This window comes from Vidua chalybeata, chromosome Z (genome assembly GCF_026979565.1).
Source record: "Vidua chalybeata isolate OUT-0048 chromosome Z, bVidCha1 merged haplotype, whole genome shotgun sequence".
Classification (NCBI taxonomy): domain Eukaryota; kingdom Metazoa; phylum Chordata; class Aves; order Passeriformes; family Viduidae; genus Vidua; species Vidua chalybeata.
In genome coordinates, this window is record NC_071570.1 from 14,330,361 (window position 1) to 14,402,449 (window position 72,089).

The window sequence follows — 72,089 nt, forward strand, 5'->3', positions numbered from 1 at the left end:
AGAACAGCTCGTCCTTGGATAAAATTTGCCAAGAAAGCAGTTGCTAAAGTGGCTACGTTAGGTCTTGCCCTAGGAATACAGCCTGCAATGAGTTGTCCCACTATGGGGGAACTGCAAAGAAGAAATTGCAGCCCAGTGATCCGTCTTTCCCTCCTCTCACTGGTAATAGGGGTGTGTAATGGGGAGCCAAGGAAGCAATACTTTGCTCTCTGATGCTCTGTGTGCCTTTTGTCCTAGGAAGGAGGAAACAGAGGCTTCAGATATCTCTCCAGCAGGTTGTTCCCCAGCATAATCACATTTTATGAGTTTACAGACATGTACACACAGACTCCTTCTCACTATTTACAGCACGCATCACAGCCTCTGCTGTCAATGTCAAAAGGAGAGAAGCTATAATTTACGGGGGAGTACAAGAGGTCAAATATCTTATATACGTAGTCTTAGTTCTCCTCTGTTTCAGAGGGGGATGTGACCACTGGACTTCGAATTCTGAATTATTTATTGAGGAAAAATATAATTTATGGATACCTTGACCCATTTCTTTACAGACAACTTGAGTTGTTACAGTCAGAGATATCAAAGTTGGGTTTAGAGCTCTCCCAATTAAGAGATATCCTTGTATATAGTCTGACCCCAAATTCATTGTGTAATGGAGGTACTGCACCTGCTATGTTTAACACATAAGGAATATGAAACAGTTTAGATATCAATTATTGCTTCCCATATTTTTGATGAGGAAAGTATTAACAAAAATAAACTACCTATTTATGAAGAAAAAACTTTAGAAATGTTTGTAATGCATTTAAATATAGTAATAGAGATATTTTTCTGAATGTTTGTTTTGCTTCCCATAGTTCTAAAACCTTTATTTTTCCTTCCTGCCCACCATCTTTCAGAGGTAGATTTATGACTTTATACATTCACTAGCAGCTTTGTTAACTATGCCCATGCATTCCTTTACACCTTGCAAGACTGTAAATGTATTCCAATGCCAGGCTGTCAGAGGAAGCTGTGGATGTGGGATACTGCAAATCAGAGGTGTGGTAAGAGAGACAAGTGTGTGCAGCAGATAACTGTACTTGATTAGCTAGATTTAAATAGTGTTGGAAGAATTTGCCAGGTGAAAATAAAAATTGTCAGTTCAGTTTAATTTCATGGTGAATCAAACAAGGAAATTAGATTCTGCTACTCTACTAGTTTGACATCTATGGCAAGCGACAATTAGAGATGATGAGAGAACTTATATTTATTTCAAAACTCTTGATTTATTTATTTTTCTTCTGATGGGCATGTAACTTTTATTTACCTTTGCTCAGAAATATAAGTTATTATTATTTGATTGACAAGTTGCAGATTTCAGGAATTCATTATAATATTAAGTTCAATTTGATAGAGCACTGCAGTTAAATTTAGAGGTAACTTGAAGTCTGCATTTTATTGAAATAATTTCTTGGGATGAGGCATATCAGCCACAAGTACTCTACAAGGAATAAAAGTGGTAATGCCTCAAACAAGGAAATATTACAGTTTAATGAAGTAAGGATGAAGGAAATGTGAAAGAAATTCCTTTTGCTATACTTGGCCACTCAGTTCAATCCTGATTTTCTTCATTACCCTTGGAAAACAAGATTAAATAACAAATCAAAACACAAACACATTCTTTAAAAGCACTCTCAAAGCCCAAATTCTAATTAAGTGAACTTCACAGTTAAATTAAGGTTCAAAGAGCATGAAAAATCAAGCATAACTGAAGCATGAAATGATTGCATATGAGGTTGTATTCACTTCCCAGCCTGTGCAGTGGAGTTTGTATCCAGGAAGGCTTAGATTTACAAGCAACACAGAAATAGCATGAGGAAATTATTTCCCACCTTATTTTGCTACTTCAGATAGAAATGCATTTTTGTCTAGCAGCTGTAAGGAAATCATCACACAAACATAGAAAAATGGAGAAAAATAATCATTATGATACATTCTAAAGGAAAAACACTTCTCAGATCCTGCAGTAAGTTGCCTTATATTGTAATATACTGTGAATAAAAGGTATGTATTCTTGCTGCAGAACCATTTTCTTCTTTTATCCATCTGTTTAAAGAGGAAAATATTTATTTTATTTCCTCCTTTACCTTGTCTCTAGCTCTTTTAAGATTTTGTGGGCAAGAATACAGTGTCTTTACCCACTACTAATTGGGAATCAAATATTATCAGTCTTAAGTAGCCTGGGTGGTTTGCTTTGGTCCCCATTGTTCTCTTTTTCAGAAGTTAGTCCCAAACTGACAATTTTATATGTAGTTAGTTTTAGTTTGTTGTACTCAGTTGCTCAAATACTCATGTGGCCTTGCTGTGCTGTGTGAATCTTTCATAGTTCATTTGTTTGTTGATAAAAGGAGACATGCATGAGTTCTGTCATATGAACCATCCCCTACTGATTTCATTCTCACTCTCAAATGCAAAATCTTTAATAGGAAGCTTCATGATGGTTCTTAAACTGGCAGTTATCTGTCATGTCCTGCATAACTGATATCTGGAAGGGAACTCTTCAGGATAAACATCCCTGGATGATGTTGTGTTTTGTTTTTCCTTAAGGATTTCCTTTAAAAATATCTTGAAAGTGGAATTCAATTTTGAATGTATAAGACTGAAAAAAAACCCCTTTTTATTTAACTGCACTGTAATATTTTGCACAACTATCTGGAGGGGGCATACAGGGAAGCCAGAGAGGGACTTCTCATCAGGAGCTGTAATGACAGGACAAGGAGTAATGGGTACAAATTAAAAGGGGAAATTTAGGTTAGATATTAGGAAAAAATTCTTTACTGTGAGGGAGATGAGACACAGTGTGTCCAGGGAGGTTGTGGATGTCCCAACCCTGGCCTTGTCCAAGGCCAGGCTGGATAAAGCTTTCAGTAACCTGGTCTAGTGGAAGGTGTCCCAACCCACAGTAGGGGAAGCTGAGGCAAGATGATCTTTAAGGTCTATTCCAGCCCCTTAATATTATACAATTCCTTGATTCTGTAAAGCTCCCTTGGAGACCTAACAAAATAAAAACACAGGCTGGCTTCTCTTTCACATCTACTACAGGACTTTGTGCATCCTGTATGTCTGATAGTACCAGTTTTTCACAGTTCTTCACTGTGGGATACCCTAGTGTTTGTGTTAGCAAAGCAAGCTATATATATTTTGGTTGACTTCTTGTAGGTTTTCTTTAAACTTTCCCAACAATTTTTTTTTAAATATTTGGGGTTTAGGAAACAGAGTGGACAAGATTAAAAGAAAATTTAGGAAAAAAATTCTATGTCATCAAAAAGACTTGTTTAGGTGTTTTTTGTTTATGTGGAGTGTTTCAACCTGCACTACATGTGGTTTGACAGGTAATGGGAAAGAGAAAGCTTCAGGAAAGCATATCTTTATGAAGCTTATCCTCACAGTGAAGCAGTGAAACTCTAAGTTCTGTATCAGAAGAGTGCACGTACATGACTACATGAATGTGAATTGTTGAGATGTTCCTGAGTTGGGGATCTGCTTGCAAAAATGTGGCTTGTTTGTTGAAACTACTCTCACTCATAATATCTTTAGAAATTTGTCATGGTTTGACAGGGAAGTGAATTTTCTCAGGAAGTTGGGGTCAATCCAATCAGTGGTCAGGTTTGGATATTGGCACTTGGAGTGACCACTGAAGGCATTGGACACGCCTCTGAGAACACAGGGGGTTAAAAGCAAGAACTCCCGGGAGAACTCTCTTTTGGTTCTGGTCAGAGTGCAGCGCAGACTCTCCCCTGCCCAGCCATGGGCTGGGTTGGGGAGGGGAAGCCATACGGCCCTGGGAGAGGTAGGCCAGGGTGTGAAGGGACTGGAACCGGGCTGGCCCCTGCAGATGGAAGGATGGAGAAAATCTGAGATGTCTTTGTTCCCCCTCCCAGAGGGAGAGAGATTGAAAGAGACAGAGACTGTGCCAGCAGTATGCCGGCAGAGGAAAAAGAGAAGCGGGGGAAGGTGCTGAGCTGTGGGAGTTGGAGTTCTGGGCCAATATTTCAGCTGTCCTGGGAGTCTGAGACTTTTAACCCCTTCTTGGATAATGAAAGCTCTGTGAAATATTAATCCTCCTTAGTCTGAAAGAGAAGAGAGATGGCCTGGGGCCTGAGATGTCAGAAGAAGATAGAGAAAAGAATCCTAGGTGGGAGGAGATGATGGAGTGGCTTTTGGCTGGACTTTTCTTGTATAGCCATAGACTGAACCAATTTCTCCTGCAACACAGAGAGTGCACTTTTAGGGGGATGCAATGACTTGAGCCAAGAGAGTGCAGGAGTGGAAGTGACCTGCAGCTGCAAGTGTAGGAGTGCAGTGAATAGAGAAAAGTTTAGGAGGGTGTGGTGATGCCCTCTGTCTTCAAGAAGAAGATGGTGTCTGTTCTTGAGACCCTCAGCCCCAGGGGAGGAGAAAATGGGGAGGACTGTTGTCCCGAAAATGAGAAACTGAACTGTTGTTCTTTTGGTCCGTGGCAAAGCATCCTTAAAGAAGCCCTATGAGCAGTCTGTCCATGCACGGTGGTGAGAGCACTGTGACATGGAAAGGAGAGTGTCACACTGGCAGATTTCCTCCGGACGGTTGCCATGTGTGACATGGAAACACAAAGGATTGCAATTGTGTTTCCTGGGGAAATCTATGGTACATGAGAGACTCCTCTCTCCCTTGAAGGACTGAGTATTGATAATCTGAAGGGTGGTAACGTGATCAGGAATCCAGGGTTGTGTCTCACTGTGGTTTGTTGGAAATTGGGTGGGGGAAGGAGGAATGTTTTGGAGGGTTTTCATCCTGAATTCTGTGTGTCTTTTATTATAGTAGTAGTAGCTTACTAAGGTTTTTCTCTTTGTTTTTAAGCTTGGGCCTGCTCTGCTCTGTTCCTGATCGCATCTCACAGCATTTATTTGGGAAGGTGTATTTTCATGGGGGTGCTGGCATTGCGCCAGTGTCAAACCATGACAAAATTAAACCAAACAAACATACTACAGTAAAAGATTGGCTAATACACTGCATTTTTGGCTTTTTAAAAAGCTTTTAATTGGAAAACATACAGTTTTAACAATAATCTCCCTTCTCCCACTTAGGCATAATTGGTCCTGGAAATAAGATTTCTGAAGAAATATGAAGTTTATGAAAATATTGTTAGACACAGTGCCTTCAACATCAACTGCTTTGATATTATGATTGCTACTAGTCATCCAAATCACTTAATAAATTAGACATGGCTGATTATAGTAACTGACATTTATTTTGTGTACTCTGTTAAAATGCTTAAAAACCTCTAATGCAATAGTTAAAAGCCAGAGGTAGCCTTGATGTCCATGTCCATCTCTGGATGTCTGATACAGGACAGTAAATAGCTGCAATTAAATCTTTGCTCTAAGAACTTTTACAATTTGGTTTTCGTATGTCATTCTTACCCAGCAAAAGCCCATTTTCAAAACTGCTCTATATATTTTTAAGACAGTTGCAATTAAATTTCACTGGGCTTTGAAGAAAGCTCAGAAGATTTTCTTTTATATGAAAGTCTTGCAGCAGAGTTAAGTATGAATACTAGACTAAGCATCTGCCTAGGATTAGGTAGAATGAAAATAATATGTCGGGGTTGACAGCATCTTGTATGCTGTGTTTTTATAAAGCCTGAAATTGCTGGGTGTGAAACTGCTTTATACTCAGTTCATTACACAGTTTAAAGCCAAAAAGTTTTATTGGTAAAAAAATATTCATTGAGCCTGACATGGCTTGTTGATAGTGTGTGTTCGTCAAGTTGCTCAAGAACTCAAGAGCTGCCTGGGATTCCATCACAGTGAAAGACTGAGGTCTTGAAACAAATCCTCTGGCTTTCAAGCAGTTTCCCCTCTGGGAACAGGGAAGAAGAGCAGACCTGGTGAACCAGGACAGTAGCACTCCTGAATGAGCTGTTGGGTAAATGTGCAGTATTGGCACCTCCAGTTGGTCATCACTAAACTGCCCCCAAATCTGTCCATACAGATCCTGCCAGAGAGAAGGAAGTTGGGTGTCCGCACCTGCTGAGCAGCCCAGTGGAGTTCACATGAAAACCTTCAGTATTCCTCAGTGGAATTTTGCGATTATATATGTTTCAAAAACTTAGGGTTAGATTAAATAACCCAAGAATTTCTTCTTGCATAGAATACAATTTTATTTCAGTGAAATTCACATTTAAAACAATTTAAAAGTACTAAATTTATTCAAAAAAGAAAATAAAATGGAAAATTTGCTTTTTCACTAGTTCAAGGATTAATATAAAAAAAAGAGAGTTATATAGATACAAGTGTGTATATAGCCATATTCTGGCACTTCATGGGATATTAATAACCAAAACAAAAAAGATGCAAAGCCTTAGATCTAATTTGTGGATGTTAGATGGTTTCATTAACAAATGCAAGAGCAAGGTTAGTGTCAGAAAGGACTTTGGAAGCAAAAATAGGAATAAAGAGCCACAGGACAGCCATATAGCCCTGCAGAAAGGCAGAGATGGAACACTGGGAGTTAGGGGAAGTATTCCTAAAGATGTAAGCAGAAGTTTCTCTTATATCTCTGGTTTTAGGGAAATGTAGTTATTTACATTAATACTCTGTCAATCTTATTTTCTAATGGCAACTATTAGCCAAAAATTTTAACTCAGGTTAAAAACAAATTTCCTCACTAACTTTTAGAACTCTTTAAAACATGACTGTCAGTAATCAATCAGTACAAAATCTTCTTCATAGAAAAAAGCTTGTATATTCAATGGATTTCCAATAACCATATGTACAACAGGTCAGTGAGATCAGCGATATTTTTAGAAACGCTTGCCCTCCTTGACTAAATTCTGGAATACATGTGTTCAACATCTATTATACTCTTAAGCTTGTACAATTTATTTAAATGAGTGACAAAATTTCAGGGTTAGATGTCTCTAATAATTATATTTAAGCATACTAAATATCTCATGCCCCTGAAATTTAGAGAAACTTGCAAACTCATTCTAAGGCATTTCTTATATCAAAATTCAATTGTTTCAATTAAAAAACTCACCAAGCCACTTTCACTCTTTTCCACTTTAAAAATAAAATATAATATTGATTAAAAACTTGACAGAAGAATAGATTAGTGCAAACAACTTACATGAGTATAGATTCTCCACTTTCCCATGTCTTTTATTTTACTGAGAAGGCTAATTGATGTTCAATTATAAAAGTTGAATCATATAAAAAAAGGTGAACACTTCTTGGCTGGCTATTTTTTAAGAAGTCTAATAAAGAACCTGCTGGCTTTGTTATTCAAAAAAAAAAGCAACTTCCTTTCCTCTCCCAAATCTAACTACATTAATATGGTCTGAATTACACACATATGTGCCTCACTGTACACATGCATTACCATTGACATTAAAGGGGGTGTTTGTAGTTCAGTGCTTCTGTAACAGAACATCTTCTGTACATGTCATGATGTTCTAGAGAGGTGTGTTCAAAATATTAATTTGAAAATAAATATAGATTGGAAATATGTGAAACTTATTCTAGCCTTATTAATGAAACACTGCAGTTACACTGATTTCTAGGACATTATTATTTAAATACATTTTTGGTGCAGTTGAAGAGTATTTGGCTCATAATTTTTATATTATTATTATATTTTTATATTTAGATATTTAATAATCTGCTTTAATAATTTTGGTATAGTAAGTACTTGTGTATTTGTGTGAGAATACAACTGCCACTCTCAGTTTTTAGGCATGATTGGAAATATCATTGCAATGCATTGCAGATAGCATAAAGCAATCATCCAAAATATTAATTATCAATTTGAAAACAATCTATCTCAGCTGTAACATAGTGCTGTGGTTCATTAACTGCATATACAAATGGGTACATGCAGATATTTCAAATGACTTCATAAACACATGAGCACAGACTGTTAAGCAGTGATTTATTTCTGCAAGACCATGTGATGTCCCATAATTCTTTAATGGTGCCACAGTGATGTATAGCATGAGCACATTCATTGGCTGATTCAGCAATATGCCCATGAGAAGTATCAGGGTTATACCTCTGTGGTAAGCTCTGCAGGGATTTAAATCACCTTGAAAAACAAGCTATGGACAACAGACTTGCACATGAGAGTGCTCTGTTAGAAAGAGAATAGTTATTTTCTCTTAAAGGTATAACCACTCTTGTAACTTGCAGATAGAGGAAGTACAAAGACATGGCTGCCCTTCACACATGGTTGTGATGGTTCATTGGTTCATCTCACAAATTCACTTCATACAGACCTATTCAGACTACCAGAGAGAGCAACCAGATTAAAAGAAGAATAAGTTATTGCAGGAGAAGGCAGGGAAGGTTTCAGACATTTGTAGCCTTCCTCTGTAACATCTTCCTTAAATGTTACTCCTGATTATGGTAAAATGGTTATCCAATTTACAATTTCAGAAATTAATATCTAATTTAAACATCATCTTTTATTTTAGCTTCTCAAGGGTGCTGTGTGCACATAGGAGCAGAATAAGTATCACCAGCTGTCTTGAGACCAGAGCTTCATCCATCAGGTGAGAGATTTAGAAAATCATCAATTTTGTCTGTGTCTCTGCATGGCTTTCTACAAAGTGCTCTGTTATTTCTTTTTCTAAGTACAATCACACAGATATATATCTTGTGGTTATCTGGCTTGTGTTTCTATATTGTATAACACATACCTTCCTCACAAAAAGCTCTTCCTGAAGATCCACTGAGATAAATGGTAAGACACCTTTGTACTTGAATTGTTCAGTGAATTCTTTTTGGAAGGAAAATACTGTTTGTATTTCAAGTCTTTGAGGTAATGGAAACCATTGTATTCGTAATCAGCAGCAGTCTCCAAGTCTATTTCTTCAGCTGATCCTTGCCAGATGTATTTAGTGTATGAACAAGTTTACTGGTTCAAACAAATCTTCCTTACATCTTTTTAATAAAAAAGGTATTTTCTATCAATACCTTTGTATTTTCTTACACATGGGAACAGACCAGATGTCAGGTAACTTGTGGAATTTGTGTCCTGTGATCATAACAAAAGAATACTAGTTTTAGAGAAATTATTTGGGTTTTGGGCTAAATTTGATGTATTAACACTTTTTGTCTAAAAATGTGCTTTTTTTCTAGCTATGTTTTTAAATTCTTTTGTTATTTCTTTTATGTTTTTTTTTTTTTATTTTTTTTTTGTCTGATTTTTCATTTTTTTTTTTTTTGGTTTTTTTTTTTTTGTTTTTGAGGGTTGAGTTTTGGTTTTTGGGTTTTTGTATTGGTTTTGCTGTTTACCCTTTCTGGGCTAAATAGATTAAAAGGAAAATAAAGGGAATACTAAGCAAAATTCATACAAACTAAAAATAAATAAAGTAAAAATATTTCAAAGTAATAATGTCACTCACAAATACTTTTGAAAAATACAGAATTATTTTGTTTCAGATGTTCTGCAAGATGTACACAGCATCAGCTTCCATAATTTTTACTTTCATTTTCTTTGAATGATGAACTAACATTATAAAGGGGTGAGAAATATAGAATGAGTTTTTTGTGAGTCATAATCACAGTACAATGTTATTTATCAATTTATTTGTTTAATTAAAAGCAATTTCAGAGCCTAAACACAGAAAGTTCAGTGTTTTTAACACTACTTCATATTTGAAATAAAGGATGTAAACTAAGTAGGTAAAACTAAGGAGATACAAGAGATGAATTTTTTTTTCCACTGTGCTATTTCTAATGATGCAGTGTGTAGCTACTACAAATTTTGGATATAGTCCTGGCTACATTTGAGATTATAGGAAAGTTGCCCTTAAATTTGAAGAACTATCATTATTGCATTACCAGTCTTCTGATAAATATTACTGAGCAGCCTAGGACACTGGGTTTTATGTGTGTGGTCCTCAGCCAACATAAATATTCCTGTCCTTCCTACCTGACTTGCCTTCCTGAGTAAATGACTCAGAGAGTTATATTTTGGAAGTTTTGGCCTGTAGCTGATGGCTTTGGGTTCTTGTCAGTGCCATGAGGTTACAGAATGTAGTGCTTTGGTTTTGGTTTGGGTGCGTTGTTAGAGGGAAGCAGGCTGTGTACCCAAAACTGTTCTCTGTTTGGTTTAAGTATAAATTACCCTGTGACATTCCAACTACTTGTTTTAGGTGATTTTAGGTGATCCAACCTAGATAAATAGCACAGAGAATAAACTTACAGTGGTTTTCATTATGCTGAATGGTTCTGTTCTTTTTAGAGATGAAGGTTTGGTCCATTTTTTCAAGTTAAGTTAGTGCTTGTTCTTCCTTTTTTTTTTTTTAATATTTTTTCAAAAGATCCACCAAAAGGCCTTGAAAATTCATTATCAGGAGGCATGCTATTAAACACAAATTTCTTAACTCCATTAAAACTACATTTTTGTTGTCACTGTTGTTACAAATAATAAATAATTTAGGGTTTTTTTTCAACAATATATCTGGAATTTAGTTTGCCAAAGATTTTAAACATTGCAGATTTACTCCCCAAAACCTAAATCCCAGCCCTCCTGTTGTCTCCCGCTCATATTCTGTTATTTTAAGAAAATCACAATACGCCATTGTAATGACAGTAAAGGAAAAATGTTAGTATTGCATAATGTTGAGTGGCAAAATTGCACAGTGCTATTCCCATGAAAATTTTGCATTATCATTAGCCTTCCAGTATGAAATACAAAATTGTTGTAGTGGAACATTTCCACAGGTACAATCTTGGTTTCTCTGTGAACAAATATCTCAATTCACTGCCAATGTTTACATTGCAGGAGGATACTATTTGGCATTGTAGTAAGCCTTTTGAAATCTATGTATTGCACTACATATTTTTTGTATTTATTTGTATTATTCTCCTGAATGTTTTGTTTTTAAAATCTGTTCCATAAACAGATGTCACTTTGACTCTATGACGCAAAAGAATCCTATGACACTTTTTGTTCATCATCAAAAAAAACCTCCCCGCTTGCTAGCCTAGGATAAGTCTGGATGGGTGAAATTAAAAATTATTACTATTCTGTATGACACTTGCACATCCTGATGTTCTTCACAGTATGAGAAATCAAGGATAATAGAAAAAAGTTTAATGATAAGAATAAGAATGAATATGTAGAGTATGAAGAGTGTTGTTACATCAAGTGTTCTGCATATATTCAGGCATAAAATGCAACAACATAGGCATCATAATTATCACTATCAATAGAGCAATGACTCGTCAATTTACTTGAATTTCCTGACTTCACTTGCAGTTTCCTATCTGAAATTGTGGTTGATGCTTGGTGCTTTAGCTTGTTTCCCAGAAAAGTCATAAAAACATAGAGACAATGTTTTCATCAGTTAGTGGGCCCATTGAAAATATTTTTGCATGCAAAACAGGTCTTTTTTTCACTCATACAGATCTTAACAACTACTTTCAGTTATTATATGCTCAATGGCCTTAGTGAAATGGTTTGGTTTTCCCCAATCATGACATAGGTTGCATGCCTAAGCTGTAAAATTATCATCACCATTATATAATCCAGTACTTACATGGGACAGAAGTGACCACTGACAAGGGGTGGGGAATGAGGGTTGCAGTCAGTTCACCTCATGGTGTCTGTTCTGCTTCTTTCTCATTAAATGGAGGACATCTCACACTCCTCTCATGCTCCAGCATGAGGTCGCTTTCATGGGAGACTATCCTATACAAACCTCTCCAACATGTGTCCTTCTCCCCATGGGCTGCAGCTCTTCACAAATCGCTCCAGCATGGATCCCTTCCACAACTAATGCAGTCATTCAGGAACAGACTGCTTCCAGCATGCTTCCCCCACAAGGTCATAAGTCCTGCCAGCAAACCTGCTCCAGCACAATATCTTTGTTTCATGGGTGTGCAGGACTTGCACACGCTCTGGCATGGGATACACACAGGGTTACACTTTCCTTGGGTCACACCCACCTGCTCTGGCATGGGATTGGTTTTCCATTGCCATAGGTAGGTATCTGACCCACCTTGGACATCTGTGAGGGAACAGCCTGTCTTACCACAGTCTAACCATGGGCTGCATGGGAATCTCTGCTCCAGTGCCTTGAGCACCTCCTCCTTAATGTCTGCAGAACTGTTTCTTTCACATATTGTCAGTTAGTTCCCTGTTCTCTGGCTGCAATTGCTTCTGTGCAATAATTTTTTCCTTCTCAAAAATGTTATGCCAGAGGCAGTATCACCATCACTGATGCGCCCGGCCACGGCCAGTGCAGGGTCTACCGCTGAGCTTGCTGGCATTGGCTTTGTTGGGCATGGGGAAAACTTCTGGCAGCTTCTCAAAGAAAACACCCCTGTAACTCTGCCCACTATCAAACCCTTGACTTGTAAAACAAATACACTACCTCAAAACCTAGTTTATTAATTTTCCAGAACAATCTTCTTTGCATTACAATGAATAAAACAAAATAATAATAGAAATAAACTAATTTAGTGTTAACGAATATTGTTTGTCACTTCACAATATTGTCCCTGACATTTTTTCACACTTATTCTGAGGTCAGGGGAATGCCCATAGTTTAGTTTTCACTGCTTACTCTCAGCTTCTCAATTCTGATTTGAATCAGATCAGAAGGGGACTGTCTCAAGTGATCTGGTGTATGGTGTTGACCCTGGCTGGATGTCAGGCACTCCTTGAAGCCTCTCTATCACTCCCCTCTGCAGCTGTACAGGGGAGAGAGAATATAACAAAGGATTCATGAGCTGAGATAAGGATCAGGAGAGATCACTCACCTTATATTACAGCCAGGAAAAACAGGCTGGAATTAGAGGTATTGATGAATTTATTACTAACAAAATCAGAGCAGGATAATGAGAAGTAAAATAACCCCTTAAAAACAGCTTCCTGCCACCCCTCCTTCCTTCCAGTTCTGCCTCATACCCCAGCAGTGCAGGGAGACAGGGAATGGGGGTTATAGCAGTTCATCACACAAGGCTTCTCCTGCTGCTCAGGGAGGGGAGCTGTTTCCCTGCTGCACCCTGGGGTCCCACCCATGGGAGACAGTTCTCCACGAACTTCTCCAGCATGAGTCCATCTCATGAGCAGCAGCTCTCAGTGAACTGCTGCAATGTGAGCCCATCCTATGGGCAACAGTCCTCCCAAAACTGCTGCAGTGTGGGTCACTTTTCCACATGGTGCAGTCCTCCAAGGACAGGCTTCTCCACCATGGGAGCAGGGCCCCTCTCTCTACAGGTCTCCCATAGGTTCATAGCCCTTCCTCAGGCATCCACCTGCTCTGGTGTGGGTCTTCTCCATGGGCTGCAGATGGATCTCTGCATCCCCATGGACCTCCATGGGCTGCAGGGGCACAGTTGCCTTGTCGTGGTTTGCACGACAGGGTGCAGGAGCATCTCCTCCATCTCCTCCTTCATCGACCTCTGTGTCTGCAGAGTTGTTCCTCTCAGATGTTCTCACCCCACTCTGTTCTGGCCTCAATTACAACTGTGCAATAATGTTTTTTTTTTCTTTTTCTCCTTAAATATGTTATCACAGAGATATTACCACTGTTTCTAATTGTCTTGGAGCCAGCTGGGATTGGCTCTGACTGACTTTAAGGAATCTCCCAGCAGCTTTTCATAGAAGCCCACACTGTAGCCCCACCTGCTACCAAAGCTTTGCCATGCAAACCCAATAATTTTTCACACTTATTCTAGGGTCAAGGGACTGCTCACAGTTTGGTTTTCACTGCCTACTCTCAGCTTCCTTATTCTGATCTGAATCAGATCTGAAGGCAATTGTGTCTAGTCATCTGGTGAATGGAAGTCTTAATGACATTTCTGTTTGAAAGAATAGAATTTTCTTCCAAGTTTTGTGTGTTAAAGAGAGTCTGCAATATCATGTCTTTGCAAGTTTCTGAGTTTACACGGGCCCGAAAAGGGGTGCCACAACAATCCTGAGGTTTTCAATATCCTCCTGCCATTGCCTTCACCTTCTTTTGTGCTATAAGGAGAAAGTGTACTGAGAAGCATCTCACATACACACTTAGATATCACTTGCTTTTCCTTTGCTGTCACGTCTAAGAGACAGGTTCAGAGATGAAAATGCTTACACTGGTAAATAGTTGGTGAGCAATCATGTGTTTCTTGGCATTTATGGACACTTAAAACCTTACTTCTCAAGCAGAACTTTGAAATTACACCCCTGAATTGCCTTCAATAAATTCTTGCTTGCTGCTTGTGTTTTTCATTCAAAGCAGCCGCCAAAATAAAGCAGCCCCCAAGTTAAATTTCTAGCCCATGAGAAGCATATGCATTGTTTAAAAAAAAATTGCATCTAGCTAGTAATCTAACTAGTAACTTCAGAACAGGATACACTTAGAGAATCATAAAATATCCTCAGTTGGCAGAGACTCATTAGGATTGTTGAAGTCGAGCTCCTGGCCTTGCAGAGGACCACCCTAGGAATCACACTATGTGTCTATTTTCTGAATTCTTCTTGAACTCAGTCAGGTTGGTGCTGTGATGTCTTCCCTGGGGAGCCTGTTCCAGTGCCCAACCACCCTCTAACTGAAGAACCTTTCCTGATATCCAATCTAAACCTCCTCTAATTCATCTCAGGCCATTTTCTCAGGTCCATCAATGTCCGCCAGAGAGGAGAGATCAGTGTCTGCTCCTCCTCTTTCCTTCACAAGGAAGCTGCAGACCGCAATGAGGTCTCCTCTCAGTCTCCTCTAGACTGAACAGAACGAGCAACCTGAGCCACTCCTCATATTGCTTCCCTTCAAGGCCCATTAGCATCCTCTGATCTCCTCTGGATGCTCTCCAGTAGTTTTATATCTTTCTTATATTGTGCTGCATAAACACCCCCCAGCACTGGAGGTGAGGCCGCCCCAGCTCAGAGCAGATCAGAACAATCCTCTCCCTTGCCCGGCTGGCGATGCTGTCCCTGATGCCCCCCAGGACAGGGTTGGCCCTCCTGGCTGCCAGGGCACTGCTGACCCATGTTCAACTTGCCATCAACCAGGACCCTGAGGTCTTTTTCTGTGGCACTGCTTTCCAGGAAATTCTTCCCAGGTGCAGAATCCAACACTTATCTCTGTCAAACTTATACCACAGGTGCTGTGATGGGAATCTGTAGAGTAAATTAAATCAAGCATTTTAGTTGAACCTTTTTCCTAGTTTTACCTACTATCAATTTCAATTGCTAGTAGGAACTAAAAAAGTGACAGTTCTTCTTGTCTCCACAGTTACAGATCCTAAATTATCGTGCAATAATAACAATTAGTAAGTCTTTAAAAGAGTGTAAAAATCACTCTGACTTCCTTCTTCTAGTTTATCAAAATGTCATTCAATAAAACCAAAGGGCAGAACTGTGGCATAAGTTGTTATACTCCATAAATAATTGGTAGGAATGAGAGAATGATAAAAATATATGGTGAAAGCTAACAGCTGGTGAACAAAACAATCTGAAAGATGTCACTATATAACCTCAAGCAATTCTTGATAATTAAAAAATTGCATTTAGAAAAATTTAATTCTTTGCAGAAGAAAATCCCAAATGAAACTATAGTCTTTAGATTCATCAAATAAAATATATTCTGTGAATATCTTGTCTATCTGCATTCAAAATTAAAAAACAAAGCTAGCCATCCTTACATGGATGAAGTGAGACTTTAATGAATAGCAATGGGCATATTCCTATTCGGCTGTGGAACTGATCTGAAAAATGTGTGTGTGACAATAATTTATGCTAATTTGATTTATGAGTCTTAACTACCCAAGAAACCACATAAGATCAGATATTTATAAATATGCACTCCTTTACTTATAAACTTCACATTGTCTTAACATGTTCAGTGGTAGGGGAGTTGTGGGTTTTTTTCCTTTTCTTCAGGAAACTCTGGTAAATTAATTTTTTTTTTTCTTTTAGCTCAAAAAATGGTTTGTATCTTAAATCCACTAGTAATCAGCACTGGTTAAGCAATTGCACTGGTTAAGCACTGGTTAAGCAATTAAGTAATAATATTTTTTATTTTCTGTTGATTGTATCTTCCTTCTCCTTTGCTTAATAGTTAGTTTCTATGTTTTGCAAATGAGACAACTCAAATGCTAGCCTGAATGAAAAAGGTGTAATAATTAATTACAGTATGAACCAACAGCAAATTCTACTTTAATACCCTCTCTATGTACAATAAAGGAGAATCGAAATATTTTTTTCTGTGTGTCAACATTCTCTCTCCTTTTACTTCATTAAATCAAGATGATATAAGACCCAGGAGACAGAAGTGCAAATTTTAAACCTGTGTTGATTTAACCTTCCTCCTGTAAATATTTCATAGTTCTATAATGTGTAAAAGCAATCATGCACAGAACAAAGGATAGCACTTTTTTGTTAGTACACAGAATGACAATATTTATTATGCCATTTAAACAATATTACATAGGAAAACACATGAAGCTATTTTGTTATTGTTAAAAATGTCAAGGATGATTGATACAACACTATTTTTCAAGAGAAATGTTCATTAAGAGAAGCTTTTCCAAACTGTGATTTCCTTGACGGACTATAATACCATTTGTTAATCACACTTCCAATACCCTTTTCTAGCTTCTCTTTCCCACAGAAATTTGATGCAGATTTTTTTGATGAATCAAAGGTTACTTCTCTCAGTGCTTCACAGTTTTCTGTTTTCTTCCAGACACTTTTCCATTCTGAAATTCCCACATCCTAATCATTTTTGTAACAGATGAGTGGTGGAAGCTTTTGGCATGGATTATCTGGTTTGTAATGGCTGTTATATGGTCTTCTGGCAACAACAACAAAAACAACAAAATCCTGGAAACTGCATGTACTGAGGCCCCTTAGAAGTCCATAATGATTTGGATGCAGTTGTTACCCTTTTCAAAGACTATTTGTAGAAACATCATCCAAAACTGAAACAATGTTCTGAGAATTTCATTCTACTCTGAACTTTTTCTTGTGTAGTCAATGTTATATTTGTGAATGCTGATATAAAAATTCATCTTATACTTAAGTACTTTTTTTTTCCTGAACCCACTATGGCTTGCTGCAATAGGAGTCTGACGCTGACAATTTCAGTGCCACCAGTGGTGGAATTTAAATTAAAAAAACCTCAAGTACTCCTAGCAAGCAAAAGCAAGTAGTAGAAAATTTGTATTTTACAATCTATTTCTGGGTTGGTTAAAAGTGCTTATTTTATGTGTAAATTTAAAATCTAATTCATGCTTCCAATTCTGCAGATTTTAAAAGATCATACATACCATCAAGATAATATACATCTAACCATAACTGTACTGGCATTAAACTGTCAAACTGTTTTTCATGTCAAAGCACTGTTCTCAAGAATACTTTTATTGGAGTGATACCAGTTGGTGTGAACTGAACCTTAGTCTTTTTTCCTTGTATTGGTACTTTATCAAAGCTGATGCTTTTTGTGCTGTATTTATTGCCATGAAGTTTCACTGTGTCACAGTAGCATTAACATTACTGAGGATATTCCGTTTAAGAACATTATGTTACTTAGTCTTCTCCACTACCATCTCTAAGATGTCACCCAGTCTTAATAAGCATACTATGTACTTTAATGACAAAAGTCTTTACTGTATCAAGACAACTCATATTTTTTAGAATAGATTTCATTTATAACCTCAAGCTTGACTGAGGTTTTCCTAGAAGCCAAGTTTTCAGGAATATGAGAAGGAAACAATCTGCAATTCATTTTAAAATGTGTAATTTCTCTTTGCTTTCCTTTCTTTATGTACTGTCACAAAGCATCAGTCTACAGAAAATACACAGATTTTATACTCTGAAAAGGGTCTCTTAGTTCTACATATACATATTTGTAGATAATGTACACATTTGTGTATAAGGCAAGGTCTTCAAGAAATGTGACAAAACTTCGGCCTGTTTAGGTGACTGAGTAACAGGGTAACAGAGTCCTGAAGGGCAAGGGACTTCAGGAAGGTTGGATCTGCTTCAAGAGGAAATCTTAAAGATCCAAGAGCAGGCTGTCCCTGTTTTCCAATCAGACAAACCACCAGGGAAAAGGACCAGCTTCTGTTTAAAAAACAAGCCTAGGTTGGAACTCTGGGTAAAAAAAGGGTATATCACCTCTGGAAGGAGAGGCAGATAACTTGTGGGGACTACAAGATGTTACAAGGTAGGGAGAAAATTAGAAGTACCAAAGCCAAACTGGATCTTAATTTAGCAACTCTGGTTAAGGACAATAAAAAAGTTTCTATAAATACATTGGCAACAAAAGGACAGTTAAGGAGATTCTCCATTCATTGCTGGATGCAGTGGGTAGAATTTTGTTATGCCATGAGGAAATAGCTGGGGTACTTTATGCCTTCTTTCCCTCAGTACTTAAAACCAGAACCAGCTGTCCTCAGGCTACCCACCTTCCAGAGCTGGAAGTTATTGATGGAGAGCTGAATGAAGTCCTTATAATCCATGAGGAAATGGTTAGTGACAATTAGACCTATGCCAATTAGACACCCTCAAGTCTTAGGGCCCAGATGTGTCACACATGAGAGTCATGTGTGATTAAGAGTAAACTGGCAAAACGGTTTACCTAGCCACTTTCAGTCATTTAAAAGCTGTCCTAATTAACTGGAGAATTTCCACTTGACTGAAAATTATGAAGAGTAACATCTGCCTCAAGAAGGGTCAGAAAGATGCTCCAGGGAACTACAAGCCTGCCAGTCTGACCTTGGTGCAAGGGAAGGTCATAGATCAGATCATCCTGAGTGCCATCATGCAGCATGTGCCTAACAACCAAGGGACTGAGCCCAGCCAGCAGGGGTTTGTGAAAGGCAGGTAATGTTTGAACAGCCTGATCTCCTTATATGATTAGGGCATGGATGTTGCCTATCTAGACTTGACTTAAGTGGTTTTGACACTTTTTCCCACAACACGTTACTGGAGAAATTAGATGGTCAAGGCTTGGAGGAGGGTACTCTTCACTGGGTTTAAAATTGGAGCTAGGCCCAGAGACTGCTGAACCGAGTTACATCTGGTTGGTGGCCAGTCTCTAGTGGGGCTCACCATAGCTCTGTGTTGGGGCCAGTCCGATTTTGCAGCTGTGCTCACCCTGAAGCTCCCTGGCTTCACCTGCCAGTCAGAGGCACGGTCAGCTGCGGGGGACACTCCCCTGTGTCTCGAGGAGAATTGGGGAGTGGCTTAGAGCATTATGCTGTCTGTCTTGTATGGAGGAGAGGCGAAGTCCGAGGAGGCAATGAGGGAATCGACTCAAGGCTGGGGAAAAAGTCTCAGGTTTAATCCGAGCTCTGAGGAGCTCTGAATGCCAATGTATCCAACAGCCAAAAGTGCCCCTGAGGCTCTTGCAACAGCTCAAATACTGGGGCAGTAACAAAGGGGAAGGGACGCCCACCAACCAATGGGGGGATTTGGGGGAGTGGACAGCAGGACAGACAGACACAGAAACCAGTGGGGGAAGTTCAAGGGAGGGACCCCTGGCCCTCGTCCACTCACTTGATGCCCAAGGTGGAAGATTCTGGGAGAGTGGGATGGGGAGCTGAGTGATGGACAGGGTACCAGGGAGGGGACAGGGGAATGACTGAGCATTTTCAGGGAGATTGGCATTGAGGGAAAAGTGGAAAAAAGCTCAGGGTATAACCATTGGGAGAAAATGGGGGTGAAGGGGCAAACCATTACAGAACTGTTACAGAAATATAAAAACACATTACAACACTATTTAACATCTTTAATGGTGATTTTGACTAGGGGATTAAATTAACCCTCAGTAAGTCTACAGAAGACACCAAAATGGGAGGGAATGTTGATCTGCTGGAGGGCAGGAAGGCTCTGCAAAGGGATCTGGACAGGCTGGATTGATGGATTGAGGAAAACTGCATAAGGGAAAGTGACAGGTCCTGTCTTTGGGTTATGCCAACCCCATGCAGCATTACAAGCCAGGGGAAGTGTGTTAAGAGATGCTCAGCAGAAAGGTACCTAGGGAGTACTGGTCAACAGTAGCTACACATGAGACAGCACATGCTCAGGTGGCCCAAAGGCCAATGGCATCCTGGCCTGTATCAGCAATAGTGTGGCCAGCAGGACCAGGGCAGTGATCGTCCCCCTGTACTCGGCACTAGTGAGGCCCCACCTTGAATCCTGTGTTCACTTTTGGGCCCTTCACTAAAAGAAAGATATTGAGGTGCTGCAGCATGTCCAGAGAAGGACAATGGTGATGATGAAGGATCTAGAGGATAAATCTTAACAGGAGCAGCTGAGGGAATTTGGGAGAACTCATTGCCCTCTACAATTACCTGAAAGGAGGTTGCAGTGATGTGCGGGTCAGTCTGTTCTACCACGTCTCAAGCAAAAGTATTAGAGGAAATGTCCTTAATTTGCACCAGGCAAAGTTCAAATTAGGAAGAAAAATTTCACTGAAAGAGTCATTACGCATTAGAATAAGTTGCTTAGAAAGGTGGTGGAGTCATATTGACTTCTCTTCCAGAGGTCTTCTAATAACTGAGGGAAGAAAGATGAAGACAGGCTATTGACAAGAGCATGTAGTGACAGAATGAAAGGGCAAAGTAAAGAGAGTAGGTTTAGTTTAGATATGAGGAGAAATTCTTTAGCATGAGGTGGTAAGTAACTGAAAGAGATTGCACAGAAAAATTGTGGATGTCCCAGTCCTGACAGTGTTCAAGGCCAAGTTCGATGAGCTGTGAGCAATCTGTTCTAGTGAAAGGTTCCCTGTCCACAACAGGGGGTTTGGAACTAGATGATCTTCAAGGTCGCTTCCAACACAGGCCCCTCTCTGACTCTGGAATTCTAAGTTCTACCAGATGAAGTTCGCTGTGAGGGTGGCCAAGCTTTGGATCAGGCTACCTAGAGAAGTGGTGGAATCAATTCCCTGGAAGTGTTCAAAAACACTGTAGTTGTGGCACTTGGGGACACGGGTTTAGTGGTGAACATGACAAGGCTAACAGCTGGACTCCATGACCTTAGATGTCTTTTCCAACCTTAACAATTCTCTGATTCTGTCATCCTTTCTAGCTTCTGACAGGAATTAACAGCGCCCTGCAGGCTGACTGTAGATCCAAAAGTCCTAGTCATAAATTTACAATGCAAATATGCCCCTTTGAAAGATTGACCTACTACTTGTGTAAGCAAGGTGTACTCAGCACCTGCTTCCAGCAACTAGAATACATGGGGACATACAGCATTATCAATCTTCTGCCACATCAGATACATCTCACCTTAGTTCTCACTTGAAACAACCTACAAGTAAGCCTCAGGGAAAAGCTGAAAAGTAAACCTTGGCTATTTTACCCAAGGTCACCTCTAATAATGGCACCTTGCCAGAATTCAAATATATTGCTTGTAATAAATCTAGGTAAATAAATCTGCGCAGATTTCCTCCCCAGTTCCCCCCAGTTAAAAAACAAAAAAAAAGGGCTAAGCTAATTATCTCATTGCATTTGCAAGCTTTTAATAATGGAATCAGAGACTTTTGTTGTATTGTTTCAGGAGGCAATTGAAATGTAACATTCACAAATGGAAAATTTTTAACATGAAAAATCAAAGCAAATATCTTGTTGAAAATGATTTTTTAAAAATATTTTTCTAATAGTAAGCATATCGCAAATGGTACTATTAGTAGAATAGTAATGTGTGAAAACATGCAAATGGCATGCAGGGCTGTATCAGAAATAGTGTGGCCACCAGGGAAGGGATTGTCCCCCCGTACTCAGCACTGGAGAAGCTGCACCTTGAATTCTATGTTTAGTTCTGGGCCCCTCGCTACAAGAAAGTCATTGAGATGCTGGAGGATGTCCAGAGAAGGGCAATGGAGCTGGTGAGGGGTTTGTAACACAAATCTTATGAAGAGAGAATGAGGGAGCTGAGATTGTTTAGCCTGGAGAAAAGGAGGCTGAGGGAAGACTGTACTACTCTATAAAACTGCCTGAAAGGATGCTGTAGTGAGGCGGGTGTCAGTTCCTACTCTAAGTAACAAACAATAGGACAAGAGGAAACTCTAGATGCCCCAGGGGAGTTTTAGATGGGATATTAGAAACAATTTCTTCACTGTAAAGGTTTTCAAGCACTGAACAAGCTGCTCAGGTAGGTTGTTAAATCACCAGCCCTGGAGGTATTTAGAAGATGTACCAACATGGTACTTAGGGACATAGTTTCGTGGTGGGCATGGAAGTACTGGGGTAATGGTTGGACTCAATGACCTCAGAGGTCTTCTCCAGCTTTAATGATTCTGTGATTCAGACAGCAGCTCTAGGTAGGATGCTGAAATTTTTCTACAGGAAGGCTCCCAGCTGTAGTTATCATAAAAAAAAAAAAAAAAAAAAAAAAAAAAAAAAAAAAAAGGAAACAAGCCTACCTGCCTCTGCCTACCATGATTGCAAGGCCTCCCATATGTTACTTCAGGAAGAAGAGTGAAAACCATTAGGTCCTCCCATACTCTGTAACCCTTCCAAGGCACTCCAAGTTTTGCATAAATTATTGAAATGACTGATAGGTCAAAGCAAACTAAAACATTTAGTTATTTATTGCATACAAAGACTGATATAACTGAAGAACACAATAAAGGCAAGGAAGGATTGGATAGTGACTCTAAAACTGAATATTTTGGATTCAGCTTTTTTCCCCCCCTATTAAAATCCTCTAGTATCCTGGTCAAGTCACTTATGGTCACTGAATTATCTAGAGCACTAGGAAAAAGAAATGTTGTATAGAGACACAATTTTGATGTTGTGCTAGGAAATAATTATGTAAATTTGTTTTAAAATATACAATTAAAAGGTCTTCTGAATAAACAGTAGACTAAATAGCAGAAAAAGCAGCTCGAGGTGAGGAGACCTACAGCACAACTAAAGACATTTCACCCTATAACTGACAAGTGCTTCTTATCACCATGCTTCCCCCCAGTAATTTGTTTCAAATTAATGCTGAAAATCCATGTACCAGTGAAGAAATGTTGACTTATGACAGATATGATGTCCACATTATTTGTATTGCAACCTAGATCTGTCAGAAGAATTGTTTTCAAACTATTTTTTTCTAGATACAACATGTCTTTATAGCAATATTGTAGATAAGAACAGCTAAATGTGTAAGGAAGAGAAATATTTTTCTCATTTCTATGATTACAGTATTTGGTTTTAATGAGAACTTCAGAGTTAATCTTTGTGTGCCTTCTTATCTGATCTTGCTTTGCTGAGCTTTTTAAACATAAATGTCCTGAAGCAAAATACTAGTAATCTTAAAATGTGGGAGGCAGATAACATGCCAATCAAGCTGTTTGCTTTGATGCACACTATCAGAGACAATGCAAAGTACCTGGTTTTCATCATGAAACTGAACCCTGCACCCAATGCTATGAATATAATTAACTTCTAAAGGGGGTTGATGAACATTTTCTTCTATCTTTATTTATTAGTAGAACAAAGCAAAGGCAGCCTGAGGAAAGTGGGGGATTTTTTTAGATGGAGATGTTGTAGGTAAACTGTCAGGACACAGAGGTATTGCTACTTACATAACATAAAATTCAAATTTCTTCTTAAGAACTTGGAGCTGGATCATTCACCTGCCTGGCAATGGAATAAGGTACTTGATGCAAGTCATTGTCTTAAGAATTAATCTGATGATAGAAGAAAGTTTTAAAACACATTCCAATCAAAAATTCAAAATGAAAACAGTAGTTTTGTAGCAGTCTCTGTACCAAATGAGGAACTGCTGCAGAAATAGTGCATCAGGGTAATGTGTCCCCAGGGACTGAGGAGCTGAATGAGCAGAATAAACTAACTGGAGTTAGGTAATCTGATTTGTTGTTTTTCCATCTATCCAGACTTGTAAGTTCTTGTATGATTTATACTAATAGAATTTTTGAACAGTGGAAAAAGTAGTTTGTTTCCAAGTGCAAGTGAAAAACTCAACTAATTGTGTTTTAGAAGTTCAGTAGTTAGAAAATATACAATCTTTAAGAGATGCCTACAATATGAAATTATGTATGAGACTTTGATCTCTTATTCATCATCATGCAAGAGCTCGGTAATCTTCAACCAGAACAGGAAGTTGCGATCTTCTCATCTTGTTGCTAGGATAGCACATGCTACTGTGCCTGTGTGTCTACTGAGCATTCAATAACTTGACTTTATCTTACTCAGTGAAATAAGTTAACATGAACAGTGGAATAAATTAGCATTAACAGAAAAATTAAATATACGGCAGAGAAATGGTACTAAATCTGTAGAGACTGAAAGGCTGAAAAGAAATATTTACTTTGGAATTCTAGCCTTCTGATGTACCAACAAAAAATGGTCACAATCTTCTCTTTCAATTTATGCTTTATGTTATCAAAAGAAAGGATAAAGAGTCACATTTTTAAAAAAAACTTATTTGAGAAATATGCAAATTTACATTCAGGATTACTAATGCACAAAATCAACAGTACATCTGCAAAAAAAAAAAATCATACAGCAATAAAAGTCTCATTTTAAATTAACACAGAAGATTACTAAAACTTCACAACAAACGAAAAACAGCCTATAAATCAAAACCTGAAATATTTCTGAGAAGGAATCAAATATTCCTTTTAAACATGCTGTCAGCTGTGGTGCCCTTCTTGGACCCACACATCAACAGAAGAGATTGAGGAAGACCCCACTTTCCAAAAGATCAAGACGACCGGAAGTTGTTAGCATTTATTTGGTGTAGATGAGCAGGTTTTGGGCATGGTGGGTGGTTGTAGTCTCCACTGGAAGAAGCCAACAGCTGTCTTGTACTGGACATGGAATCTGCTGGTTTCACAATGGACTCACTGCAGTACACAGCCAAGTATACCAGTAAAGCTGATGGCATCTCAGTTGAAACATATTTTGAAAAGAATGAAAAATATCATGTCACAGAAAAGCAGGTTGGCAAAGGGGTGAGAAAGTGCAGAAAGATTTAGGCCAGAACAGGAAGATAAGATGCCATGGCAGACAAAAAAACTCTGCAGCCTGTCAGGGAACTATACTGGAGCAGATGAAAGGTGTGATGAAGAAGAGGTAGTAAAGAGAAAATGCTGTGTACTGACCATGGCAGACCTCTGCTACCACTCTTGCTTTCCTGTTTAAAGGACCGAGTGTAACCTGCATCACAGCATGGAGCATTGGGAGATAGGAGAGACACATGGAGTGAAGGAATGAAACTGAACCTGGTGAAGTGAAGAAGTGTTTTTCCAAAGTATTTTATTATTTGGGGCAGCTGTTTTGTTTGTGTAGTGGCTTTGCTTATTAGTGTTTTTTTTTGTTCTGGTTTTGCTTTGTTTCTTCTTAACAGCATCCAAAAATAAATAATTAAATATATGTGCATTTATTGGTAATAAATTAACTTGCCCTTCATTTGAGACCTGGTAAGAAATCTATCTTTACTTTGATCTGTGAGGTTTCTCACTCCTGTCTGTTGAGGTCAAACTGTGAGCAAGCAGTTGGCTGCTAGTAGGACCAACCTGCTGCAAGTATGAATGGGAGCTGTAGGGATGAGCAGGTGTGGATAAAGCCTTAGGACCTGTGTCATAGCAGGTATTCAATGGACTGAATACAATTTAGATGTTATATATATGTCAGGGTGGTCAACAAGAGATTGGTTGGGTTGAAAAAAGCATGTAAAGTCTTGTAGAAGAGCCATATTCAGGAGGAAGTGCCACTTCAATATGTGATTTTCTTTACACTTGTGTGACCAAGCCTTGCTGAGCTCCAGGAGACCATTGGGGTTTGTGAAGGAATATGAAGGAAATAGACTTGGCAGGGAAGACACCATCTCCTTTTCTATTAGCAGTTGCCATGATTTAACAGAATGTCTAATTCATGTTAGCGTTAAATCTAGGCTTTGTTATTTAATAATTGATAAACTATGCCTTGAAGGTTTCCTGGAGGGGTTTTGTGGTTTTTGTTTTGTTTTGGTTTGGTTTTTTTGGTTGTCATTGTTTGTTTGGGGTGGGTGTTTGTTATTTGTTTTTTGGGTTTCTTTGTTTTGTTTTGTTTTGTTTTTTTATGTTACATTGATTTTTCAGGAGTAGATATAGGAGTGGTCTATGACCTTATTCACAGATTCTGATTTTAGTTACATGATTAATGAAAAATGGCTTTGCACTGGGCTTTTCCCACATGATGGAGAAATTAGTTCATTGCCATTTCCACTTCTCTTGAACACTGGCAACACAGATTTTTTAAAGCACCTTGTATTTCCTTTGTTTTTTTCTGTTCTGACAGTGAAGGTTTCTTTAATGGTTGATTTTCTCTAAACTTCTCTAGTTTCCAGTGGTCCCAGGTGGTTTATATCTTTCTGCTGGCTGGATCATACTGGATAGCATTGATCATGCTGCCACATCTCAGAGTATGGCATGATGGACCAGGCTCAGTTTCTCATAATATGACTGTTTGTAGATAGGGAAGTAGGTGAAAGTATGTGTATTTTTACTCCCCACCCTTCTAAATAGAAGGGAATGAGATGGATGCAATGTACTCCAATTATGACAACGGTAACTTTTTCTCCTCCTGAACATGTTTGCAGTAATAATAAATGCTTCTGCTGCTCTGACAAAGCCTCTATGGCATTTTTCTGTCTCACAGCAGCAATTCTAAGCTTCATGGATTTGGATGGGTCTCATTATTATTGTTTAGGTCTTAATGAATACTGATAATGATAATGATAAATCATAGGATATTCATTGGCTTTTGAAATTTTATTTTTTAAGGTTTTTTTAAGGTTTTTGAAATTATGTGCCTGTGGGGTAACTAAAGGTATCCTGCTGTAAAAGTCCATAAAAAAGAGTGAACAGAATGAAAGCATTGATAAAATTGTCTTTACCATTACTTCCAAAATGCATTTTCTGCTGACCTGGGTTTTACTTCTTTTTTAAATATTAATTGTTCATTTGCTAGTTTGAAAACACATCGTGGAGCTCCCCTAAGCACATAGATACACCTTTTTTCTTATTATTTAACTCTCCTCCTCTCCATCTTCTCCTTCATTTCCATTTTCCTGTCTTGAATCTTCCCCCTCAACAAGCAGGGTTAATGAAACACATTTGTGAGTGACGATAGAGCTGTACATCAATGAAATCAGTGGTAGATATTATAAAGTTACTGGAAGCTGGGTTCATGTACAATGTGCCATCTTTTTGCAAAGGGAAAATATTTGATGAATGCAGTAAGACCCAAGAGCTCAAGGGCAAGAAATAGAACAGAGCTCTTTATAATGTTCTGTTTTTTGACTGAGTGCTATTCAAATACTTTTCCTCAGTCCCAGCTTACATAAAGACAACCACAAAACCTTCTCAAGACCTGTGTTTAAGACGAGTGTGCTGAAAGCTTTTCCTCCCTACAAAGTTTCCTTTTTGAGTTATGTTGTCTTTCCAGCAAGTCAGTCTTGGCTGTAGGTTTATGGTGCTTACCTTTCATAAAACCATATATTTATAGAATGGTTTGCCTTGGAAGTCACCTCAAAAATCATCTATTTCCCATCCCCCTACCACAGGCAGGACACCTTCCATTAGCCCAGTTTGCTCAGAGCTCCATCCAACCTGGTCTTGAACATCTTCAGGAGCATCTACAACTCCCCTGAGCAACCCGTTCTAGTATCTATCCATCTTCACAGAATTTCTTCCTAATATCTAACCTAAAACTACACTGTTTCAATTTAAGATCATTACCCCTTGTTCTATCACAACATGGCCTTGTCAGAAGTCCTTCTCCAACTTTCCTATAGGCCCCCTTCAGGTACTGGAAGGCTTTGGTATGATGTTCCCCTGACTGTACAATTTCACTCTATCATTCTGTTCTCAAAGGAGAATTGTTCCAGCCCTTTGATCTTTTTGGAGGTCTCCTCTGTCCAACAGGTCCACGTTCTTCCTGTGCTGGGTACCCCAGAACTGGATGCAGCCCTGCAGGTGGGGTCTCAGCAAAGCAGAGCAGAGGGGCAGAATCCCCTCCCTCATCCTGTTGGCCACACTACTTTGGATGCAGCCCAGGGTACAATTGGCTTTCTGGGCTGCAAGTGCACATTGCTGGCTGATGCCAAGATTTTCATCTACCAGAACACCCAAGTCCTTTCCCTCAGGGCTGTTCTCAATCCACTGTCCACCCATCAAGACCACAGCTTGCCCTGACTCAGATACAGCACCTTGCACTTGATTTTCATGCAGGGATATTGTCAAATGTTTTGCACAAGTTCAGGTGTCTGACTGCAGTTGCTCTTCCCTCATCCATTACTGCAACCCTGTCAGAGATGGTCACCAATTTCTCAGGCAGGATTTGCCCTTAGTGAAGTCAACTTGGCTGTCATCAATCACCTTCTGATTTTCAAAGTGTCATAGTTTCCAAGAGAATATTCTCCATGATCTTGCCAGGCACCAGGGTAAGAATGACCAGCCTGTAGTTCTACAGATTTTCCTTATCGTCTGTTTTGAAAATGGGCATTACAATTTCCCAGTTTCCCTTTCCCCTCTCTTTTTTAAAGTGGGAATTTCATTGAATTGCCACAACTTCAGTATGATGGCTTAGCCACTTCCTCAGCCAGTTCCTTCAGGACCTGAGGATGTATCTTATCAGGTCCATGGACTGAGCACCTTCAAGATTCTTAGATGGTCTTGAACCTGATTTTCTCCTTTAGAAGGCAGCTCTACTCTTTGCTACTTGCTATCCGCAACTTGGGCAGTGTGGCTGGAGAACTTCCTGGTAAAGAGCAATGCAAAAAAAATCCTTGAGTGCTTCAGCCTTCTCCAAATCCTAGGTAAACTTTCACAAAAATAAGAGAACTAGAAAAAAAAATGGAAAAAGTTAGAATTCATCAGTTGAAAGTAAGGTAAATATTTCAATCTGCAAAACCCTAATTACTGTGTTTTGTCTAGATAACTAATGATTTTAATTGTAAGAGGAGGGCAAAGAAAACATTTTTAAACTTATTACCTAAAATGTTTTTGCAGACTGTGCAAAAAATATTCTTCATCATAGTGGAGCCCAAGATATAGTAGTCTTTTGATTAAAATTTACTGAATTTATTTAAGTTTAAAATTGAGATAGATTTATACTTCCTCAGTCCAGGGATGATCTTCAAAAATATTCTAAGATTTTTAGGATAAAAATGTATGTTTGTCCTATGTCTAGATGCTTCCTTTAAAATCAAAGTTTTTTCTTTACTGCTACAATGTCCAGACTCCTTTCTCTCACTTTTACTGTGTCTGTCCTTTGGAAACCAAGCAAATTTCTCTAATTAGCAAAGTTCCATCATATGGTGCTTGGATTTTGTGTGAATGTGTTTTGTATGGTGTAATAGCTGGAAGCTGAATTGGGACTTTTATGATTCAAAGGCAACAGCTCTGCTTGGTGAGGCAAACAAAGCTCATCTGAAGCTAGTGGGAACTAAGAAACATCTCTGGAGCTGAATCTGCTCTTTCTTCCATTTAAGCCTTTGAGCACAGTTGCAGCCCTGTGGATATTACAGAAACAGATATTAAAGAACTTCCCTAAGTGACACAGCAGCTTGTCACTTGCAACAATATGTCTCTAAAATAACCATGTCTTTCTGAAAATGCAGATGTAGTTTCTGACTCCTAAAAGTATTTCCTTATCAAGCTGCTTCTGAATGTAGTTTAGTTGTGATTAAAAGCAAGGCTAAAGGCCATAACTTCACTTTTGTGACGTGGGAGGGATAGCTGCAGTTATCTTAAGTATTTTTTTACCACTTTGTAAGGGGAATTACTCGTGCCAAACCCTCCTCTAGAAGAGACCAAAACTATCTTGAAATGCTACATACACCTCAAAGAAATAAAATGCAGACTTCTCTAAAACTGGTGTCATTGCTGTGTAGGATCTATCTTCTCTCCAAATGGTAGTAGAATAGTACTTACAGCTTGTAAGTACTTACAGCTGTATCCTTACTTACCCCAGTATCCTTACTGGGGTAATGGTGGCTTTCTGGTACATTCATTTTCATACTCATTTCATGATTTTGGCATTTTTTTTCTGTACACAGGAATTTCTTTCCCATCTCAGCCAGAACCATTTTGAGCAGAGTGGTAATTTTAGCTCTTTGTCCCTAGAGGAACTATATGGACAGCAAAAAAAGGCAGAGCTCCTCACCAAAACCTGGTTACTTCTTTCTCAGCTATCATATATGTGGCATATATTTTTGAAAGACAAAAATTACAGTATTTTTATGGAATAAGGATTACAAACCAGTCATTTTGTCATAACCCTTTATGATGAGTTTCTGTAGTAGTTTGGACTAAACTGTGTGTGCACAATATAGATTTATTTCTGCAGTCTTTCCTTTGGGAATTATGCAATTTTGTGAGGATCCAGCCTGTGAAGTCACAAATACAAGCTTGAAAATATATTAAGAGGGCTACTGATGTAGTGGAATGTTCTAAACTCACAGAGAATGTTAGACAACACAGCTAAGAACACCCAGCAGTCAGTGGAACAGTTCCAATGGAAATTATGTTTCTAAACATGTTATTTTTTGGAATAATAAACAATACTAAAGAAGATTTTTTCATACTGAAAGTGGCAAAATCTGCAGTAAATTCCACTCAACATAAAAAATCCCTGCAAATAAATGCAGATTAGACAGCTGCCCAGGCACATTCCTGTCCATGACAGAGAAATGACTCTGCAGCAGGAGTGTATCTGCCCCTCTGAAAGCAGCATCCACTCTGTGCCACTACACTTGGAGAAAGGCCCTTGCCATTGACCTTAGGAGTCCAATTTTTTCTCAGGTGTAGTGGCTGCATTGCACTGTTCTGGAAATATGGCAGATAGTTCTTGTTGCAGTGCATTAGTGAGTCTACAAGGAGAAGGCAGGATATACAGCAAAAGCAGCTTGCTGAATTACTTTTTAAATGGAAGATTTTAGGACTTTTCCCATCTTTTATTGTCATATTGAACCAGTCTAAGTTAAAGAAAAAAAAAAAAGGTGGGGGGAAGAAAAAAGCATTCTAGCGTCCTGTTGTTCATATATTATTAGTGGATAACTAAATAAATAGAAGGGACTTGATCTGTTGTCCGTTATATACCAAAAGGGCACAACATGTATCTGAATATGTGTATACAATTCAAATGATTATTTTTCAGGCAGACACAGATTCCTACAGGACTCTGTGAATTTCAAAGAATTCTTACAGGTGGGGGGTTTTCTGTTTGTTTTTGTTTGTTTGTTTGTTTGGTTTTTTGGTTTTTTTTGTTTGTTTTTTTTTGTTTTGCTTTAGTAGTAGTAGTATAAGTACTAGTATTTTCTAAAGAAATTGTTGGGAATAATTTGTGTAAAAATATAACTGAAGCTCTAAATATTATTTACACAGGAGGTCTTTAGATTGCTGCTTCTGGTAAAAATAGTAGTGTGAGCTTCCATTTGCTGTAAAAAGATTGACCAAAAAAGTCTATTATGTTATAAATAATTACAATGTGTGTTTTGAAGACATTTCTATTTGTATGCAGTATTTAATGAGTTTAGGATAGATGTATTCTTGAATTACAAATCAAAAATAAAAAATTATAGAATTCCCAATCAAAAATACTTCCCTGTACATTAAAGAAAAAGGAAAAAAATTTCAAAAAGTTAATATCAGTATAACTTCCTTAAATACAATCTGCAAACAGCCTTGAAGCACATACCATGAAGGGTATATGGTGTATGGTACTTTAAGCAGGAATTATTTGAAGTGTTTAATGATTCATTTAGATGGAGAAGATAAGAAGTTGCTTGATGCCTGATGATCTGTGAAAAGAGCAAGAGAACATTTTATATTGAGTGGGATATCTTTTAATTGTCTTTTTAAAGAAAAGTAGAGAAGATGAAGAAACTGTAGTCAGAATATTAGAAACTGAATTGGACTTGATCAGCCTTGGGTAGGCTTGGGAGAAGGTGAATAAGTGTATCTGTTATTTAGACACAATACACATACACATGATCACACTTAAATATATGCATATATATATATATATATATATATATATATATATATATATATCTAGTATTTAAAATATTTATGCTTACCTCAGAGATGTCTAATGAAGCATAAGATAATTATGAAATATATATATATATATATATGTATATCTAGTATTTAAAATATTTATGCTTATCTCAGATAAGCATAAATATGCTTATTTATGCTTATTATTTATTTATGCTTATCTCAGAGATGTCTAATGAAGCATAAGATAATTATGAAATCTTCCAGTTAAGTGATATATAATGCACCACTTTGTATTAATACTTAAAGGCTCTGTCATGATGTATATTGTCAAAAGTGTTAAAATTTATTACTTACTTACCAAAAAGGTTTGATATACACACTTCACTATTACTGAACATGATGAATTCATTTAACTCTAGTTAAGGTATGCTGTGCATTAATATTTTTTAAAAATAACATTGTATTAAACTATCAAAATACACTTCAGACAGCTAACACAAAACTTTTAAAGTCTAAGTGCAGCAAATCTGCATATCGCTTTTCTATACATATGCAAGTCTGAGTCACACAGGGAGATGTCTTGCATATATACAACTGAACACAGCATGGCTGTTTTAACTTTGTTATTTATTTGGTAGCTAAAGACTCAAAATAAAAATGTTTAGGAAGAAATTTCAAGTCAAATTAAAAGGATAAATATTCAAAAATATTCAAACTGTATTTTTATTAAAGGTAAACCCTTCTGTTATAAAGCTTCTTTGCCAAAAACTTTTCAGAATTTTAGCAACATTCTTAATATTCACTAAGGTCCCATATTATCTGAGGCACTACACCAGCACTTTCTAAAAGGCTGTTCAGGGAAGTTTGAAGATGGAAGGCAGTTTTACACTTCAGATAATGCAACAAGGAAGTCTGCTATGGTCCTCTAAATAGGATTGGCATGAGAGGTGATATTGTATGTTGGGTTGGTTTAGTTAGGGATTTTATTAATGTTAGTTAGTTGGTTCTCTGTACCCCTATTTTCCCTCACAGTGGTTTGCTCCAAGTTGTCTACCACGGGAGCTCTTACATGTCAATCTTGTAGTCACTCCCTGCCTCTTCATGGAAAGTTCTCTGTCAATCATCCCACCTTTGCATTCCTATTTGTCCCAGAACACTGTACCTACCTCTGTTATGTTGCCATAGGTTCCTGTGATCCACGTCACTCCCCTGTCATCTGTCCTCATAGGGCGAGACAGGTTTCCACCCCCTACTTAACCTAATGCTTTCTTTGGCCCATTGCCATTTTTGCCTTGCACTGTGCCGGGAGTGGTCTCTCTGCCCATCGCTGTGACCACATGTGGAATAAAAGCTCTCAGGCCCGCAAGCAAAGTGTGCCTCTCTTGTCCCTTTGCTTCCTCTCAGCATGAAGCTACCAAAGCTGCGTACCCACACTGGAGAGCTCAGCACTTGCAGGGAGGCAAACGCCTTAGCCCTGGAGTGCCCGTAAACGTGGCAGCTACAGTCTTGCAAAAGCAGCGCTAGCCGGGGTTTCTCAACTGCTTAAGGCCATAGCAGATAAACGCTGCAATGTAGAAACAAAATAGCTGTTTAGCTACTTTTATTTGAATATGATGATACTCTTTGGAGCCTATGGCCTTCATTGTTACTGCCATGTAGCAGTTTAATTTATGGGCAAATATGCTTCTTATACTATATTTATAGTTTTTAGCTTTAATTTGCTTGTATTACATGGTTGTTGCAGATGTTAGTCAGTTCTGGGCTCATTCCAAGTACCATATGAATATATAATTAGAGGCTAAAAAGACTTACAATCTTAATAGTCAAAACAGAAAAAATGTCACACACTTTTTTTACCACAGGGTAAAAAATGCCATTCAGATGGCAAAACCTGTTGTAATTTAACAGACAAGAAAGATTCACACTTTGGAAGATTCAAAGAGGGCAAGGGAAGGCCATAGCCAGTGGAAAACTTCAAAGGAAGATGAGTATGAGTTACTATTCAGCTCTACTCAGAATGTAAAGCAGCATTCACTACTGGGGATAAATAAAGAGCATTGTTGACTATGAGGATATCACCAAACTTTTAGTTGTCTAGAGATAACTGGAAAAATTTGCAGCTTCTATCTGAGGGTTAATTTTCTGTCTAGAAGACAATTCTGACCCTGAGTCTCCAAAGCCTGCAAGAAGGTTTGTTTATGGCAGGTGCCTGGCCATGCAGCTTTGTCTGCTGGGTATGCTGCACTTGTCTGTTTGCTCTTTTTTCACTTCAAGACAAGTTCTCTACATATTTGGGAAATATTACAGTCTGTTTGCTTTCTTTTTTTCCTTTTTTTTTTTCTTTCTTTTTTTTCATTTCTGATAGGAAATTATCTATATATTTTAAAATATCCAAAGTAATAGGAAAAACACATTAGTCTGAATATTTAAAAGTGGGGAGAGTTGTGGTCTGAGTAATACATTTTCATGAACTCAAAATAATGGAAGTATTGATGCTGACCTGCAATTGGTAATGTCCACTACTGTCTACAACTGAAAATTCTAAAACAAGGTTAATCTGCTGCAGGAAAAACTGAAAGTTGAAAACAGTGATACAGAAATTCTGAATGATCTTGACAAACTTTCCTTCATTTTGCTTTTCAGACATAGAGGTAATTTAATAATTTAATCTCTTGAATAGATAAAAATATTCAGTTAAGCATCATTTACAACTGTAACTCTATTTCAATAAGTTAGTAAAACATTTTGAGATTTCACTTAGGTAAAGAAGTTTTATAAGCATTGCTAATATTATTTATTCTAATTTTATTGTACAGAATGTAAATAATTGTGGTTATAATTTTCTAAGCAAGTTACAAATGTCTACAACTGCTATTATTCCCTTAAAATATGGTGCAAGTATTTCTAAACTTGCACATCATCTTATCTCATATTCCAGAGAAAAAGTAGTGCATAGAGATATAAACAGAATGCAGTTTTTCACAAGTGCTAGCCAACTGAATGAGACAACAAAAAACCTCAAGAATGGCATAATTAGATGTGCTATGTCTTTAAGTGTAAATCGCTATAAAGATTAAAATAACAACAGTGAAATCCCTGGGGAGATTGATTTTCATTGCAAAGAGGTAATTTTAAACTTTTAAAAATATATTTGCCTTTGATCTATCTGTATTTTTTAACAGAAGATATTAGATCTCTGTTCTATAATGAAAGACAGGTTACTAATATCCATGGAAATTGAAATAGTCAAAATATTGCAAACACTATGGATAAACTTCGTATTTCCTTTTCAGCCTGTTAATATAATCTAATATTTCCCAGAAACGGGATCTAAGTTACCCATGAAAAAGGTGGTAGGGAAAAATCTATGTGTCAGGACCCAGTGAGGTGATTCTGGAGCTTACTGTCCTATTTCATTCAGGAAAAAAGTTTACATATTTTACATGTGAATGTATTATGCACCTGTACAAACATATCTTTCATAGGTAAAAGAAATTTAATGAAATGGCTGAGAAAATAGTCATGTCAGTGGCTTTGTTTCCATAAACTAAAATTTATTTTGTACCCAGGATCTTCAGTAAATAAACAGAGAAGCAAATTAATAAATAATGTAATCGAAATAGTAGGTTTTTCAGCACCTTTAAAAAGGCTTGTTGGTTCTGAACATATTTCATAAATGTTTCAAAAATAGTTCATTCAGCGTATTGTCATAATGTTGCTGAGCTCAATTTCCATTTCATGTCCCAGTTATGTTACTGCAAGTTTTATGATCTAAAGCTGCCTGTACACCTCAAATCTTCATATCTATCTCTTGATTTTGCTTTGGGAAATACAAGCTGTCACATTCATTTGGACAGGTCACGTTTGTTTTCATATTAATTGTGTAACAGAGAAGAAATAGCTGACAAATACTACTTTGACAATTGTTTTTTTTACTTTCAGTGCGTGAAGCATGAGGACAACAATATTGTAATGTAAATGGACTTTGACTTTTTTCACATTTTGCAACTGCCAAGTGATTCCAGAACTTTATATTTTCTTCCTACTGCCTTGCTGCTTGCTACTGAGCCTTTAGCAAGTCGTCCTTCAGTTTGGCCATAATAGTATTGACCTTGGTAATGTGTTTGAAGAAACCCCAAAAGCATATAAAAATAACTGCAGTAAAAAAAGCATTTTGTTTGTCAGTATTGCTTGGTACAAAATACAGATTAGCCACTGTATTTTTTTCAGGGTATTACTGATAGAATATATTCATAGAATCTTACAACAGATCCCTTTTGGGGATATAGTGTCAGAACAAATATCTTTGCTTGGGGCAAGACTGCTTTTTGAACCTCTGGCTTCATTAGAGTTGTGGGTCACAGGAAACTCTCAAAGATACAATTATATGTAATAAAGTCCCCAGTGAATTTATTGAAACCCATCATGTTGATAATTAAATTAATTAGGCTGTCAGTTTATGATTTTTTTACTAATATATAAGTTGACTGATAAAGAATTAAGGTTTGCTACACTCAAATGCATCCATAATGCTACCAGATGGTGGGTGATCCTGATAATCATGTCACCCAACTTATCAATGATTCTTTGTTCACCTGATGCAGGTACATCACCTTGTAGTACGCACTAAAATCTGAATAACCTTTCAAGTCACCTATATTTAAGTACATAGTTTTTTCACAAACATGTAAATACAGAAATATCGTATATAAATGATTAAGTGAACTGGGAAATACATCTTTTCACATATATAAGTGATGACAAAGCATAACAGGTAGAAGTATAGCATTCTGTAACATTTAGTTAAGCTTTATTATTTAATAAAGCCCATGATAACTGGATTTCAAAGACAGAATTAATTTTTAACCTCTTTTTTTTAACCTCTAATTTTAGCTCTTAGCTGTGTGACAGCCTCATTTTTAAACTTGTCTATAGCTTAATCTCACTACCTTGTGGCATGGGTTTTCGCTCTCCCCGGCTGCACGCAGCTTTTGGGAGCCCAGCTGTGGCGTAGCTTCCACGTGCTGCCAGGGTTTGCTGCCGCGGGTTCCCGGACACGGCTCCGTGTCTCGGGCGTGTGGGCTGGCCAGCCTCTGTTACCGTGCGCTAGGGATCCGGCAAAGAGGTAAGGAATTTGTCCATTTACTCCGTGCTTGGCAGGAACAGTTTATTGGTCACGTATGGCGCGGTTCGATGGAAAGACGCAACCGCTCCCGGCACTCGCATGGGAGAAAATGGCGCCCGGGTGCTGGCAGGATAGGGTTTTATGGAGGGGCGGGGCGAGAGGATCCACGGCCTGCCAGCCAATAGAGGCGGTTGCCATGGCGGTGACGCCAGCAACAGCGACCAACCAGAGAACCCCGCAGGGGCGGGCACCGAGCCTTGGGCTGAGCGGGATCGTGTGGCTTGAGGTGGCCAGCACGGGGTTTCCCGGGGCCGGACGGCAGGGTGGTTACAGGAGCGGCACAGGGGTAAGGTCCGGCAGCAGGCAGCATAGGGCCAGAAACTGCGGGGGGGAACAACATGGGGGAAACGCGGAATTACAGAACTTGACTTATTTTAACATAAATTAAAAACCCTAATCTAAACCCAAACTCCAGGATGCAACACTACCTTTTTTTATTATGAGGACCACTAAATGCATTTGTGAGACATGCATTTTTGGATATGAGCATTATATGTATATAAAATATGCAAAATAGGGTATGTCACTTTTACCACACTTCTATAATAAATTTGTTTAAATTATGTGAAAAAGCAAAGTAACACTAGTCTCAGAGCCCTTATAATAAAGATAGTAATTTTTAAGAAGAAAGAAATCTGTATCAGAATTGATGTTATAAGTAAGATTAAAAAGTCACACTTCTGCTGGACTTGCTTTAGACACAGATCTTAAAACTTGTGCAGGTGCAAAACACAACTACTTCTGTTTTGTGCAACCTCACTAATGGATCCTTGGGCACTATTTCTTATGTATCAACAATTAAAAAAAAAAGAATTCTGTATATACTTGTTCCATAATCATTATCATTACACCTTTAAGATTTTTATTAGTTAAAATGGAGAAATATTATACATAGAAATATGATAAGAATCTGTTGAGGACTTGTGTGCATCTGTGTTTTCTGTATTTACATATCTAATAGCCTGAAATTATATTTCTTTGAAACACATGCCAGCTGAATGCATGAAAGTAAACACATAGAAAGACATCAGAAAGCAAATGAACAGTTTAAGTAGTAAAAGCTGGTGCCTTTATCTCAGATCATGAGTAGATAGGTAACTGATTTTCAATATCATCCACATAACTGACCATCTTGAGTGCCTAGAGAAGGGCTGGTGATGACTCTATAACACAAGTCCTAGGAGGAGCAGCTGAGGGAGCTTGGGTTGTTTAGCGTGGAGAGGAGGAGGCTCAGGGGAGACTTTATCACTGCCTAGAACTGCCTGAAAGGAGGATGCAGCCAGCTTGGGGTCAGTCTCTTCTCCCAGGAAACCAGTGACAGGACAAGAGGACGCATGCTTAAGCTGTGCCAGGAGAAGTTTAGGTTGGACATTTCGGAAAAAGTTCTTCACTGAAGGAGTGATTGGGTACTGGAATGGGCTGCCCAGGGAGGCAGTGGAATCACTGTCACTGGAGGTCTTACAAAAGAGACCGGATGTGGTACTTGGTGCCATGGTTTAGTTGATAAAATGGTGTTCGGTCATAGGTTGGACTTGATGATCTCAAAGGTGTTTTGCAACCTAGTTAATTCTGTGATTTGGTGATTCTGTAATTTTCAGTCACAATTTTACAACCTACTTTGATCACAAATGTTAGGGTCAGGATCTGCTCACATCCTGTCACATCTTTTCTTAAATTTGCCATATTTACAACTTTGAAATGAAACTTTCACAAAATTCTTTGCTTTCTGTCCTTTACAATCTATATATTTAGTGGTATCTTCTCTGATCACACAGTAAAAAAGAATTTGTATAAACTTTTCTAATTTATCAATGGGTATTTAAAGGTCCTGAAAGGCTAAATTGATTTAAATTACTTTCTCTTTGATATTGAGGGTCAGTATCTGTTTTCTGGATGTCATATTTGTAGATCATCCTCCATAAAACATAATGACTCTGACAGTGTTGGTGCTACAAAACTTTAAAAAGAACATATTTGTTCCAAGGTATTCTCGAAGTTTGTATGATTACAAGCAAACCTGGTGTGGACATAAGGTATTTGGTACCCAGAAAATTTTCTCCTTAAAGGGTCACCTTCATGGCCTTTTGGAGAAGCAAATAGAAGCAAAGCAGAATTTGGTAAAAAAGGCTTAATGAAACACTAAGATCTTTATGGCAACTGAGAAGATGTTCTCAGAACTATGTTGCAACTGAAAAAAAGGTATCAGATATTTGATTAGAAGTATTTCTCTTCCCTCTATTGCATTTCTTAGTAACTGGCCTCAAGTGAAACAAAGACCATAGAATAAATTTTTTATAACTCTCTACTTAGTTCATAATTCTAAGACTCTTTTCTTTCTGGAAAGGAAGATTGAACACAGTCTGAAAGCCACAAGTATCATATTTTGCATGTGGAAATAGCATTGAAATTGGATGGAAGTTCTGTTATTACTCTTTAATTTAGTAAAGCTCTAACAAGTATTAAAGACATGTTTGTTACTGCAGCAATTTCAACTAGTAAGGAGAGAGAATTGCATAAGGTGGCGTTTGAGCATTCTGGACTGATTGGGCTCTGCACTTTAGTGCAGAAGCTGTGACAGAAAAATTATACTTTGCTTTATCTTCTGTCCAAAGAAGTAAATAATAAAAACACTCACCTGTCATTGTAAGTCACTGAGCTATTGGTTTGCCTGATGCTTGTTTTCTTTGCTCCAAGGGAAAAGTTCTCATTACTACTTTTTACATTCTAAGACACATATATATTTGTATGTATATATACACATCTCTGCAAATATATATAAACATCTATGCAAATATACGACTGCTCCTAATGGCACCTTTGCCAAAAGAACTGTAAAATTAAAAACTCACAGTAGAACACAGCAGGGCTCTGTAATATTTCTCAGCCCATCCTCAGGCTACAAAAGGTAGATGTTTCTCCTTTGAGTGAATCTAGACCGAATGATGTTAATTTATTTATAAAAGTTTATTCTTCCTATTGTTTCCTTCCAATCATTCACCAGAAAGAAATTTTTCGTGAAGAAATAGCTATTGAAAAAAAAAAAGATAATACCGTAAATAGGTAAGTTTTTGTTGGCAAGACATGTTCACAACTCTAAAGTGATTTTTTTTTCAGGTGATATTCATAAGGGAATTCAGGAGTCACTTAGAAGACCCAAACTAAAAAAACCATAGCATTGCTCCATTATTCCATTTAGTCCAGTGGTCACTTGAGCTGTGAAGAAGACAGTTTTGAATTGTTACTCTGAATGAGCAGCTCAGCTATTGGATTAAACATAGCTTTTTAATTAGTTGCTGTAAAAAGTCTGACCAAGGAAAATAAAATAAGGAATAGCCTGACAGAAATAAAGCAAGGAATGACATTTTCTAGGGTGTTGCAGTGCAGCTGGAGCAGGGATGAAGAAAGCTTCAATTCCTGGAGTGGGAAGCACCCTCATACTATAGCAGGCATACTACAGCTTTTTATTTGCTGTATCTAGTTTGAGCTCTGAGAAATTCTGGTAAATTTGCGACAGCAGCACAGATGACCATGGTTCTACGGACTATGTACATTCTCAGTCATTACAACATCAATGTCAAGTTGCAGTGTCTAGCTGCTTGGGAGCACTGGAAGCTTTAATAGTAGAAAGAATATAATAAATTGACAAAGGAGACTTGGTGGTCAAAATATCTTTTCTCTTTCCTATTCTTTCCTTAACTGCACTGTCATCTTGCTGAAAGATCCCTACTCTCCCACAAACAAATGGCACAAAAATTATTTTTTCATTTCTAATTAATTACTTTCCTGTCCCTTCTTGGCTCCATGGATTCTAAATGGAGAACCTTTTTGAAACCTCAAAGTAAAAATAAGTGAAATGATGATACCTTTTGCCTTGGAATTTTTAATAGCTTTTGGTACCTAAATTCCCTCACAAAATTGATCTGTCTCTGAAATTTGCTTATAAGAAGTATAAACATAACAAGTTAGCAAACATCTTCAAAATTGTCAAAAGTTCTTTAAAAGTTGTAAATTTTTAGTTTCCAGTCATCCTTATCTGCATCTCAGGTGAAAATCTAATGATGAGGCAATCATTATTTAAAATGATTTTCATGGTAAATGTAGTTTCCTTCTATTTTTGACTCAAACTGTACTCCAGAAGGGGCTCATAATGGGAAATACTTTATACATGAATCTATGAGTAGTCTAACATTAATTACACATTTATCTTACCAGTCCATGTTTTTGTGGTTTTCCAAGGACTTTTATATGGTTTGGGATGGTTTTGTTTTGTTTTGGTTTTTTTCCCCAGGTTTGTTTGTTTGTTTTTTAATTTGTTTATTTTCTTATTAGCTTGAAGTTTCTGGTCATTGATACTACACATAATTGAGTATAAATGTCATAAAAAGTGACCACAATTTGTTTTGGTCTTGGTAGACAGAGGATTCTCTGAAGGTACATCCAGGCCTCACACATGCAATGTTACTTAATTAGAAGAAAAAGCAATTTCTAAGAGCATGTTGTACAGGCAATATCTGTGATCCTTCCTGTCCTTTCTTATGTATGATTTTAAAAAATAATCTGATGCTAGCATTTCCATGAATAAGCATCTGAAGTAAAATTTCACTGCGACAACTTTTAATTTTTTGTTCACAGAATTTCAACAATTTGGGAAATTTCTGTAAATTTTTGTAAGGCTCTTTATTTAATAATGTTCAGAAATTCTCTGCAATAACAGAATCCCAATTTGTAAATTTAAAACCCATTGAAAGGCTGGAAATTGGATAAAGAGCTTTTGTGGCATATGAGTGGTTGTATTTTGATAAATATTCAGGTGTGGATAAAATTCCAAAGCCCTTAAATTTTAGTGATGAACAATTCATTTATTTTCCAGTATATATTCTTTTACATTGGATAGGAGAAGACAGTAGATAATCAGGTACAGGCTGAATGTTTTGCAAGGAAAATGTGGAGATGTAGATGTAGTTTCAAGAACTTATTTTCATTAAATTATCTTCTAATTGACTGAGGAGCAGAGAGAAACTGCAAGTAGAACTCCTTGCATAGAATCATGGAATCATCAAATATCTCAAGTGAGAAGTGTCCCATTAAGTCTGACTCCATGCTCCTTGCAGGACCGCCTAAAATCAAACTGCATGACTTAGAACATTGTCCAGATACTCCTTGAATTCCAGAAACTTGGTGCCTCAGCCACTTCCCTGGGTAGTCAGTTATGGTAACCAGCCCCCTCTCAGTAAAGAGACCTTTCCAAATCTTCAGTCTGAACTTCCCCCCATGTAGCCTAATTCCATTTCCTCTTGTCCTATTGCTGCTCACCAGAGAGAGAGTAGATCAGCAGCTCCCCCTTGGCTACAACCCTAGTGGAAAATGTAGATTGCCATAAGGTCATTCCTCAGCCTTGTCTAAGCTGAAACAGCCAAGTCACCTCAGCCACTCCTCTGAATTCTTGCCCTCAAGGCCTTTCACCACCTTGGTCACCCTCCTCTAAGGGTCTTTGGTCATCCTCCTCCCTAACAGTCTGCTGTCCTTCTTATATTGAGATGCCTACAACCACACACAGGACTTGAGGTGGGGATGCACCAGCACAGAGTAGGGTGGGACAGCTCCCTTGCCCAGCTGGCGATGTTGTGCCTGATGCACTCACAACAGGTTAGGCCCTCTTGGCTGCCAGGACAGACAGTGCACTCATTTTCAACTTGCCATCAACCCAAGACCCCAGAACTCTTTTCATGGGGCTGGTCTCTAGTCTTCCATGCCCCAATTTGTATGTAAAATAAAGATTTCTCCATCCCAAGCAGAGAACCCTGCTCTCTTAATTCCCTAAAGCTCTTGATTGATTGTCCAGCTCTTTAGTCTACTCAGATCTCTCTGTAAGGCCCATCCACCCTCAAGAGAGTCCACAGCTCCTCCCAGTTTAGTACCTTAAGTAAACTCAACTAATGTGTATGTGATTCCTGTGTCCAGATCATTTATGAAAGCGTGCTCCACGCTTATAGAGGAATACTTTATAAAAACAGACAAAAAGCAACCAACCAAACTAAACCAAAACCAACAAAACCCCACAACCTCTCTCCTCCCCATTCCCACCACCACTGCTTACTTTTAATTATTTAATAGTATAATACATGCTTGAAACATGGTCAATCAACCTTGTAGATCTTGCAAGTATGTAAAAGCTATTGGGACACAGGGAAGCTGTATTCTGAAGTCGCTTTTCCGCAATACATATAACTCAAAAGGTCTGGCTACTGCCAGAAATTTCAGTGGAAATTTTACAGTTGTTGATTGTAAAATCCTGTTTAGCTCTCTTTTCTGTTGTATTTCCAAAATGTGTGTTTTGCCTTTTGGGACATCTTTTGCAAAGAAGAGTTGCAGTCCTCTTTATCCACAAGCACTCTCTGCGCACTTCTCTGTGTTACAAAATCCTACCACTTCAGATTCTCAGTGTTTTCACTAACTGGAAATTTTATGTATATATAAATATATTTGAAAATTTTATGAGTATAACTCTAATGGAATAGTTTTTATATGCACACTGCATTTCTGTGTTCACTTCAATTTATCTTTTGTAACTGGAAGATGAGGAATTCCAAGGATGGCTTTTTATATCATCTACATGCGAAAGTATTTTGCCTGTCTAAGCTGTTCTAGAACAATTTACACCTGTGGATGACTCATCCAAACTACTGGAGTCATCAGGATTTTATATCCCTGCATTCATATTTTAAAAGGGAAACGTCAATACAATGATGTTTTATGAATTTTGTAGCACCCCCTAAAATTATCAGCTGCTGTTCTTTTATCTCTGTTACTGGCAGTGTAACTTCCACTTGACAATACATTTTTTCCTTTGCATTGTATTTTTTTTTTCTGGATGCATTTTTAATGTTAAGATTTCTTTGAATCAAAAAGTTTCTCTTATGTTTACTAGACAGCATTTTCCTACTAGTTATTTGAAAAAAACTCAGATGAATCTCTTGTACATTTCATTTCAATATTCTAAATTTTTAAATATGTGTTTAACCATGGAACAATCAATTAATGACATTAAATTAATCACATAAAATGAATGAATCATAAATCAGGTTAGGATAGGCTCAGGTTGGATAAGGCTCAAGGCCTTATCCAAAATGGCCTTGGACAGCAAGTGGATAACATTTTCTGCTATGTATTTGCCATATTTAAGAAAAAAATTTAATTGTTTTTCTATAAATAGACTCTTTAATTAGTTTTTTAAATTAAATTTGAATAAAAGAAAGAATCTTAAATGAAAAACTTCCTCTGTTCCTAAAACAAATCTGGAAAAAAGATTGGAAAAACCAATAAAAATACATTGTTGTGGAAAATTTGTGATGAGATGTTTCCTGTGAAATAAATATATAAAATATAGATTATAAAATATAAATTTTTGAAGTTACTTTAATGAAAACAAAGTTAGGCTATTTGTCACTTGATTGTTATTTAAAGTTAATTTCAAAACCTATACTTTGTGACCAGAAATACAGACTGCTGTTTTTTTAGTATTTTAGAAAAGAACAGTAGAAAGTTTTCCTCCACATAATTTCATCAAAGCCAAGTTTCACAGCTCAAAACCATCACTATTTAGTACAATAGAACAATGCGGTACTATTTACATGTACACCATTGATAATCATGTGTTAACCTATGTACAAAAGAGCAACTTTTTTTTTAGAATATACATTGTGGTACTTACACCCTTTACACCTAAGTATTCTCTATATCCTGGAGAATCCAAGAGCAGAGACCCTTTTTGCCATCCAATAAGCATTAGATGTGATTGGCAAATCAGAAAATGTTAAATCATAAGTCAGCTATAAACATGTTTTTAATCTCCAGTAACAGCAGGACACTAACAGGAGAGCTAAGAATACCAGGGAAAAAAAAAAAAAAGCACAGAAAAAAAAGTGAAAAAACGCCATTGATTTGTTGACAGAGGCCTAGCAGCTGTCACAGTAAACCATGGCTCTCTTGCACTTAATCAATGCCACCCTCCAAACAAATCACTCTGCAGCCCAGATGAAAAGTAATCAAGAGGAACACCTTCATAAGCATGAAGATTGCTAGATGGAGTTCAATGAAGTGTGTCTTTAAGCTTAGGCACTCCAAATGTGATCTATGACCCAAAAGCTAATGACAAACTCTTAACCCTTTTGAAGAAGGCAACAAATATCTGTCCCTTTTGCAAACAGATTGCATCATAATATTTTCATCAATAATTTTTGCAAAATACCATGTGCACCTTTGGTGTGCAGTCTTTTCTTCCTCTGTGACAGGGTCACTAGCAATTATTGTTTGTCTCTCTTAGTGTGCAACTACTTCAAAAGTACTTTATTTTTGTGGAAGACAGCACAGGAAAAAATGGCTAATTTTAAGCCTTACACAATGCTTGCAGAGAATTTCTAAAGGACTAAAAATTATTTTCTGTTCTTTTTATTGGCGCTTAAAAGTGCAATGTTTTGAAGACTTTAAAAACTCTCTGTTATAGTATAATATATATAATATATATATTATTTCCAAGGGGAAGTCTAAACACTGCTCTTGCCTGTTTAGTGGCAGTAGATTGCTTGACAGCCTGCCACTAGCTTATATTTCTTTTTATTTTTTTTCAAATTGACCAAACAGAGGCTAAAATAGACTCTAGAATCATGCTGTCAATTTCATTCACATGAGACAGTAACTCAGACAGAGGGCTTTATTTTACAGTTCACTGAAGAAAATTACTTCTTCAGCAGTCCTCATGGCATGCCACCAACAGAGTGCACTGTCATACGCTCAATACTTGTACCAATTAGATCTTTAACAGTACTATTTTTATGGTACTATTATATGGTGTATTATATTATAAACATGCTAGGAGCTCTTTCCATGTTAAATTAATACAGTATTTTAGAAACAATTTATTATTTTTTTATTGATAGCTTTAGAAAATAGATTGTGTAACACATTATATTTCTGATACAAATGGTGGAATGGAGATAAGCTCTTTTTCATTAGTCTTGTCTCATGCGGAATATTTCTGTTAATGTGTACTCTCAAGTCCTTTGCTGCTTGTCTATGGGCTTACACTATCCCAATTGCTCATATGTCAGCAGCCAGTAAACATGCCACTATTGATGTGCACTTGGATCCCTTCAGAATGATACAACTGACCTTTTTATTTAATTTATAGTCTATTGGACAGCACATATTTCCTGCCTAAGGGTTTAGCTTATCTCTCATGTATTCAGTGGAAATTGACATTTCACTACTTTGCAGGTTAGCCTAATGTTAATTAAAGCATGAGGATGCACTCATCCTTAGTATTTTCATGGAATTCATGCAATTCTAAAATCAAGCTATTTCAAAATATGAATGCATATTTAAATTCAAAGGTCAGATGACTGAATATGAATGCAAATAAGAGGGTACATATACAGCTAAGTTGTCGTGGTTTAGGAATGGTCTCCCTAAATTAGTGCTCCCCTCACTGAGACTCCAAAACCACATGCAACTCATGTACTTCTCCTCACCCTCCTCCTACAGGTGGCTGGAGAGGAGAATTGGAGACATCAAAGGCAAAGGTCACAGGCTGAGATAAGAACAACTTACTGGAAACAGCAATGAGGTAAGAAAACCAGCAGTAAAAGCAAGAGAATTACTAACAAAAGGTGTGAGACAAAGAAATGGTTTACACAAGAAAACCATGATAAAATATCACATCACACCACACTTTCTCCCACCTGGAAAAGGGATTCCCTTCTCGGAAGTGACAAAGTCCCTTTTTCCTGCCCTGGCAATGACATAAGAGGGTTTCAAATAAGAATCATGTGCTTGGCTATGCATCTCCAGCCTTCAGTACCTCCTGGCTACTGTGAAAAATTAACCCCGTTGTCTGAAACGAGGACATTATCCACTCTTTATCCTATGCTGTCTACAATACGCCCAGATCCTATACCTTCCAATCACATACATATATACACAAGCACAAGTATCATTTTCATAGTCAGTGGCTGTTCCTCCAAGTTACTTTTGAGTTCGTTTAGTATCAAGCATGACTGTGGGTTCTATCTGCCTTAGACATCTTCCAGGACAGGAGAGAGCTGTCAGGTGAGCTATTAGATGGTTGCAGTCAGCATCACCAGCTCACAACTGGTATGTCTGGAGCGGTCCATGTTCGTTGTCAATGGTAATTCTGGCATACACTGGCAGTGTATTTGAGGAAAAAATATTATACAATTCAACATTACAGACTCTTCTCACCCCAAAATCAAATCCCCTTGAGGGGCACATTGGGTTTCCTGGTCCCTCTGCATTACTCACCAAGTACACCCAGAACCTTGAGCCAAAACAATCCCACAGATGGGCATCTGTTTGATTGACGCAGGACTATTTCTCATATGCACTATGAGACTTTACCCCCTTTTACACGACATGGCAGTTTTGACTGAGCAGGGCCATCTCAGTTAGTACAGCCTCAGGTGTTAGCTACTCGGGTGGGTAGAAGCAGAGGGCCACATGAAGCACTGTTGGTACTCGTTTCATTGACATCAATGCCAATGAGTAGACACATGATGATAGCATGCTCCATACAAACTCCACTGTATGAATTGTGCACATGGGACCTCATCTGGACAGGGCACTGCTTGTTATGTAAATCCCTACAGATTTCCTACATTTTAGGTAATTCTCTCAGGTACCTGACACCTTTCTCCATAATGTTCTTTCTGCTTGGGTGCACTACTAGTTCATCCTTGAGAGAACATCTTTCCCTCACACTTGACAGCAGTCGCCTGCAGAGGCTGAGACTTTTTATGCTCTTTGATCCCCTTGTCAATACCTACATCCTGGGACAGGGATCACTGTTGCTTGGCTTTACTACCATCTAGTTTCATACCATGGGACATGATAGCCCAGCATCAGAGCAGACAGATCACTGCAAGTTCACTTGATTGGCAGCTGAAATCACAGTATGATTATTAATGAATTCCCAGATGTATCACCCAAGTCCAGGGCAAGACAATGAACTGAATGCACACCCCAAATGACCCTTACTGCCCTTGATGTTATAATGTCATAAACTGGTATCACATAGTACAGCAACAAAGTAATCCTGATCCCTCTCTCACTGAAAATGAGTACTATGAGGAGCATATAGAAGAACATATGTGTTAGGTACCACACCCACACAAACAGTCAAGGAACATTGTGACCAGGGGCTCCACACTTAACACACAAGCGCTTAGACAAAGCTTGTTTCCACTTCCATAAGGGCAGCTCTGTTCCTATTTCAAACCTTCATGCTCAAGATTTGACACCAGTTAAGGCTTTCGTAATTTAGGAATGGTACCCCTCAATTTTCTGTCTCCCCACCCCACTAAGACTCCAAAGCTTAGACTTAAAGCTTTAGATAGAGCAAAGACACCCACCTCACTTGCTTCCCCTCTCCTGTCTTCTGCTCACAGGTGGCTGGAGAGGAGCATTAGAGGCACACAAGGCAAAGATCATGGGCTCAGATAAGAATGATTTATGGGAAACAGCAATAAGATAAGAAAAACAAACAGTAACAGCAACAAAAATATCAACAAAAGGTATAAAACAAAGAAATTATTTACACAGAGGACCCACGACAAAATACTGACTGAACAGCTGTCCCACCACACCACACCTTCTCCTGCCCAGAAAATCAATGGCCTTCTCAGACGTGAGAGAGTTTGTCGCCCCTGTGACTCTCCTGCCACTGATGTGAGATGATACAAAATAACATTAGGATCTTGGCTACGTCCATACGACTCCCGGCTATGCACCCCCCCTATGGCTACTGCAGATAATTAGCGCTGTCCTTGGCTGAAATCAGGACACATATATATTGTGATTTAAGAAGCCTATAAAATAGTTCTTGTAAATTTGTCAGCTAGCTAATAATAATAATATTTCGAACATGACATGTATGATATATGCTATATATGCTATGCCTTAAATGCAGTAGGATAAGCCCATGATTGCATATCACTAGAAGGATAGTAAGGAAGCCCTTAAATTGGAGATACAACTTTATTAGCTCACAGAATTTGCTGATGTTCACTGTTTGGAACCATATTTTCTGAGTAGTAATCATATTTATCCTGAGAATTTTAAAGAGCTATTCTTTGTTGACACTCTCCATGTAGCAAAATGGGAAATGGCTCTGTTATAAAAAGGCTAAATAAGGATAATGTTTTGGAGAAGTATGACTGTGTACTTCATCTGCCTCGTCCTCAGCTGTCACCTAAGTATTCTGTACTGGTCACTCCCAGAATCACAAACCATTTTGCATGGCCCTTTTGTCTGAGCAGAGGGCAGATATTCTAGCCAAAACATTCCAACATGATGCAAAAGACAATTCCTTCTCTAAAGATCAAACAATTTTATTATAATAGCATATTACACAAAGACATAAACCTGAAATCTGTGTCATTAAGGGAGACTTAAACATTAAAACATTTTAAACATTAACTTATGCATCACAAGTTAGGGACACAATTGGCCAAAGCTCTTTTGAATTATCTTCCTTGAAAATGATCAAATACCCAAATAGTTGTCAGAACAAATAGAGTGATATAAGTGATGCTCACACTGCAGTGTTGGTGCTGGCTAAATAGACTGTCTGGAGTTATCCCTCAGAATGGTCTTCAAGTGGGGAACCTTTGTTCAGGGCTGCAAAGATTTCCTGACACTATTGTAGTATGGGCAAATACTAGGCCAGGAAGCAGCTGCAATGCAGAATGTGCCAGAATACTTCCCTTTACTGTTTAAGTTTTTTTCTGTCATATTCATGACTGATTCAAATTCAATACAATTGAAGATGATGAAAGGTAGTCAGCTGGTGTCAGATTTGTTGTCAAGTGTTGCATCCTGGGTTTGGGTTCAGATTAGGGGTTCTGATCTTCGTTAGTTTACCAGTTCTGTGTATCCTCGTGTATCCCCCATGTTTCCCCCCCCCACACCGTGGCTAACCCCAGGATGCCTGCCATTGGAGTTTCCTCCTGTCACTCCTGTAACCACTCCTGAGGCTTCCGTGTCTGTCAACCCGTTCCCGTGATCCCACTGGCCCTGAAGCCCCGTGTCCGCCCCTGCTGTGTTCCTGTTGGTCACTGCGGCACACGTCACCGCCACGGTTTCTGTATTGATTGGGCGGAGAGCTCCTGTCCTCCCCTGTCCCACCCCTATATCCCTCCGCAGCCCCCCAGCCTCGCTGCTAGATCTGTCCATGCGAGGTTAGGAACAGGCTGCGGCTTCTCCATCATGGCTCCCGCGACCAATAAAGCATCCAGCTGCCATGTGGATGGATTTGGACGACTTCCCTGCCTCTTCATTTCTTACCTCACGCTGACGGCAACGCACGGCCAGCCCACCCTGGGGTGCAGCCGCAGAAGCGCCCAGAAGTAGCGGTGAACACCGACCCTGACGAGAAGCCGAGGCGCCTAAGCCGGGCGCTTGGGAGCCGACCGGGGCCGGGAAAAGTAATGCACAGCCACTGCCAAGTTCAGCCAAACCAGTGAAGTTCAAAATTCTGTTAAGTCTAGATAAAAAAAAAAAAAAAAAAACCAACCAAAACCAAAAAAACAAAAAACAAAACAACCAGCTTTGGAAGATAAGGACAGGGGAAAAAATACTTCTGATTTTTCCTCATTCTGAATCAGAATCCTTTCCTGAATAAGTTTTGCTCAGCTGAGAATTTAAATGATACTGGGGGGAAATAAAGCTGCTTCCAGTAATACACTCAAAAATAATTTTGTGACTTCATTTCATGACATGAAGCTACATAGCACATCATAAATTTATTTCCCAAAGTCTAGGATTTATGTCTGCTTTACATCCACATCACATCATAATACGATGCAGTTTGACACACCATAATTTGTTTTTAATAATACATTATTTCAGGAGCTGGAAAAGTGTCAAGCCTTTGTGGGATTTATTTATTTATTTTCTGTGCAAAATTAGTGACTGCTTTGATATTGCTGCAACTCCAAATTAATCCAGTTATTCTGTGATTTGATAGCATAGAGGGAAGTGTGTTTAGAATTTCCTGATTTGGAAAAAAGAAATTGCAAGAAAGACAGTGCTATTCATCACTGCATGCTTTGTACTTACATTCTGCTTAGTGCAAATATTTCATCAAAACAGCACACGCCACATGGTTGACTGAATAAGAGGAAGAAGGAAAGGCTTAGGGGTTCTTTGAGATCTTGCCTGCAAACACGCCTCAGAAAACAGAAACAGAAACTTGCAAAACAAAGTATAATCACATTCTTTCTAACCATCATTCTGTTTCCTGTATGCCTAATGTTTCATCTAGTGTATGATTGCACCATTCCCTTTTTCTAGCTGTCCCTTTAATTTTTTAATGGTATACCACAACAGTAAATTTGTGTTAATGAGCTCAAGGTATAACTGGCTGGCATTCCATATCAAGTTTTACTGGCTACCAGTATTTGCCTAAAAATTATCATTGGTATTTATATAAAAAATGTAAACACATATTGGTATTTGTGGTTTTTTTGCCTTTTCTTTCCCCTCATTCAGTCCTTGATTAAAACTCTTTATTACTTTTTTTCATTGGATGCCTCATTTTGTTTTATTTTTAATTAATGATGATTATTACACTTACCATTTCTTCAATTGCTAATACTAGCAGCAGCATGAGTGTTTTGAAACATTGCATTTAATTGTTGTCATTATAGAAAGAAAAGCCTAGCTGTACTTTTCTTTGAAAAGAAAAAGAGAAAAGGCCTGAAAACCTATCTAGCTCCTTTATAATGATAATTTGAAAGAAAAAAATCTTTGTTGGATAATCCTTTTTTAATCAGAGTAAATTGATCATTGTTGCTTCTCTGAAGAACTCAAAGTGATTTCACCTTTCTCTGAAACATTATTTTGTCAGGTAAGACATTTTAAAGCCTTTTTTCTAATGTCTGTTTTTCACAGCTTTACATTTCTTTAGATTTAACAGATCATGCTTGATACTTCATACATCTGTGACATACAGTACATTTCAAGTAACATGGTTTTTATTGCACAGGAAAACACAAGCTAAAGATTGGAGCATGGTATAGGTAATACTTGAGTTCTTGCACAACAATATCTTTGCTTCAAAGCCTAGTCAGGAATCAGGCCTGGACTCTTCTCAGGGACAATGGGCTGTCACTGTTAGCTCAGAGAAAGGTGAACAGAAACAAGATAAACTATTGCTAACTTGTGGTAGCTTTAACTATTTCAAGGAAAAGTGAAATATATGATGATGTGACAAACTTTCATAAAGTGTATTTGCAATTTCTGCAGTAGATTCAAGGGAAAAGAACTGGAAAATCCATGCCAGGTAGCTGAAATCTGATTTCCATATTTTCATACGACACATGTTTTGAATTCATGATTCCTAATCTGTAGTTTCACAGAGTGTTTTAGCAATATAGCCACTGAACACTGAACTAGTAATGTGGCATTTCTGAAAGGTTTCACTTTGTTTTTGTAATTTAAATATAAAATCCCCTTGTTTCTCTTTTTCTTCACTTTTGTTACATTTTATGTTTATCTTTCTTTACAATAAAATTACAGGAATAGGACCTAGATGCCATTTTCAAAAATTATTTACGAACTGAATTATAATAGAAAAATCATTGGATTTAATTGCTTAGATAATTTTCAATTTAATATTCAGGCTATTAAGGAAGAAATAGTCCGATTGAAAATTTCTCCTTTTTTTTCAGCATTAAAAGTATGAATGGTTTTACTCATCATTAAAGCTATTAAATTCTGACTTAGTTTACTACACTTCTTTAGTTAGTCTACTTGGTAGCCAATCACTGGTACATATCTTGTGACCTGCTGAAACTTTATGACACAGATATGTTAAATATATTGCTCTTCAATGCATTTCAAATTGACACCTCACTGTAACATGCTTATATTTGTATGGATGAGCATCCATTTGGAATAGCTTCATAGAAATGCTGTTAAATTTTCAGTCTAAACTATGCAGTCTTTGTGCAATGTTTGGAGGTTAATGCAGGATTTTGTTTGGTCATCAGAAGTGTTGAATTATCTTATTTTCACAATGTTTCATGTAGAAAAAAAATGATGAGTAATGAAGTGGTTGGTGTATCAAAAATTAAATGAAAGAGAAGCTGTGTGTGTGTGTTAATTCTGTGGACTTTGAAATAAAACCAGGAAATGCACTTCCACATGGAAAGTTTGAGTCCATACTGACTTCACTGTCTTGCTCTACCTCATCAGTAGCATTTTTTTACTTTTTTCCCCAGTAGTTTTAAATGATTAAGTGCATAAATAAGTATAATATATTAATACAAAATTATATCTTGTAAAAAGCATAGCATCCAATTATGGTGTTTATCAGTGTATCATGAATTTAACTTTATGATCTGTGTCAGCAAGAGTGAATCTGAGTAAGCCCAAGACAACAGAATGAAGAATTTCACAACAGAATTTCCTTTTTTTTCATGGGTTAACACTCTCTTGCTAAAAGAGTAAGGTAATGTAGAGATTTTGCTAGTTCTTGCTTCAGTGTTCTACTGGAGTTGACAGAAGCAGAGGTATTGGTGTTTTGAAGGTGCACAAATAGAGTTAGTAGGAGAAACATTTGTAAACGTTTCAGAGTGCAAAGCACCAAAACAATTAAAAATGCCATTTCATAGGGAAAAGATTTTTCTAGGCTCAGAGTATATCAGAAGTTCCAGGGAATTAAAACCAACCAGAGCTTCTGTTTGGCTAAGACCCTCAACTGCTCTCACTAAGGCTATAAATGTATTTAGAAAGTTACATTAGATCATTCTGCTCATCACTGACCACACCTCCTAAGAGGCATCTTGCAAGCATTGGACCCATTGAGAACCATAGGGAAATATGCTACATGCGGTAAAAACAAACATAGGACCACTAGGAAACTGTAGATTGCATGGAAACTGGAGGTTTAGGCATGCTTGATGGATAACCCTTTATGAAATATTCTTAATTATCCTAAGTGCTTAACAGCACATGTACTTGATTTCTTTTGTCCAGATCTTAACATGTCATTTTCTATATCTTATTATAGAAAATAGGGAAAGTGACGTCAGGCTCTGATAGGGCTCAGTGGTTAGACAACTTTCTACATCACAGACTAAATGAGGAAGAAAATATTTTACTACCCTCCATCAGACATCATTTACAATATAGTAAAGAAATTTTAAACAAAGTCTTCTTTGTCTGGCCCTCTTCAAACAGAAGTTTTATGAAGAATTGTCTTTAATTATGGCAGCTGTCTTGACTTCTATATGTTTTTTTTTGTAATATAAACACAGGTTTCCATATGCACTATTTTTGACTGCTTTCATTGAGCTCTACATATCCTTAAAATAGAAAACAAAGAAAAATCACTCACTGGGAATGAATTTATCCATTAACTCTTCCAGAGAAATACATTCACATGTATGTATACATAATATAGAAAGCTGCCACTGAACAAACCCATAACTGATGTACACCCAAAGAAAATTGCTCATTTTCCTCAGAAAATGGTGGAATAGCTGAATAATAAGACCTTACCCAAAGACAAACCCATTTGCAATGAAGTGTAGATTTCAACAGATTTAAGGAATGATCTGGCAAGATGAGTTTTGAACACATTTAAAGAGCTGTACCTACATTTTATTGTTGGATCTAAAATGTGCTCCTACAGAATAAGCAACTTAGTTAAACTTAAGTTTTCATTAAGGGAACCAGCTATTCCCCCACTCTATTTGAGACTGTGTCTGCAACACTGATTTTGACAGAAGGCTTATAGGCAACATGCAAAGATCTTGTCTCAAATCTATTCATCAATTTACAAATTCCACTCTTCACATATAGTAAGACATATTGGAATCTCTAAATGCAATGGCTTATTGGGAAGTAACAAAACTCATAGGTTTTACGTGTAACATCACAGTCAAATCTCATGTACTCTTCCACTTTAATAAGACAAAAAGAGTTATCCATGGTGCCACATCAGGTTTGCTTTTGAAACGTTATGTATGTTTTGACCAAATTTCCATTTTCACAAGATGCTACAAGAAGATATTTTAATACACCAGCTACCCTTAGTAGTGGTCATTCAAAACAAATTTCTTAAAATTTTGAAAGTTTTGTCAATTCAAGTATCTATCAAGCCCACTCAGGAAACTATTTCATATTATGATAAATAAATAGGGTTTATAAATAGAATAAACAAATCACTTTTTAAAATATTATATTTTCAAATTAAATATTTTAGTTTTGTTTGAATGATGAGAAAAAAACAAACATAGAAAAAATACAACAAACTGAAGTGGGAAATTTTAAATAATTTTCAATATACCTCAGCTTTCTGAATTAATTTTAGCATGTAGGTAAGGAAAATAGAAAGAAAGTTAGGAGAACAAGTGGAAGGAGTCAGGTATTTAGCAATATCTTGCTCATTTTTTAGAATAGGGTAGCTCTGAAGCATGCCATTCCTTTTCCTAAATTTTTTTTTCCTAACTCTTCACTTAGGAATATACTAATCAGAAAAATTAGACATTCATTATAGATTTATAGGACTGTAGTATCTTATATTAAATTTTGAGAGCATAGTTGGTCAGTACTTTTGATAGGTATTGTATTTTTTAAAGTAATTGGGGATTTAGGGAGTCTGAGGCAGAACATTCCAAGTTTGAGGAACAAAAGGATACATGCAAGTAGATAAGAGATGGAGAAATAAGTGTAAAAATAAGAAATTAAAGACATTACTGAATATTTTCTATCAAATCACAGGGTTTAAATTGATGAAATGAAAATGAAAAATGTTTACCTTAATGGACTTATCTGAATTTTGTACTGATACGCCTAATGGTGTATATGACTCTGGGTAAAGTTTCACCAAATGAAAATTTTGAAATATGTAAAAAATTCTGCAAATTACAAGGCCACAATTCAAGTGGATTGTAGCCTTAGGGTACACATAGGTGTCTGGAAAGCTTTATGGCTGGAAGTTAAGAGGGAGACAGAGCAGAGAAATGCAAGGTGGTTACAGGAATGGAGAATTTTACACACAATCCTCACTGTACATTTGTGAGGAGCACAATCAAGAGGCGGGAAGGATGGTCTAGTTAGAAATCTGGGAAGCCTTAAGCAAAAGCCAGAAGACTGACTTTCACCTAATAGCTAAACAGTAAAAGTTAGATTAAGGGAGGAAAAGAAGAAGGGAAGGCAAGACTTAATTTAAAAAAATATTGGGAAACGGAAGAAAATACTAGTATTTCAAATTTTTAATTTTTCTAACAACATTGCACTAGTCATCTATATAGTTTCAGTATTAATGTCAATATTTCCTCTCACATGCATGCAGCATTAAATCAGTGAAGAAGCATTGTCTTGCAGATTTTGCATCAAATAAAGAGAATTTTAGATATTTTCTCAACCTTGAAGTTCTTTAAGTGGTGAATGTGGCTTCTTTTTTTTTTGTGGCTTTTCTTGTGACTCTTTTTTTAAACTGATTTTTGGTTTTTAGGTTTTTTTTAGTTATAGTAATTACACATAATTCAGGCTTGGTTTATGTTTGCATTGTTCTGAGAAAATCCTTAAAACAGTATTAAAAGTATTGACAAGTAATTTAATTAGGTAAGTCTCATGTGTGTCTTCTTTCTTTCTTTCTTGATATCCATTTGGTTTATTCAAAATGTGGAATAGAAAACTGTATGTACTCATAGATATTTGTGTTTAAGTCTTGAATTTTTAATGGAATGTTTAAGACTATTCCATTTATTACTTGATACGTCTTGCCTAGGGTGACCTGATCTAGTCCAAACTGGATATTACAGCCCCTGTTCTATAGTAGGAATAACATTATCTAACTTGTTAAAATGCAAATTTTGAAACCATCAAAATGCTGCTTCCATAAGCATGATGTACACGATTCTTAGAATGAGCTGACTTGTCCATGTCTGCACTCATTCATGTAAGAGTATTTTAAATCATGTAGATGTTCACCTGTGTGCTTTGCCCAATTAGTACTTTGGAAAATGCTCAGTATTCCTGCAGTGTAAAAGACTGTCCTCCATTCCCAAACAGAAAGAAATTTCTGCCTCTTGATGTTTTTTCATGTCTGCTTAGTATTTCCTATTGTGCAAAGTTCTGTATTTCTGAATTTGCTGTTCATCTTGGGCATTTTAGTACCAGCTATCTAAAAGACCACTCTAAGTATAAATAGCAAATACATCAGATAACTCGACGTGGTCAGGCAACAAAGTTAGAAATGAGATGATTTCATTAGCAACTCCTGAGGTTTGATGCTTACAAAATGACGTACCTTCATGATTGACAGAAAATATATTTTGTTAATTTTTCTTTCTTTGTATTTTTTTTCATCGTATAAAAAGTCTTTCACAAATTTGTTAGTTTGGCATTCATGTACTTGAAATAGAATTTTAAAGTTACTTTCTTGCCTATAATATAGAAAAGTAAATAGTAAGAAAAATTTCTTAGTGTCATGTATATTGGCATTTTCCAAGTGACCTATGTTAAATAATTAACCTCATAATATTAAAGCTAATACAGCCAGCAAGATTTTCTTGCTTTGGAGTTTAATAAGACCTTAAGTGCTCCATTTCTGAAGCCAATGGTTACAAATATAGTACAGCAAAAAAGGAATTAATTACAAACTGGGGAAAACCTTTTCCAGATGATGAATTGCTAAGTTATGCCGCTTTGAGGATAAAACCCTCAGATATTCAGTGTAAGATACTGAGAGGGATATGACACTATAGAAGCCAGCTCATTCATTGTTAGTGACCTCCTGTGCTGTGCTGATTTGTTTGATATGTGCATAGTTCTGTTATCAATGTTGAGCTCCTTTGTATTTGGAGGTATTGCCTAGGTTTTTATCCTATATTCTTTTATAAAAAAACTAGTAACCAAAACTAGTAACACTAACCATTGTAAGTGGAGCATTCTAGAAAAAAGAATGTCTTCTTTGTGGGATTCCTTTAAAAACCCCAAACATTTCTTTTCCTTCCAATAAGTAATAACTAGTTTTTATAAATTGTTGTTTCCCTAATTTTCCGGTATTAATGTTTCAGAAAAGCGTTCCGATTTTGAAACTTGACTTTTGCTGGAGTTCCTTTTTTTCTTTGTTTTCGTTTGTTGTTTCTTCCTTCATCCAGAATTTTTCTAGTCACAGTTGTTATACTTGAGAACAACTGAAATAGATAGAGATTATTTCCTTGTCTGTCCTTATTTATAACACCTCTGCCATGTGAAAGTAGAGATTTTCTCAAATCATTTGCATTTGATTAGTCTGTCAGTGCCAGAGAAAAGCTGAGACTCATGTCCAACCAGTCAACATCCTTTTATGGAGATCCTTCTCTGAGCAGTCCTGTTGGATTGGAGGGCAGTTCAGCTGACTCGTTCAGGTTCATGTGCAAACAAAAGGCCCCTCTCCTGGGTTTCCACACCTTAAATTGATCTGTCAGCAAAAGGAAGGATTCAGGGAACTATGCCAACAGCAAGAGACTCCATTCTGGGTCTCTATAGGCAAGTGGAGAGTTACTGCTGCCAGCAACTGTTAAAAACCTTGAAGGGCTCACAATTAATACTTTATGGAGTAACAATCTTTATTAATATATTAGAAAACTCTGACAGGTTAAGGTTTTAAGATTGCCAGTGATAGTATCTGGCTGCAAAAACATATTCAAAGCAATATACGGATGAACTCTAATCCCTAACAAAAACTAGCTTGGGATAATCAATCAACACATATATAGTTTTGTACCCCACAGCCATCCCTATGGGATAGAAGACAGGTTCAGACTGTTAACTGATCCCAGGAGTTACTATGGATTCTTCTTTAACTTCTCTCAATTTTTAACTTATTTTTATACTATTTTTATGTTTAGATGGAGCTTGAGTGGATCTAGCCATACATCATCTTCAGTGGTGGGTGGTCATACCTTAGAGGTGGCTAATATCAGTAGTACATCTGAGATAACCTTTAGGATGAAGGTGGGCTGTTGCATCCTGGGATTGGGTTTTAGGGGTTCTTATTTGTGTTAGCTAGCTGAGTCCTGTGTACCCCCATGCTCCCCCCATGTATTCCCTGCTCCCCCTTGTGGTTTCTGGCCCCATGCTGCCTGCCGATGGGCTTTCCCCCCCTGCCACTCCTGTGACCACTCCCCTTTCTGGCCCCGGGAATCCCCATGCCTGCCGCCCCATCCCCACGATCCCACTCAGCCCGAGGCTTGGTGTCCACCCCTGCGGATGCTGGTTGGTCGCTGTCCTACATCATCACCACGGCACCCTCATGGATTGGGGGGCGGCGTCTGCCCTCCCTATCACATCCCCTATATCATCCCGCTCCCTCCTGGGTTCTGGTGCCATTTCCCCCATGTGGAGTGGGAAGCGTGGGTCGCTACTCCCCCACCACAGCTCTCAGTGACAATAAAGCCTTCCTGCCTTCCTTGTGGGTGATTTGGACATTCCTTGCCTCTTTATCTCGGACCCTTGCGTGGGTGACTGAACCCGGCCAACCCCGACCGGTGTGCCAGCAGCAGCAGCACGTGGGAGAGAAGCGGCAGACCTGGAAGTCCGGGCGGGGGCGGCACTGAAGGGCACTGGAGCTGCCCTGGACCCGGGAGAAAGAGTGCGATGCCACAGTGGGCATCTGTGATCTTGCCACAGTTGCTGGTTCAACAGCAAGAATCTTTCTTCTTTGGCTGAACAGCTGCTATGCGCCTTATCAGCTACAAGATACCACTGAGTTCCCTTCTCTGCAAGGGTTTTGATAGACACTGGTCATGGTGTCTCCACTCTGTTCTACCCTCTCTTTTATCTCCCTTAGGATGTATTGTGTGTGGCATGCTGACTGGATGTACTGCAGGTGGCATTGTGGTTGGGTATGCTGACTATATCCCATTTGGAGGGTAGCAATTGCATTTCACCCTATAATTTTCATACTGTTATAACTTCTGTTAGAGTGTGAGTATAACTTCTTAGTTTTATCTGAATTTACCCCTAGTCATTTTCCCATGCACCTCTGATGAAAATGAACATGCTATGCCTTTTATTCTCATTATTGTCCTTTTATTGTATTAAAATAATGAATGCTATGCATTTTAGTATGTTTTTTCAAGCTTTGCAATAATATTGATATTCAAAGTATTCAGAGATGCAGCTGTTCAGTGAAGTAAGCAGGTATGTGAACACTTCCACTTTTAAAATATAATTCCTAAACCCTTTCTCCACTGAATATTTTGTCAAAGGAAAATAGCATCTAGCACTGAAGGAGCTCCCTCACTTCAAGAACACATTCCAGACAGAGGCAAGTAAAAGGGGCTGTGGAAGAGAGAACAAGTAACAGGCTTATCTAACAACCATTCTAATAATGAAAGCAGAGAGTTAAAATCAAGGAAATCAAGGTAAGAGAAGAACATGATACTGCTCTTATTTGGCTCAATGACTTTTAAATGCATTCTTATGTACTGCAGAATTACTGAATGGCTGAGGTCGGAAGATACCTCTGAAGGTCCTCTGGTCCAGCTCACTGGTCATGCAGTGGCCTAGGGCTACTATGTAGTTTGAGCTACAGTTAAATGAATAAAGTTATTTAAAGGCTAAAACATAATTCACCAGGCAGAACTAAAAATAAACTGTGACTTCCTGAAGTTTTAGAAAATGTTATTTTTATAGGGAGTTTTATTGTTTGGAATAATTAAATGATTGTCTTGTGGTATTGTTTGAAACAACATTTTGTTAAAGAGTCATACAATGAGCCAGATGCAGAACTCTGGCTATTTTCCTGTTCAGTTGAGAGAGCTTGGAATCTGTAGCCTTTTGGATGATTTTTTTAAACAGGCAAAGCAAGGCTGTCATATATTTCTAGGCAGCATACATGAAGTGAAGTTAATGTACAGTCATAATCATAGTAAATAATGGGACTTGTTTTCCCTAGAATAGATCATAGGTTTTTTACCTTACAGAAATGGAGCAACCTTGGAATACTGAAACCATGTATTTTGACATATAACATATACAAATATACAACATAAAACATAAACAACACTTGTCACAGAGAAATCTCTACTTCAACTTCCATATATATATTTTAATGAAAATGCCAAAGAATTCCAGAAGCCAGCATTTGGTTACTGCCAGGTGGATTGGAAAAAATTAAGATGGGTCACAGTTAATTAACCACACAATATAGCTGTAATACAGTTTCAATTAGAACATTATCTTCTGCACGCGGGCTAACTACACTGTCTCAGTTGGCTTCCTCTGGAAAGTCTTCTTGAATTACAGACTTTTGTTTTAAGTCTTCAATTGTGATAAAATAAACTAACCCAATCAAGAGCCAGTCCTTAACTAGACTAAGACAGAGAAGCATTGGACACCAATAGCAATACTAAATGTCAAACTCCTTTCTTTCAAAGGGAAGATATCTGCTACAAGGGCATCCTTGCAGTAGATTACTTTCCCTTCTGTGCTGGCTGGTGAGGATAGAGAGAAGAGCAGCAGACCTGGGGCTGAAACTCACTCTGCAGAGAAGAAAGAATATTCACAGGTCTGAACTTGTGCAGAAACATCAGTTTATCAAATTACAAAAGTGTACTAATCAAATCTCTCACACTGAAAAGGCATGTTTTTAAAGCTTAGCTGGTGAAAAGCAAAGATATCAATTACTTGTGGAGTTGAATGCTGTATAGTATGGACTTTCATTGGAATTGTCCTGGCAGGGTCAGAATTTGGTCTTAATGAAACTTGTGGGCTCTTTCAACTCAGGATATTTTATGATTCTATGATTTAAAGGGTTGTGTTTTCTTTATTTCTATAATGCATGCCATGGACAGAATAAATGATATTAAATCAAATCAATCTATATTTTCCATTTTCCTTTCTCCTTGATTCAATGGGTAGCCCTTGGCCATCATACTTAATACCAAGCTATTTTTCAAGTAAATATTTACTTATTTACATGTAGTCTTTCTATTGACATTTGCCTTAGAGTATTTTCCTCAAATTAACTCATTTTTTTCCTTTGAAATCCGTATCCAGCTTATAGGAGCTTGTTATCATGTTTTAATTATGGAAGAGAATAATAAGAGAGCTTAAAGCTAAAAGTATATACACTAGTCTCATAATCTGTTTGGAATAAATAGGTTTTTTTGCTTTGCTTTTTGTCAATTTTGGGCTGGTCTTTTTTAAAGTAATTATTACTGGAGTGCTTTTTGAAAATTCAAGCACAGTTTCTGTTGACTTCACCTGCCTCCATGGACCAACCTTCTAAAAGGAGATGAAAGTCTTGAATCAGACACTGATAAATGAAGAACTGACAAGTGGAAACTGGTATTCTGCACTATTAATATTCAATAAAATGCAGGAATCAGTAGTGCGAAGACAGAAGCCAATCCTTAAGTTGTCCATTTAGTTGCTATCATAATGAACATAGTATTTCTTATCAAGAAATCAATCATTGTATGGAAAAGTAGTTATTAGAAGAAGCTACCCAAACATTCTAGACAAGTCTAAAACCTATAATAACAAAGAGTTATTATAAGAGAAATCATGGTTAATTTTGACAAGACAGTTGGTATGTTTTTAAAAAGGATTTAGATCATGATTACTAGTGATATCAAAAAATTACTTGATATCCCAATATGTCTTCAATTTTGTGTCCAACTTACAAACACTATCATATGTCCTAAGGAACAAAATATACAAATTAAAACATTTTGTGATCAATTAAAATTATTAGTAGCATCATTTTTACTATTTATACCTCTGATGTAATTTGCTTTCCTCTTTACAGACATACACAAAGTAGACAGAGTATAACTTGCTTAAATGCTGTTTCAAATTGACAGATTTTATGAATGGTATTAAGAAAACATGTGAAATTAACTGCAACTATAATATTTTTCACTAATAAGATCCTGAATGAATGATTAAATGCAACTATTGATATTTTCTTTTGATGTCTATGTTGAGAAACATCTTTCTAATATAAAAGTTATATAAATAATCAATGTACTGTATTTCTTTCATGCTTAATTGCTTGCAAATCTTTGGCATTACCAAAGTATTAAAACAGCAAGGTTTCCCCTAAGTTGCAAATGTTCCCTAATGCAAATGTTGAACTCTTTGCAACCACTGAAACACTTTTCTTTGATCTGAAAGTGTGTAATATGGTTATGTTTAGGAATCCTTCAACCTTTTGCCAGTAGTTTATTATTACTTGAAAAAATTTCATCTGAAATGCATCATCTGCTTTTGGTCTTGATTTTCTTGTCATCATCCCATGCAATGCCTGCAGCCTTTTGCATTCTGTACTATTACAGTTCCCTAGACTATTTACATGCCTTGGATGGTCTCTCAAGAGATTGTGCCAAGATCATCTTCTGGACTTCATTTGACTTTAAAATATTATATCAAACAAATCTGAATTAAGAAATTGTTTCTTTGCAATATTTGGTGAAAAAGCAGTTACAAATTTAAATTCAGTCATATGTAACAGGATATGAAATAAAGTTCAGCAAAAGTGAGTGATCATTTCTGGATGATGAAATACTAAGAAAGTATAGGCTTAATGCTGATTTCTCTTTCATTCATCATGAATGAACAGCAGGTCCTAAAATTTAGTCTGAAGGTCTATGAAGTAAAGCTCTGGTAATCAGACAGCTTGAGCAGTTTTTTTCTCAATTGTTCTTCTCAGTGCCTTGCCAGTGCTTTACCTGCACTTATGATGTACCTTTCCCACTACAAGACCTTTAATATTCCATTTTCAATAGTTATATGAACTACCAGTTAGACAGTAGTGTCTTTTTTGCCTTTTCATCTAAACAGTATTCATCTAAACAGTAATCAAAAACAATTTTTAATGTGGACATTCTTTTTTTCTTTTCTTTTTTCTTCTTTTTTTCCCTTGTGAACTTTATTATTTCTCTGCCAAGAAACAGAAAAGGAACTTCAAAATGTTTACATTCATTGACATGAAACATAAAAGTGCACATTGTGCATCACAGATGCTTTATATGGGTAAATATCTGCCGACTTTATTATTTCTAATATTGTTTCCATTTGCCAATGCTTTGAATACTTTTTAGAGAGTGAAACACAAGCAAAATAACCTCACAATTCTTGCCTACTGTTCTTCCACATATATAATTCTTTCCTCCCTGAAGCATACAGTGAACTTTGTATTGAGATTGTAGCAAATAGAGTTTCTAGCAAATATGCATGCCATGCAAGTTCCTATGTTTTACCTTATTTGATAAGAACACTTGAAAAACAAAGATTAAGCCTGACCCATCAGTAACTTAAAAAGATTTTTAAGTTGAAGAAATTGTAGCAAGCCCACTTTTTCTTTAACGCTTGTGACCTGGTAAGCAAAAAATAGCAATAAAAAACCCAGTGGTTTTTTAAAAACTGTCAGAACACTGTAGTTTTAAGAGTTCAAAGACTTAACTGTCTTAAAACTGAAGAGGAAGTAGCAATTGCGTAATGCTAAGTGATATATTAGAAGCATATGAGAGGTTTTAAAGTGGCTTTGTGTAGAAAATAATGAGCTACAGAACTGTGTATAGCAGTGTATTGCTAAAATTCTGAGGTTCTAATATTGGTTTTATAAAAAGTTCTAATTCTGAATCAGTAATGTACTCTTTGTCTATTTTTTTTTTTTTTAATATGTGACACTATAATTTCTGGCAATGTACTTCAGTAGCTCAACAAAGCTTGCATGCCTCCACAAGGAACTGTTCAGAAAAAGTGACTGAAGGGGCTACTTTCTATGGGTTTTGGAAATTCTTCAGAAACCTAGCTGCCCTGTAGAAATTATTATGGTTTTCCCCCCACTCCCAGTTAAGAGAAATAATGAATGGTTATTTTGCATCATATCCTTGGTTCTTGTAAATTGTTTAAATGTCAGGAAGGTATGACAATTTAGAGCAGAAAATGCCAATGCATATAAATAAATATGCTCACCTGTGTCCCAAGCTAACAGATTTTTGATAATCTGAAAATAGCATTTCTTGGATATAGATGATATCCATGAAGCCTATGAACTAATTTATATGCCTGGATTAAAACACCATAGAAAATTCTGCAATGTTCTGGATACTGCCTTCTTATATTTTGGGGGGTTTATTATTTTTTTTTAACCTGAAACCCCAAATATCACATTTTCAATATCAAAGCCATAATGGCATTATGTAATGTTAAAAGGCTCATGTCAACAGAGTGTTTAGTTCTTGTTTATGTTAAAATTCCATAAATATTTATCCTATATGTCAATTCCTCTGAGACAAAAATTAAGCACATAAATGAATGTTTTGTTGAACAGGGCAGGCTCAATGGAGCTTAATTGTTTAATGGTTATTTCACATTTAATTGATAAAACATTCCATCTGATCACTGGCTTCAGGGGAGCTTTCCCAGGTCCTATTTTTTGAGGTTTTACAACTGATTTTATTTACCAGTTTTTAATCTTTCTTATTTCACCAATTATATTCCTACTGAGTAACTATATTCCAAATACAATTCTACGGCTATTGAACTAACTGGTAATCCATGTACACAAGCAGAGCTGATTAGAATTTTCAGCATGAGAATAAATAATGAACAGATTTCTATCTATGAAAATCTACATTTTGCAGGAATATTTTAAGTTTCAAAAACAAAGATACTTAGTTTTTCACTCAAGCCAAGTCACATTCATTATATGAGGGTGAATAAAGTAAAGATTATCTTCCTCATTGTCAAAAAAATTAGTGCAAGATAGTGCAGGTACATGAACATGAGTTTCCCCCTTTTTCAGTGAACACACTAAAGACTTTAATGGTTTGTCAGGCTTTTCCTAGTTCTTTTTGGTTTATCTGATAAGGTAGTATGTACTCTTTACATTTCACCACTGGTTGAAAAATAGGAAAATGTGGAGGCTTTCCTTTAATTTTGGAAGAAATTAATCCATGCATGTTTTTTCAGGTTTTGGTGATTTTATCTTTTTTGTATTTAAGTAGGGTTTGCGTAATGGAGACAATTTTTATTTTTTCTTTGTGCCATGGAGAATATTAGTGGTCATAAACTTCTCTCCTTTGTATGTTACCACCCTAGACATACCATAAGATTGGTTGTATGCGCTAAGGAAATACAACATTGTTTTAATATCTTTTGGCTGATTAATTTTCTTAAGCTCAGTTAATTTTCATTTTTTTGTTGCTATTCTGAAGAAACTATTTTTAAGCTATTCTGAAATTAGGTTGCTGTCTGACAAGTAATATGCAGTGGAAATGTGCATTTGCAGTTGTCAATAACTGAATCACTTGAACTGTCAATTCAAACACAGAGGATTCCGTTTCAAGAGCTTGAAACTACAGTGTTTAAGGCAAAAATTCTCTTTAGGTATCCTATTTCTGCATACAGATCCTTGCTTTACATTCATCATAAGTATTCTTTCCCCCAGTGGTTTAACAAAATAAAATTTGCAAAAATTTGTGTTCTTTCTACTGAAATTTCTTTCCCTTATTGTATGCAGCTGTCACCTGTTACATGTTCCTTGATGACATGCTATACAACAAAACCTTGTTTATACGTGAGACATTGTTTTCCACTTTTTTGCTTGTTTTAATACTTCTATACCTTTTCACTAGTTGTTAATTTCTGCATTTACCTTTACCTTTTCTTTTCATTGCCAAACATCATGATTGGGAAAGTACCTGAGGGATATCCTGTTTCATTAGGACTTTATTTAGCTCAGCACTCTGATGCCAGCACAGCACTTGATTGTAAAGCACTTGCAAATCTAATTGGGTTAAACTTTCAGTATCTGAATGTAAGAAATACCCAAGTTACTTTAACAGGATAAATGTCATTACTTCCAATTATAATTTTATGTTTGTAGTGGAGCAATACTTCTGAAAACTGCTGCATGTATTAATGATGTGACACTGATAATGACTGGTGGTGGGTAACAGCAAAGACAATCCAGGTAAGGTTATAAGAGATTAAATGCTATTTGCCTGACAGGCTGAATTTTACATCTTTTTTCCAGATCCATGAAATCTAAATGATTGCAGCACAATGAAGTATCTTACTATGCATAGGCATTAGGGACACTTATTGTTCTTGGGATCCTGTGTGTACCACGGGACATCCTTGTTTTCCCTTTTGTTTCTCTCTTGTTTACATTTATCTTCAATTCACAGTGTGTAAATAAATGCTTTTGGCGTTCCCTTTTTAATTTTAAACTTTTTTAACTTTACCAATAGTTTCTCATTTCCCCTTACTTTTGGTATTAGTCTTACTTTTTTTATTTTTCCACTCTTATGTGACAAAGTTTTCCCAAAACTTTACAGTTGTTTTTGTTTGTGGGTTTTTTTTTGAAAAAAAAAAAAATCCATGGGGTTTTCTCTCTCTCTCTCTTTTTTTCCTCTCTTTTCTTTCTGTTCTTTTTATTTGTTTGGTTTTCTTTTTGTTTTTTAATTTTAGCTATAAATGACCTATAAATATTTAGGTGTATGCCTTGTGCAAGAGACAAACTATGCCCTGTGTGATTTGATTATGTAACTTAATGATCATTGAGTAATGCCATGGAAGAGAGTGGATTATTTGCAAGTCAATGGCTGTTTTCATAATAATGGTAATTTTTATTAACCACAATTAAATAGTTTCTATTACACTTTTTGACTTACATGAGGAAGAAAATATTTTCTTTGTTTTTCTTTGTACAAATGACCTTGAAACAGAGATAATAAGTCAATATGGATGAGTTACTGAAAGTCAGAAATAATTCAAAGGCATTTAATTTCTACATTCTGTGCAAAAAAAAATCTGTGAAGAGAAACTGAAACATTTTAGATTCTTCCTTCTATACCACAGTCGCCTCAAATGCTTTTAAAAGTATTAAAAATCATATGCTTTTTCTTTCTGTCTCTTCTTATTTAAAAGTTCTGCCCATTAATTAAAACTGTATCAAAAGCCCCAGACCTTAAAAAAAAAAAAAATTAAAAATTCTGGTTTTATAGTGCCTTGCTGTGGCCATTAGCACATAAAGCTTACTGCTGGGAAAGACTAATGCTCAAAAGACAGAGGAAAATAGCACCTGCTTTCTCACGCTGGTTTATGTTTGCAGTCTTGATAAAAATGCAAGACAGCATATGCAGAAACTGTGTGGAAACACTATTCACATGGTAATTCCTTTGTATCTGAATAATTTCTTTTCAGGTGCCTGAATGAATGCCAGACTAGTGGGAGGATTTGAACATCCCTTCCCGTAAGTTAAGAAGTTCCACATATATAATCTAACTGATGTCTTAGATCAAAGACCACCACTTTGGGCAATCAAAAATTAAATGTAGACTCACTGATTGAAATCAAACCCAAGTTAAACTAAAACATTTATCTTGAGATAAAAAACCTCAAATGAAATTTACCAAAACCTTAATTTTTCTAGATGAAAGGTAAAGGCATTGTAAAGTTTTCCTCATGTTATTTCCATTCATGTCTAGTGACAAAACACAGAACTAGGCTGACACTTGCTAAATCTCAGTCAGATACAAAACACTATTTTTAATTAAGTTTTTTTTACAGGCTAATGAAAAATAACCCTAGATCAAAGGTAACATTCATGATATGAGAAAAATAAATGTAATCAAACTGGTAACATGAGTCAGGACAGGTGGATCAATACTGACACTGTACCTCTCTGAACTGTCACAGAATCTTAATCTTCATTCAAGTCAGGAAAATGCCTAACCAAGTGCAAGCATTCTGTACCCAGAGTTTCTGCTTCATGTTTGATGTGTTTGAAAATTAAAGCAAGTAATATTCCTATGAGAGCATGTCCAGTGTCATTTTGACAAGTTTCTTGAGACCAGCCAGTAATACCTGATAAAATAATGCTCTGACTGGAATGAAGTAGCTGGTCAAAATCTATAGCCTCTCATATGCTGGAAGGCTGGCTGAACATGGCGTCATCAGTTTTAGTTCCAACATGCAGGGGTACTGATGTGTCACTTAAAATCTATTTGCAGCATAAATTAAGCTAAAGAATTGCACAAATGCAAGGTAAGGATGCACAAAGTAGCAAGTGGTCATTAGACTGCAAGTCACTGAAGTCTAAGTCCTCGGCCTAAGTCCGTTTTTACCTTTCAAGCATCTTCTGATCCAACATTACTGTTCAGATTGGAAGTGGGATATAGTTCCAGGTAGGAGTAAGACACACTTCCTTTACAGTCTGTCATGTCTATCTGTTTCTGCTTGTGCTGTTTTACTGTGTTTTCATTACACTTCTGCTGAACAAAACAACAAAAGCCATTAATTGCTGTCTTGATTGTTTCATTTCAACCAAAAATTTAAATCAGTTTTCCTGTTTTACTACATGTGAACAGATAGCGAATCTGTCCAGATCCACTAAAAGCTTTTTAAAGATTATTAACAAACCATGTCTAAGTATGCTGATAGTTTTGGCAAACCCTTTGGCATCCATAGCTAAGCATCATTTTCTGAGCAAAACAATATACTGGGCTTAGATTTACATCATTTTGGTTTTGCTTACAGAAAGTTTTTGATTCTATGTTGACACTCTACTACTAAGTGTCAACTCGAAAAGTTTGGTTATTTTTCTAGAACTAAAGAAGGGTATTAGCTCTACATAGGACTAAAAGATTTTGAATTTGACCCATGTTCCTCAAAGGAATGGCTCCATTTTCCTTCTAGATATACACCACATAAAGGGAAAGAAAAAGAAGTGCCTTCAGTTTTGCTTTTTGCTTATTTAATGAAAAATATAACTTCCAAAATAACTCAAAAGTAAAATAGAAAAGTTGCTCAGGTCTGGGAATCTGTATGCCACAAAACAGCTTTTGATAATTCAGTTAAAAACAATGGAGAAAACACACAAAGATGCACGTGGGCAAACTCTTTGGTTGCCAAAGGTGTTGAATGTGCCCGACACAGGCTATGAGAAGTGTACCAGCTGCCCTATTGTGAGAAGAGTTACAGAAGTCTACTCTTGCACCAGTCAAGTTCAGAGCGTAAAGGGCTAACTCTTGTTCAGTGCTGCCTGCTGGAAGTCAGAGGTACATAGAGCCTCTTGACACAGTGGCATGACTGAGAGTACAAATGATCCTCCTCTCATCCACCAAATTGTGTAGATGGTACATTAAGGTTGTTGACACCCATAACACAGTAATAAGCAACCATAAATTTGATTATAAGATGCCTGTACTTTCTTTCTAGTAGTGGGTAAATCAACAGATCTTCCCAGTACGTAGGGAAGGTAGTGTCAACTAAAAATGGAGAACTCTGTGTATATAAGAGGAAATAACTCTTCTGCAACCTCAGGAGTAAAATGCAAGGAAAGATAATAGTCTACTGCCTTTTACAATCCTGTACTAAAAGCTATTCCTGAAATGCATTCTTTTCTGACTCAATTTGAGAGCCAGTAAGCTCAATTTCCACAGTAATGTAGAAACTGATTGGCAGAAGGACAACATGCATTTAAAGACATGGAAAAAATCCAACTAGATCTTCCCCTTTTTCCTAATCACACCAGTTAGTCATCTCAGCTTCAATGAAATCAGGGACTTCTAGTGATGCAGACAATTCAGATGCCTGGATTGAATGAAGAAAAAGGACAAAATAGGAGGAAAAGATTGAGACGTAATATTGCCAAGAAAGACTATGGCATTTGAAACACCATTGTAATGATCAGTATTGTCTGAGACAGGAATAATAAAAGAAACCTCTCTCCACTGAATTTTTACATCCTTTAATGCTTTTTCATCTTTGTCTTGGAAGGGGGATTTATTCTACTTTTATATTAAGATCTGGGATTTTTTTATTATTATTTATATATGTCACTGCATGTTTGGAAAGTTTCTCAAACAATCTTTTAGTTGTCGAATAACAATGTTATGGCCTCTGTAATTACATCTTCCACACTGTGAAAGGCTTGTTGGATATCGTGTCAGTCAGTAAGCATATTATTAGCCAAGATGAATTATAGATGAGGATATGGGTTTGTGACTGTTGAGGTATTGTGTTGGGAAGCTGTTCTGGCTCTCTCTGTTTGTAAAGGGAAGGGATTAAATGCAAATGCCACAGCCACTGCGTTACTTGTAGGTTAAGGTTTTATGTTTTCATTTCAGTTGTTCTCAAAATCCCACTGACTTATATTTATCAGGTGTAGCCAGAAAAGAAAACAAAACCAAATCTTAACTCTTGTCCTAATGCTGATGGGACAGATTTCCTGAATTATGTCTGAGGAAAAACGTATTAACTGTAATAAATAGGTCATATAAAAGTTTTAAATCCTACTATAGCTAATCAGTTTGAACAAGACAGTTGAGCTGTAAATAGCTTTTAAAAGTAAACAGAGCTTTGCACTAAATGACAGCTACTATTACATTTTCTGCTTTTGAGTGTGAGAAAATTAATGTACCAAGAAAGTGCCTACTATTTAAAGACATCTTGCTCTATACATTTTTAACAACTGAAATGTCTTGTCATTAAATTATGCACTGTACATTAGAAACATATGTACCACTGGAAACCTTGCATGACAGCAGAGTCTTCAAGATCTACCAATTTAGGATGCTGCTAAAACAGAAAACACGCCTAAGAAAGAAAGACAGAAATGGAGCAAAGATCTTCTGTTCTGCAATACTGCTCTATGTTTGAGAATAAACTAATGGATTAAAATTTAATCTGAGGAATTTAGTGGTCTGAATTTGGAGAAAAAAATTTAACAGCGAAATTAATATAACCTAAGGTGATAAAGTCATATTGGGACACTATGTATAAATTTACATAACAATGGTTTTGTGAGGAGTGATTCAAGTCCTGCCATGATTCAAGACCAGTTCCTTTATTTATCTGGCATTATTAGGATATGGATTTTTGTTTGATTTTTAGTTAGTTAAA

General features: G+C 37.1%; 1 long non-coding RNA gene across 1 annotated transcript; it reads left to right on the plus strand.

The window, feature by feature from the left end:
- Positions 1-37,358: 37,358 nt before the first annotated feature.
- Positions 37,359-49,876, plus strand: LOC128802476 (uncharacterized). The gene is made up of 3 exons (XR_008435454.1): positions 37,359-37,437; positions 46,692-46,773; positions 48,611-49,876. It is a non-coding gene; the product is annotated as an uncharacterized LOC128802476 (long non-coding RNA).
- The last annotated feature ends 22,213 nt before the right edge of the window (positions 49,877-72,089 follow it).